Source organism: Magnolia sinica, chromosome 18, assembly GCF_029962835.1.
Source record: "Magnolia sinica isolate HGM2019 chromosome 18, MsV1, whole genome shotgun sequence".
Taxonomy (NCBI): Eukaryota; Viridiplantae; Streptophyta; class Magnoliopsida; order Magnoliales; family Magnoliaceae; genus Magnolia; species Magnolia sinica.
In genome coordinates, this window is record NC_080590.1 from 21624101 (window position 1) to 21696189 (window position 72089).

Consider the following 72089-nt stretch of genomic DNA (forward strand, 5'->3'; position numbering starts at 1 on the left):
TTTTTTTTCCAGTCATTCATTTGTTTTGATTTGCTGAGGCTCGCCTGAGGTGTGAAACATCCCCGTCTTTATCCCATAAGATCTAAACATGCAACTCACCTGACCGTAAGCTTAGATGTCATGCACGTGTCAAATACTGACACATGTGTCAGCCTGTGGATGTGTACGGATCACACACGCGTGCAGAATGAGCAAACCTCTCGTAACTAGAGTCATTCCCTCCCTAGTCTGTCTCTCGATCCCGGCCATTTATTATGCGGGCCCCACCGTTTATGCTCCCCACCCATAAAAAAGCTCGTTCCGCTCATCACGTGGGTCGCACTTGCATGAGAAAAATGAATGTTTGGTTCCACGTCAGCGTCGATGGGGCCGGTACAGATGCACACTTGCAATATCACATGCTTCCTTTTTCTTATCGTTTTCTTGCGTCATTGCGTAACGCATGATGCTACCGCGACGGGTTGAGCCTGTATAATAATCATGGACGGCCCTGTTTTTATTAGAGAGACGTTCTTCTTACTTGATTGAAGAGGCCAGTCATGGCACCCGTGCCAAATCGGCACACGTGCGCGATATCCCATCCATTTGTCAGACTGGGACCACTTGGAACTTGCGATGGCTCATTCATGAGGCCGGTTCACCGTTATCTGAGAGAAGTATAAGGTTTTATGAATCCCCATTTCTACGTTCAACGTACACGTGTGAGCTCACATCGAGATAACCACCTGGTGAATGGCTCGGATCTCACACACATGTGCTTTCGTTGGCACGTGTATAGTAAGGACGCGGATTGTGCAGTATTGCATGGTGAGTAAACTGTGGGCCCACTGTGATGTATATGCCATTATCCATGCGGACCATCCGTTTCCAGCTTATTTTAGGGTTTCGACCCAAAATCGAAACATATGGAAAGCTCATGTGGACCACACCAAAGAAAATAGTTGGGATATTGACATCGGCCGTGGAAACCGTCCCAGGGCAGCTAACCTATTCGTAAGGTCAGCCAACCTGTTCGTAAGGTCACAAAGACATGAATGAAGGGGAAAAAACCACAAATATCAACTTGATCCAGAACTTTATGGCCCGATAAGTTTTCAACTGTAGGCATTCAATTCCCCCTGTTTGGTCCACTTGAGTTTAATTGAGATTTCTTTCAATTTTAGGTTCATACCCTAAAATGAGCAGGAAAAATGGATGGACAGCGTGGATAAAATACATACATCACGGTGGGCCCCATAGAATTTACTCACCAATCGCCGCACAATCCGCGCATCCGTACATAATCGGGCCAGCATTTCTACATCACACTACAGACGTTTGAACGTATTCACCGCCTTGGTCATTCTATGGTTGATTTCAGTGAAGGAAATGGAAAAGGAAAAGGAGAGGCCTGATCAGTGGGATGCGAAATTTATGTGGGGCCCATTTTGCACATTCCGTCTAAGCTTTAAAGAAAGCGAGCGGCGAACCACCGAAAGGAAGGAAATCATGTAGTAGAGTCAGTCAAATCGTAAGAGCGTAGATCCCGGGCATGTGTGCATCATGTACCGTCTAAAAGCACTTTTTTCATATATACATTTCTCATCGACCTTGATTCAAAACTTTTGTGGGACCCAAAAATTTTTTAACGGTGGATGTTCAATTACCACTGTTTCCTGTGGTGTGGTCGACGTGAGACTTGGATATACCTCATAAAGCACATACATCATAGTGGGGCCCGTAGAACACCGTCACTCGCTACTTGTAGTGTTAGTATGCGATCCGCGTCCATCTCTATAGAGTACACCTGGCAGGGTGATGTGCAAAATAGATTTGCTAATACGAAGAGGCCGTGCATGGGGGGTTTGTCTAAAAAAATAAGAGCTATTAGACAATCCTATCCATTGATCTGTGGCTGTTATAATGTCGGTGAAAAAAAAAAAAAAAAAAAGAGTTGAAAAATTATCAATAAGACAAACAGTAGAAAAAGTAACGGCCAGGATCATTTTCAAAACCTATAAGCCATCTTTCCAGGATCCAGTATATGAGTGGACCCCATTGATACGTCACCCTGTCAGACGGAAAGATGGCATATTTCGGTTCAACTGGCTCTATTGATCTTGTTTTCGCCCATTCCGGTAACGTTTGGTATAGACCAGAATCGTACGCTTTCTGCTCGGTAACCAACGGTGGGACCCATTTGCCCGTCTTTTAATACTACTTCGAGGATCAAACGGTCCACATCGAATTAAATTCATGAGAAACGGTTTGGGTGGTTGGCCAGAGGAGAGAATCACGTGGAGACTCGATGGACTGATGCTTAAGTGTCACACCTGTGTTAACACAGGTCACTCATCAGGTGTAAGGTTAACATGGATTTACCAAAAATCGGAAAGATTCCTTATGAGGTGATGACACGTGTATGGTGAATATAAACCGTTGGTTATCCTTTGTGAAGCTATCCTCGTGGCATAGTTTTAACTTGGGAATGACTTTCATTGGTGCTTGTTGATGAAAAAATCTAGTTCACCCTCGTTGAGTTCCAAGTACGCCGTGTAACCCTATACAGGAGAAGCATAAAGGAGACCTTGACTAGAACATGAGACCTTCCAATGCCAAAGTCAAGCTAGAAATTCGGGTCTAAGTAGTGTAGATAGGTTTTGGGTGAGATATTTCGCATACATGTTCCTATAGATATATCTCATATTTATATCTTCTGATTTAATTGAGCGTGCCCCTTATTCTTTGCACGATCTCTGCCATTAGGTGCGAACGGTGTAAGTGCTGATGTTGGCAGTTACCCTAAGATCATGCGCCAAATGTTATTCTATACACGCATTACTGGAGTTGATCCTTGAGCATGATTGTAGGTCACATCTTCGTCCGAGCCGCCCCTGTAGTCTGGGTCTTGTCTTATACAGTCCGAGCCTATTGGTAGGCTGAGCCTGGTCACTTGTCGACGAAGGTCTGGTCAGAGTCAACGGATGGAGTGTGTAATGGTTTCTTTTGAATTCTAAGCTAATATGAAAGCTCTACAAAATAACTTGATAGCTTGACACTAATCATCTGGGCTTAGCCAGGGTAACAGGGCTAATGATGGACCGCAGGTTGGCTTGTCTAGCTCTGCCATCCCCCTTCCTTAGCGTGGCCGCTCAATTGGTTGAGCCGAGCTTACTTCAATTGGAGTCGGCTCAAATTCTCCCATGACAGAGCTCATCGATGAATGGCCCAGATCTTTCAGGATGCAAGTCGGTTGTGCTGCCCGAAGATTCCTACTGTTTCATGTGACGTGGCTCGCTTAAGCTGCGAATAGGTATGGTTTTTGGGCTCACCTCCTAACATGAGCTGGTTCAAGCAATCGACTGGGTCACACACATCACGGTGGGACCCACAAGTGTTTTTTGTTGCACGTGATCCCGGCAATAGATCAGGAAATCCGAGTCCGCAGCAAATTCGTACGGATCTCTCTTTGGTCTACACCAATCTCCCACCGTCCATGGATTATGGTGGGCCATCGTGAAATGTTTATCAATGGATACTAAAATCACAATGGTCAGATGATCCTAGCCGCTGATCCAATGGAGAACTCGTCCACTGAATATCAATTCTTGGACGACTCCATAAGTGGCCCATTTGAAAATATGAAAAGTCCTCCCATCAATGGCTAGGATCATTTGAATAAGTGTGATTTTTGAGGAACGCCTAATCCACAGTAAGGCCTGATGAATAGGCAATTCAGATCTCACTCGATCGTGTACAGTATATATGGTTCAGATCTCTTATTAGGTGGTCCTCAGACTCCAAGCAGAGTAGGGGTAGGCTTTTTACACAGGCATGGTCCACGTGTTGTAGATCCAGATCATTGATTTGACGATCCTCACCATGGCTCGATGATGCCCCAAAAAAAATTCCAGATCAGAAGATCCTAAATTGTTAATCGCAGGTCATGTTTTGAAATGAATGTGGACCATCGTTGTTTTCTCATGGCAAGTGGACATTGTATTGCACGTGGAAAGAGCAAGAGAGAAAAATAAGAAAAGTGCTTCTAAATATAGATGCAGGGTATATACAGAAAAAGAGAGAGGTCCCATAATTATATTAATGGGTGATCGTCCATCTTTACTTTTTTTGAATTGCCTCGTGGCCCACTTAATTTTCAGATCTGCCCCATTTTGGTAGCCTTACGAAGCCGACTGGTACGGATAAGGTGAGACCCCGGCCTCATCCAAGACGATGCGGCTCTTACTGTGGAGCCCACCTTGATGTATCCATACTGTTCATCCGTTTTTCCATATCATTTTAGGTATCATCCGAAATACGAAGAAGATCCAAACAGACCATACTCTAAACATGGGTGATTGAACACTCTTCCATCGAAAACTTCTTATGGCTCATCTTAATGTTTTCTTAGTTTTTGTTTACCATCCAATCGGTTAATAGGCTCACGTGGGCTTGGATAAACGGAAAAGATAAATATCAACTTTATCCAGAACTTTTGTGGCCCATTAGTGGTCAATCACCATTGTTTCCTATTGTATGGTCCACCTGGTAATTGGATCCTAGTTCATTTTTTTAGATCATGCACTAAAATAATTTGAAATAAAAGGATGGATGGCCTGGAAACAAAATAGATATATCAATGTGGGCCCCATGATAAGGGCTGTTGGGGGGAAAATAAAATGACTTAAGGAATGGACCAACTCTACAAACCAGCATAGACCTAATAAGGCTAAACCATAAGAGGCGTCTACTGGTAAAGAAAGGTCGACCTTCAAATAGGTCGATACAACTATAAGTCCACTCAAATGGCTGACTTATTGAATAGGTTGGCATAATCATACGTCGATTATTGGTCAACCTTAGCCATAGGTCGGATATAGTTCAGTCTCTACCGCCCGGCAGGTCTATCCAACCATAGGTCAGACATATCTCAGCCATAGGTCAGGATAGCCTTCGATAAGATAAATGTTGAAATGCTCGACATTATCTACTTCTACTGTATCTAACACCTCTACTGCTTTACCTTTTCTCGAAGAATCAGTTCGGAAATCCCTCCGATGGCCCGAAGATCACTCCCAAGATCTTCGGAAGATAAAATCAAATCCCAAGGATCTCGGATAACCATAATCTCGGAAAGATTTGCGACATATCAGAATCCTAAATGAGAAAGATTCTTTATGGTGTGATCTTCCCTCCGATATAAATAGGGGTGCTTCTGACCAATGTAAGGTACGCATACTCTATCATAAAACACGACTAGTGACTCTTTTCCAAGAGATCATCTCCTTTAAAAGACCTAAGAACCTAACTTAGGCATCGGAGGGTCCCCTGTACTAGATAAGGTCTCCTTTGTCTCTCACTTTCTTTTGTTCAAGTCTCGGAGGGTTAGCCAAGGAGGGTCTACCGTAAAACTGCAACAACAAGGGCCACGCTATCTTAGGTGGCCGTTGGTCTCACCTAATCTGCTCCCCTTAAGATTACCATTGGTGTAGGATACATATAAAGAGGAGACTATAAGAATGGGCAACTTGCATGAAAAAATTGAAAGGACAAAAATGTCATTAGTTAAAGGGTAGCACCCATCTCATTTTGTAAAAAAAAATAAAAAGGCTTGACTGAGAGTTTATACATGGAAGTAAATGAGATTGGAGGTAAATAAATTGAGAGTAAATGACTTTCTCAATTATATTTGGAAGGAAGTAAATGGAATATATTTTTGAAATCAAAATATTTTTTTGGATGGAAATAAATGTGAGAAATTGAAATGTATTGGAATTTTTAATGTATCAATAGAAACAAATGTAATATTCCAAATCAACTTTAATTAGGGGTGTACACAGAGTCGAATCGAGTCGAGCTGGCCTCAGCTCGACTCGCCTCGTCCACTAGCTGACCCCAGCTCAAACTCGGCTTGGCTCAGTCCTGGAGCTTGACTAGCCAGCTTGGCTTGGTTCGGTCATCATCTCGGGCTAATTCGAGCCGAGTTCAAGCCAAGATCGAGCCAAGTTCACTTGTGCAAGATTTTCACAAACCCATGGACTGCACCTTCAAAATCTCACTATATGCAAAACAACATCAGTGATTTTATATGTCTTTTATCAAACACCTTTTAAGCAACATAAAAAATTGAGAAAAAAAGGGTATTTGTTTCATATAAATACCTTCCTTGCCACCAGCCACACTTCATTAAGTCATTTCATCAAAAAACTTGGTTAGCAACATCAATATCAAAGTAACCAAGTCACCGAACTGGTTCGATTTGAGCTCAATTTGAGTTGGGTCCGATCCGAGTCGAGTTGAGCCGGGGCTAGCTCGAACTTGGCTCCAACTCATTTTCGAGCTCAAAAAATCAGCTTGACTCGACTCGAACTCAGCTTTGAACGGAGTTGAATCAAGCTTTTTCAAGTTGAGTTAAGCGAGCTAACCGAACTAGCTTGGTCTGTGTACTACCCTAACTTTAATATCCAAATTAGTACACATATGTAATATTTAATGAAATAATTGTAATAAGTCCATTAAAATATTTACTTTATCTAAAAATGAGGAAATTTGAGTCTTCTGTGGGCTACAAACATAAAGATCACAAACAAATGACTCATCCACTCGGTACATTTTCTTTTATCATTATGTGAGTCCCACAATGATGTATGTGTTTTATCCACTCGGTGCATTTCTTTTTATCATTATGTGTAAGAGCGCAGAAACGAGGCAGATCAAAATTTCAGGTGGATTACACCACAGGACACCGTGGTGATTGAAGGCCCACCATTAAAAACTTCCTAGACCCCACGGTAATGTTAATTTACCATCCAACCTATTGATTAGGTCACAAAGACCTGTATGAATTCAATATCACTGTTTCTTATGGTGCAGTCCAGCTATGAATTTGATCTGTCTCATTTATATGCTCATGCTCTAAGATGAGCCAGCAAAATAGATGAATGGCAACGTAGATAAAACACATACATTATGGTGGTGCCCACGGAGCACCATGCAATGTCAGTAGGCAATCCTTGGCCAATCAAGCATCATGTCAAGCCATGGAAAAGATGCCCAATCGTCTACCTAATCGCCTCACCTGGCCAGGAGCTATACCCATGGTCCGCATCATTAGCTTGACTAGGGCTTAATCCGATTAGGTAAAAGGTTCTCAGCATCCTCAGCTCTCCGCGAAGATGCGAAGATGTGCACACGATAAGTGCGTCAGACCCTTTCAAAAGATTTCCTAGTTAATCTAGTTAAAAATGAAAAGATTCTTGTTATAAGATTTTCAAAATAAGATGCATTCCAACCTTGAAAATCTTTACAATTTAAAAAATTTCCAACAGCGATGGCCCACCAAGTTCAATGAGAAATGCTATTTACAACTGCATATCTACATGGGTCCACCACAAACGACTCAAACATGATGACATAGCCCACCTATGGGAAATCAGGCTGGTCGTTCATCAGGCGGGCTCATGATGTATGGACGTTGGCCCAAAACTTAATGTGCAGGTTGGCCTGATCTTTTAGGCGAGGATATCTTCATCAATTGCCTGCCTGATGAACGGCTAGATCTGCATGGCATGCCACATCAACATGACCTGGTCGCTTGTGTTTGGCAATGCGCATAGAAACGGGTGGTCCCTCTCCCACCGAAACATTTATCACGGGCATTTTTAATTGAAACAATTACAACTGTAGACGCTATTTTCTAGGGTAATTATTTTTCTGGCTGCCGACGGACGGACGGAAGTCGATTCTTAGGGTACGGATGGACGAAAATACCCTTCGGTTTCCGTCGGGTTTAGATAAGTGTTACCGTTAGGTTCAGGCAAGAAGTAAGTGAAGAAAGAAGGTTACTTTCGTCCGAAATAGGTTTTCCGTACAAACGGGGGTCTACTTTCGTATATAAGTTTTGTGATCGGTCGAGGCAGGGGAAATTGGTAAAAGGTTGTGTCTACAGTAAAAAAGAACCCTTTCTAATTTATTCAGGATTTTGAACCACTAAGTTCGGTGGATCCATGACCGTGTGGCCTACTATAATGCATATGTTTCATATCCACACCATTCATCTGTTTTGACATATCACTTTAAGGCATGAGCCAGAAATCGAGTCATATCCAAAACTCAGATAGACTACACTGCAGTGGTGCTTGAATGCCCACCTTGAAAAAGTTCGTATAGCCTACCGCAATAGTCCGCAAGAATTTTTTAATGACGGAAATTCAATCACGACTGATTCTTGTGGTGTGGTGCACCTGACATTTGGATCTGTTTATTTTTGGGCTCAAGCTCTGAAATGAACTGATTAAATGGATGTAAGGTATGGATATAAAACAAATACATCATCGTAGCCTACATAGTCACAAATTCACCGAATCCGCTCCTTCCACGGAAACGTTGGTACGACAGGGATTAGGTAAATGGTGCTTTCCTGAGACGCCTGTTTCTCACTGAATAAACTCTGGGCTGACCATGATGTCACGTGTGTCATCCGCGCAGTCCATTTTTCAAACTTATTTTAGGACATGGGCGTTGAAGTATATCCAAAAGGTTAAAGTGGACCACACAATGTAGATGGGAAATTAAGGCCTATCGTTCAAAACTTATCACAGGTCATGAAAGTTTTGGATCAAGATGATATTTTGGTTCTCTTTATTAATGTTTCTGTACCTGATTAAGTTTCGTAGCCTTAAGCAGTTTTATCCAAAACTTCTGAGTCCTTATAAAATTTTCAATAATAGACAGAGCAAATATTATCTTGATTCAAAACTTTCATGCTCTTATAAAGTTTTTTTATATTATTTGATATCTTAAATCTAGTTAGATTCTCTGCAGATTTTTTGAGCAATTGCGAAAGCATGGGATTTATTTTCAATTTCATTTATGATTCTTTTTTATTTTGTTTGGAATTTTTCTTAAAACTATATATATATGAGTGTAAACGGGATTGAGAGGTATTATTCTAAGGAATTCTAAGGCTTTCTAAAAGGATTCTAGGATTTGTAAAAGGTGTAGCAAGGGTGAAATTCAAGCTTGTTTGAATTGGGTAAGTCTTTTCTCTTTGTAATTTTTGCTTTCATAGTGAAGATCTGTCGCTTTGTGCCGTAGTTTTTTTCTGAAAAGGTTTTCCACGTTAAATCTTTGTGTTCTCTTGTGTTTGCTTGGTGCTCTTAGATTGCTATCTTAGATCCATCTTTATGTGATTCCACAGTCCAAAACCCAACAAGTGGTATCAGAGCTATTATTGGGGCACAGATCTGAATCTGCATGATTATCAATAATGGGAAACACCAAGTTTGATATTGAGAAGTACTCAGGTAAAAATAATTTTAAATTATGGAAGATTAAAATGATTAGTCTATTAACTAAGAAAGGCAAAGTTAAGACTCTTGAGGAGCGAAAATCGACTATGAAAGATGAAGAATGAGAGACTCTTGATAGTAATGCTTTAGCCTCCATCCGTTTATGTCTCACGGATGAGGTTCTCTATAATGTTTTGAGGGAGAAAATTGCGGCTAAATTATAGACGAAGTTAGAGGACATTTATGTGAAAAAATCCTCTGAAAATCGCCTACACTTGAAGCTACAATGGTATAACTTCAAGATGGTAGAGGGTGGAGATCTGGAGGCCTACATCAGCAACTTTAATAAATTGGTATGCAAATTGCTGGATATGGAGGAAGTGATCAAAGATGAGGAATAAGCATGTATCTTACTGAATTCTCTTCCGACATCGTATGAGTCATTCAAGGACGCGATGTGCATCGCAAATAAGACCCTAAGTGTCTACACCGTTATCTTAGCCCTTCAAGGAAAGGCCATGAGAAAGCTAAAAGGCGACATGAGGATATCTTCTGAAGCACCACTTATGAGAGACATGAATTCTAAACGAGGTAAAGGATCTTCAAGACCTATATTTAAGTCCTAGGGCAAGGGAAAAGAAAAAATAAAGTGATGGAACTGTGGGATGTCTGGATACATGAAGAAGGATTGTACCAATCCTAAAGCGAAGAAAGAAAATTCAGCGGCTTCTTCCAAGGAGGCCAATGTTTTCATATTTGATAAATAGTCAAGTGGTGGTGATGTACTGTCTGTGCCATGATCGGACACTTGCACGACAATCATGGAGATGAGTGGATCCTCGACACAGGAGTGTCATATCACAAGACTCCTCATCGGAGTTGGTTCGTCAGTCACAAAGAATGCGATGGTGGATAGGTCTTTATGAGCAATGATAAAACCAGTAATTTTGTAGCTATTGGTGCTGTGAGCATCAAGATGTTTGATGGGATGGAGCATACCTCAACTGATGTCATACATGTCCCTGATATGAAGAAAAGTCTGATTTCTCTCGGTGCACTTGAGGCTATAGGGTGCAAGTTCACTGGTATTAATGGTGTCCTTAAAATTTCAAAAGGGGCATTCATGATCATGAGAGCGCAAAGGTACGGTAATCTTTACAGGTTGATAAGGAGCACTTCAATAGGTGGAGCGGCAGCAACTATTGCAGATTCCACATTCCTACGTATGTGGCATGCTCGTCTAGGCTAAATGAGTGAGCGGGGCATGAAATTACTATCTAATTGTTATTTGATTCTAGCTTTTAAAAATTCTGATTTAGATATATACGAGCATTGTATATATGGTAAACAATCTATATTATTTTTTAAAACTGAAAAATACGTATGTAAGGAAGTGTTTGATTATGTGCACTCTGACGTATAGGGGCCATTGTTAGAGGTTTCCTTTAGGAGGTCGTCATGATTTATTTCATTTATTGACAACTACTTTAGGAAAGTTTGAGTTTACTTCATGAAACGTAAATCCAAAGTTTTCACCATATTCAAACAATGGAAGGCAATGGTAGAAAAACAGTCAGGGCGAAAAATAAAGATTTTAAATACTAACAATGGTGGAGAATTCACTTCCACTGAGTTTAATGAATATTGCAAGGATGAAGGGATCATTAAACATAATACAGTGAGCTATATGCCCGAATAAAATGATGTGGTTGAGCGAATGAATCGAACTCTCTTGGAGAGGGCTCGATGCATGTTAAGTAATGCTACTTTGGGTAAGGACTTATGGACCGAGGCCGTTAATGCGGCTTGTTATTTGGTGAACTGGTCTCTTTCTACGATAATTGAATGTAAAATCTCAAAGGAAATATGAAGTGGTCATAAGCTGGACTACTCAGATTCGTGCATATTTGGTTGTGAAGCTTACTCTCATGTACCATCGGTTGAGAGAAATAAGCTACAGCATAAAGCCAAAAGGTATATTTTTATTGGCTATGGTATTGGTGTGAAATGTTATAAGTTATTCGACAAGGTCATCACTAGCCGTGACGTTAGATTCGATGAAAGCTCCCTATTCCGTAAGAATGATCAATAGGAGCAAGAGGAACCAGAAAGGTTGATCATAGACATCTAGATTGACACAGATGATACTCAGGCATAGACAAATACACAGACAGAGGTACAGGAGCAGGTGGAGCAGCCATCTGTGAGAAGAAACCCACCGCGTGATCGCATGTTACCGGCAAGATACAGGGACGACTCTAATATTACATATGCCCTCATTACAGATGAGATAGACCCATCTACTATTCAGGAGGCTCTTAATGAGCTTGATGCAAAAAAGTGAAAGGCGGCTATGGACGATGAGATGAACTCGTTGTATGAAAATCACACATGAGAGCTAGTGGAGCTTCCAGTGGGACGAAAAGTGATCGGATATAAGTGGTTATTAAAAAAAAGGATAGATACAAAGCTAAATTGGTAGTAAAGAGTTATGCTCAGAGAGAAGGAATCGACTTCATAGAGATATTCGCACCGGTGGTTAAAGTGTCTATCAGATTCGTGTTGGGGTTGGTTGCTCAATACGATCTCGATCTGGAACAGATAGATGTCAAGACTGCATTCCTGCACGGGGAGTTAGAAGAGCAGATTTACATGAAACAACCAGAGGGGTACAAAGTTAAAGGGGTAGAGAAAAAAGTTTACAATTTAATGAGGTCGTTATATAGCCTAAAACAGTCGCCTAAGCAGTGATATAAAAAATTTGATTATTTCATGTTGAGTTAGAAATTTACTCGAAGTGAATACTATTAATGTGTCTATTACAAGACACTGAGTGATGACAGATTCATCATCCTAATATTGTATGTTGATGATATATTGATCGCCAGTAATGACATGTCTAAAATCAACGTACTGAAAACTCAGTTATAAGGGACATTCGAGATGAAAGATCTGGGGGCTGCAAAAAGGGTTCTCGGCATAAATATTCATTAAGATAGGAAGAGGAGCAGACTTTAGTTATCATAAGCAGAATACCTTGAAAAAGTGTTGATTAAGTATAGGATGGAACAGACAAAGCCAGTGAGTGTTCCCCACACAGCTCACTTCAAGCTTTCCTCAGAACAATGTTGTAAATTAAATGAAGAAAAACAAGTTATGTCTCATGTGCCTTATTCGAATGTGATTGGCAGTTTAATATATGTCATGGTCTGTACGAGATCAGATATTTCATGGGAAGTTGGTATTATGAGTAGATACATGTCAAACCCCGATAAACAACATTGGGAAGTGGTAAAATGGCTACTTCGATACATTCAAAGTATAAACGACTGTGCCTTAACTTTTGAGAAGACAAGAGCAAAGTTAGTAGGATATGTGGATTCAGACTACGCAGACAGTATGAATTTCAGAAAGTCAACTTCAGGTTACTTGTTTATACTAGCAGGTGGAATAATTAGTTAGATGTCGAAGCTTCAGTCCATAATGACTCTTTCCACGACTGAAGTAGAATATATGGCCTTGACAGAAGCGTTTAAGGAAGGTGTCTGGTTAAGAGGCATGATAAATCAGTTGGAGCTTCGGTAAGAGGCCGTGCCAATTAATCGTGATAGCAAGAGCGTTATTAATTTGGCTAAAAATTCTGTTTATCACTCTCGTACTAAATACATTAATGTTTGTCACCATTTTACCTAACAGGTGGTTGAAGAAGGAGGCGTGACTCTGGAAAAAATTCACACCACCGTGAATCCAGTGGACATGCTCACTAAGGTTGTTCATATAAAGAAGTTCAAGTTCTGTGCAACTTTTCTAGGCTTGACGATGATGTAAAAGGAAGACTGAGTGTGCACGAGAAGTATTAATGAAGTTATGATGAGAGGCGGAGATAATCGAAGAGGACAATGGACTACACGTTTGAAGATTGAAGACATTGTGGAGATTGTTGTATTTGATGTCTTAAATCTAATCAGATTCTGCGCAGATTTTTCGAGCAACTACGAAAGTGCGGGATTTGTTTCCGATTTTGTTTATGATTTAGGATTCTTTTTAAAACTATATATATGGGTGTAAATGGGATTGAGAAGTATTATTCTAAGGGATTCTAAGGTTTTCTAAAAGGGTTCTGGGATTTGTAAAGGGTGTAGCAAGGGTGAGATTTAAGCTTGTTTGAATTGGGTAAGTTTTTTCTCTTTGTAATTTCTGCTTTCATAATGAAGATCTGTCACTTTGTGCTGTGATTTTTTCCCATAAAGGTTTTTTTACGTTATATCTTTGTGTTCTCTTGTGTTTGCTTAGTGCTCTTGGATTGCTATCCAAGATCCATCTATATGTGATTCCATAGTCCAAAACTCAATATTTTCAATCATGCATGCCTTCTCCCCACTCTTCCCCATGGCTTGGTCTACTAGAGCTTTAGATGTGCTTATTATGGGCTCATGACCTAAAATAAGCTAATAAAATTGTTAAAAGGGCATGGCGAGATATAATGGGCCCTACAAAGTTCACTTAAGTACTCTAACCGTGCAACCCAATTTGATGTATGTGTTGTATATCCACACCATCCATTAGCGGTTCTAGCTCATTTTTGGGCATGGTCTCAAAGATGAAGTATATCCAAATCTCAAGTGGGCTACATAGTAGAGATTGAATGTCCCCTATTAAAAACTTCTTGGAGTCACAAAAGTATTGGATTAAGTTGATATTTGTATTTTTCCAACGTCCATACCTGTCTATGTGACATTAATGGGTTGGATAGAAAATAAACATTTTGGATCTGCTTTAATTTTGGGACCATGCCTTAATCCTAGAATAACAAGAAAAAACTGATGGATGATATGGACATACAATACATGCATCAAGGTAAAATTGATGGATGGCATGGATATATAACACATACATCAAGGTGGGCCCCACAGGGAAACATCCACTGCCGTGTTACACAGACAACACTTAATCCACTCCCCATTTGGTAAATGGCTCGTGGCAGGAATGTCCATCTAATGGGACCCACTGTGATGGAAATTGAATCAAGTCATGCGACCTAGCCATCTAAGCAACGGTCTACTATAAGTTAAACAACGTTAAGTGATGGATATGGTATACCAAGAATCATAATATTCGAAGCATCGTCCATCTGTAACGAGGAACACTAGTTACACAGTTCAGATGGATGGATAAACCTTTCCAATTCTAACATAGAGAGATAGCTCCCGACCATGTTCCGGTTCCTCCGCCTCTCACCGTATCATCTCCCATCACCTGCGGACTACCATTTCTTCCTTTACTCGTGGCTATTTTCCACTTTCTCAGAAAAACACTACAGCTCGTTCGACTAGTTTTTCCCCCACTAGCTCGCCTCTCCCTCTATCCAGATAAAAAGCACACCAAAAACCCCTCTGATAATAAATGCTTACAGCGTACAAGTTAAAAAAAAAAAGCAATCCGAACGAAAAAGTCTATCTTTCTATTTTATTTAAGAGACGCTTGCCCGTCGTTTTCAATACCCTCAGCTCATAGGAAGAGGCGAAGACATGCAACCAAAACCGTCGGTTCGAATATCTAAACCCCATATATCTCTCGCTCTGTGTCTCCCTTATTTCCCCTTTCCCTTTCCTGTCCCGCATATACACCGAAATGAAAGAAGAACACTGCCCTCATCCCCATCATCAGCATCCAAGAAGGCTCCTTCACCTCATCTTCTCCCCTAAGCTATTCACCAAAGCAACGGTGTATATCCTCCTCCTCACCCTCTCCTACGCCTTCGGCTTCTTCTCCGCTTCCACTGCCCTAACCAAACCCTCTCCTGATTTCAAAACCCCCCGCAGACCCGACAATTCCGACTCTCTGAACCCGAACCACGACCTCTTCCGGTTCAACACCCGGTGCGCAGACCCGGTCCCGTCCAAGTTCGTCCGTCAGACGATCCTCGACCGGGTCTATAACGGCACGTCCCCGTTCGATGGCTTCCCACCTCCGCATGCCGCCCCCCTCCTTCGTGAGAAGCGGATCAAGGGATGGGGCTCGACCGGCGCCGTCTTCGAGAACCTTATCCGGAAGGTGCAGCCGCGGACGATCGTTGAGGTCGGCACCTTCCTGGGTGCGTCGGCGATCCACATGGCCGAATTGACCCGCCGACTCGGTCTGAAGACTCAGATCCTCTGTGTCGACGACTTCCGCGGCTGGCCCGGTTTTCGCGGCAGATTTCGGGACTTGAAGATGGTGAACGGGGATGTAACGCTCATGTACCAGTTCATGCAGAACGTGGCGCACGTTAACGCGACGGAGATTGTGCTGCACGTGCCGCACTCGAGCGCGTCGGCCCTGGCCAAGATGTGTGAGTGGGGCGTGTATGCCGACCTGATCGAGGTGGACGCGGGCCACTATTTCCACTCAGCGTGGGCAGATATCAACCGTGCATATGCAATCTTGAGGCCCGGCGGGGTGTTGTTCGGCCACGATTACTTCACCGCGGAGGATAATAGAGGCGTGCGCCGGGCGGTCAATCTGTTTGCTAAGGCCAAGGGGTTGAGGGTAGAAATTGACGGAGAGCATTGGGTCATCGCTTCGCGTTAGGTCGGGGTCGCGTCTAATGTGCGCTTGGGGGCGGATGTAAAGAAATTTAATTTTAGTCGAATGTATAATAGATTATACATGGTACATAAGATGTATGTGAGATATGAATAAGAGGAGTAATAAAGGAGACGGTGGCATCGCTGGATTGGTGTTGTCCGGAGAACACAGAACTGGTCGCCTACAACGGGCTGTAGGCTTAGTTAACCTACGATCCGTTATTTTGACAGACATTTTGTATCTGTACCCATCCCATAGCTTTGAAGGGCGAAATTGGAAATAAAAATTTATTGATTTTGTGGAAAAGGAACGTACCGTACGAACGATTTATCGATTGTTGGAGTGACATTCAAAGACAAAGAGAGAGGATTTGTACTGTGTTGCAAATAGTCGGGATTTGTGCCAAGCAGAGGATCCGGATTCGTTTTCTTTTCTTTTGCACGAGGCACTTCTCATTTTCTTTTTTACTTTTTATTTTTGACCGCCTCTTTCTAGCCGCGCTGGTACCTTTCACTAGCGATTTTCATGAAATCGGAATTGGATTCGGTAGATGATGTATGAGTTTTATACATGCCGTACATTCATTTTGGAAGCATGTTTCAGGGTATAAGCCCAAAAATAAGGAAGATCCACGCCACAAGAAGCAGTGGGAATAGTGATGCCCACCATTGAAAGCTACCTAGGGCCCACCTTGGTCATATAAACCTAGATAGATAGATGGAGGAAAACAAAAATCAGCTTGATCCAAGACCTAAGAAGGTTTCAACCATAGGCATTCAATCCATGGTGTGGTCCTCTTGAGCTTTGGATCTGCTTCATTCTCGGAATGATACACTAAAATGAGCTTCAAAAAATGGATGGACAGCGGGGAAATGTTTTCTCTAATATGAGCCAGGTCCAAATGATCCAAAGAGAGGACTCTGCCAATGGGCTGAGGGAAGATCATCCGAATCCCATAAAATCCACCCCGTACATCAACATCAGGTGGGCCACACCCTATGAAAAAAAAGTTTGGATAGGATAGAACGTTCACGGTTGATCCACGTGATGAATTGTCTGTATCTTGGTGATGTGCGAGTGGGGTTCATAGGTGCTTCTTGACTTCATCAGACCGGCAGTAGCTTTGTCTAGATCTGAACACTCATCGGGTAGACGGAAGCGGATTGGGTGTTGCCCTTACCAAGTGGGGCCCACCTTGATGATGTGTTGTATATCCACTCCATCCATCCGTTTCTCCAGCCCATTTTAGGTGTGAACCCAAAAATTAACCAGATCCAAATCTCAGGTGGCCCACACCACAGGAAACAGTGGTAACTTAGTGCCTCACCATTAAAAATTCCATACGGCTCTTCGTAACGTTTATTTCCCATCCAACCTGTTTGATAATATAAAGAAGACCCGTATGAAGGGAAAATAAAAGTTAAGCTTGATCCGAAACTTTTGTGGCCCATGAAAAGTTTTTAATAATCATTCATCACTGTTTTTAGTACTATGGTTCATATGAGATTAGGATCTGTGGGTGGACCCGCTTGATCTCCATGCAGGGCCTCTTGTCCAGTGGCCAGTGGGCAACACGTCTATATAAGTGAAAGGGGCGGCAAGGAAGAAAACTATACGAGAACTTATTCAATATAGACACGTGGCAGACAACGAGCTGACCAGCTTTACTTTTCGCTGGTGCACACCACTTGCTGGCTTGCACACACGTCGCACATTTGTCGTGCTGGCATGTGTGCCTTGCAAGTCAAACCCCCTTTGCAAGGCTCCTGCTACGGTAACTTGCTACCACACACTTGTCAGGCAATTGGAACCGTTCATCAAACCAGCCACCATTGAAGAATCTATAGATAGGTAAACATTTACGGTGGTTGGCTTATCTCATTGGTTGCATCAGCGAGCTGAAAACGGGCGTGTAACTTGAGCGAGCGATTGTCCACATTCAATGACCCAAAATTACATCAATCAGTTTCCCATAATTGTCTACTCTCTATGATTTTCGGTATATTCTGTCGGGATACTGGCCCCACTAGATCAACAATCCTGATTGCCTTGTAGATATGCCACATGTACAGTGGAGATGATTAAGAAAGGAAATCCTCCTTATCTTGGAAGCCTTCATGAGCCGTTAAAAAAAAAAACAAAAAAACAAAAAAAAAAAACAAAAAGCTTTTCTCATTTTTTCAACCCGTTACATTCGCATTCGTAAGTTGGGTTACTTGTGATAAAATAACAGAGAAGTCTTTCTTATGCTATTAAAATAAGGGAGGGAGGGATATGACATCAAGCAATATCTGATATCTTAAGAGGGAGAGAGGGAGATGACATTAAACAATATCTAATATCTTAAGTAGGATTCTAAAACAATTCGGTGATTAGAACATCATAAATCAGCACAAGGCCATAAGCAAGAGTTGAATGTTCAAAGTAGGAATGTAGGATGATTCAGTCACTATCGATCTTAACCGAAGAATAGAATATACCCTAGTCAGATTGATTACAAGGTTGTAAGAGCAACTCAATCAATAACAATTGCCTGAGAAATGTATTTTTCAATGCTAATAAACTACATTATCAAGACATGTGAAATGTGGATTTTTCTTCTTCTTTACATTTTCCAATCTGTGATTTCAAGTATCTTTCATTTCTGCGGTGATGGTCCTATGTGTATGATGTTGCCATTAGAGGTTGGATGATCTTTGCTTGCTGATGAATAAACAAGGAAGTCTTTCTTTTTCTCCAGTAACAACATAAATACTTGCCTCTGATAGTTTGAAAACAGCTACTAGGGGAAAATAGCCTGTTTGGTTTGCAATCAGCAGGCCAGCTTTCGTGCAGGGCACCACTGATCAGACCATATAGAATATCCCTGACTATTTCATTTTGATTGGGCGAAGAATTACAAGTGAGAGAAGATATGAAACGAATAAGAAACATTGTGCATCTTAACAGTTTTCCACTTCCACCAAACACTTCATATTTACAGATTCAAATACATTTGACACAATTGCAAAAAGGGATTTACACAGTCAAAACAGGGCCCAAGAAAAACACAGCTAAATGTGGCGGTGTCAATCTTCAACTCATCACTAAAAGAAGAGTTATGCAAACTATCCCTATGAAAAAAACCATTTTTTGTATGAACAAGACTTGTTTTGCTCTCCCGAATATCCAAATGGCTGGAATGAAGCCAATGGCTCTTTGAGCTTGAGATCAAACAATTACCATGAGACCATAGCTTCACTATGGAGGTATTGCCGTTTTGAAGTAGGTCCACTGTAGAAAGCTATTAAACTGCTGATGCCCGTATGGGATCATGGTAAAAAAAGGGCTATCACAGTATGTTTGGCTCTGGAAAAAAAAAATGGCTAAATGAAGCAAGGCCTTGCCCACAGCACAGTAAGGCATGTGAGAATGATGAATAGCAATACCTGTTTGTTGTAAGTTTATTCATTTAAACAAAGCCCACATAGCATAGAATCACCATGATCCAATTCCAGGACTTAGTCGAGCATCCCTCGATTAAATTGGTGCAACTTTCATACAGTGGTTCATCCAAATAGTAGCTCATCAATTAGATGGTCTAGATTAATGCGCATTTGCACTGAATTGACAGTCAGTGTTCAAATTGTTGGCGAAAAGTCGATAATATCAACGATATTATCGGTGTCGTCAGCCCTGCGACACCGAAAACTCCTTTTTTCGTTTCTCTCTCAGTTGTCGGCAAAATATCAACGAAATATCGGCGATTTTTTTATATGGGCGATATTATCGGGGCTGCGTGAATAAATCGGAAGAAAAATCGGAATATCAAGGCTGAAATTGCGTGAATACGTAAAAATTGAGGAAAAAATTGGGAGTGATTTACGTACCTGGTTAATCGGAAGTTGGAACAAGAGGATCTTCTTGAATCTCAATCGACAAAGCTGGTACAGATTTAGGGATTTGAAATCTCCCGCAAAACCCTTCGCATCTCACCATCTCCTCGCAAAACCCTCTTGAGGGTTTTTTTTTTTTTTTGGTTTTTCCCTCCAGTGAAAAACCCTCTCACAGTTGCACCGGCCTTTTCTAAGGTTTTCGTGGGAAATCGATTACTGAGTACGCTCTTATCATATTGAGTAAACTCAGTTAGGCCCACCTTGGATGTATGTGGTCTATCTACACTGTCCATCTGTTTTTCCATCCATCCACTTTAAGGGGTTGAGCCCAAAATTGAAGCAAATCTAAAGTTCAAGTGGATCATACCATACGAAATGGTGGGTATAATGATTTCAACAATTGAAACCTTTCTAGGCCCCACCATGATGTATGTATTTTATCTATTCTGTTCTTCCATTTTTACGGATCATTTTAGGGCTTTACCCCAAAATCGAGAGGGATACGAATCTCAGGTGGACCACACTACAAGAAAATAATAGTGATTGGATATCCACCATTTAAATCCTCCTAAGGCCCACTGTGCTGTTTATTTGACATCCAATATGTTAATTAGGCCATACAGACCCAGATGAAGGGAAAAACAAAGATCAGCTTGATCTAAAACTTTTATGGCCCCCAAAAAGCTTTTAATGGTCTAGGTTCATTCAACACTGTTTTTGTAATGTGGTCCAATTGAGATTAGTATATACCTCTTTTTTTTTTTTTTTATCACACCATAAAATGATCTATAAAAATAGATAGACGGCATGGATGAAACACATAAATCGTGGTGGGGCCAACAGAGCACCGACCACCAGCCATCCACCAGTGGCAGTAGCTAATCTGTTTCAGCAGATGGGTGCGCGGATCAGGTACCACCCGGTCCGTTTGGAGCTTGGTACGGAGAAGGATCCAAGGGCCACTGAGGGACCACCGTGATGTATGAATCTTATCCACATCGTCCATCCATCTTTTCATATCATTCTAGAGTACTAGAAGAAAAATAAAGCATTTCAAAGGCTCAAGTGGACCACACTATAGGAAGCAATGATGCTAAGGATGCCCACAGTTGAAACCTTCCTAGGGCCCACTGTATTGTTTATTTTACATACAACCCATTGATATGGTCATATTCACCTGGATGGAGAGAAAAAAATAAATATAAGCTTGATCTAAAACTTTTGTGGCCCCTAAGAATTTTTCAATAGTATTAATTTAATTACCACCGTGTGGCCCATTTAAGATTTAGATATTATATATTTGATGGATAATGTTTTAAAATAATATGAAGAAATGAATGGACGGTGTGGATAAATTTCATACATCATGGTGGCCTTTCAGTGGCCATCGGATCCTCCGCGCGCGGTGGATACGGTGAGATGGATACGGTAAGATCCCGGACTCGGATGAAAGCGGATTGCGTATTGAGTTACTCAGTACCCTCTTATGGTACTGGAGTAACTCCTCTTATGGTGTTGAGTAAACTCTGTTGGGCCCACTGTGAATTCATGTGGTTTATCCACACCGTCCATACATTTTTACAGATCATTTTAGGGGTTGAGGCCAAAATTGAAGTATATCAAAAGCTCAAGTAGACCATGCCACAGGAAATAGTGGAAGTATTGATTTCCACTGTTGAAACCTTTCTGAGGCTCCCAATGATGTTTATTTTTCATCCAAACTGTTAATAACATCAAAAAGATATGGATGAAAGGAAAACACAAATATCATCTTTATGTAAAACTTATGTAGTCACTAAGAACTTTTTAATGGTAGAATTCAATTCACACTGTTTCCGATGGTGTGTTCCACTTGAGATTTGGATATTCTTAATATTTGGTTAAAGACATAAATTTATATGATAAAACGGATGGTCGGCGTTGATACCATGCATGAATGATGGTGAGCCCCACAGAGTTTATTAAGTAGGCCTAGCGTACTAAGTTACTCGATACGCAATCTGCTTCCGAAGTGGATTGGCTGGTGTAACACAAACCAGTGTGTTGACGTCACCAAGTTTTGTGGGTCCCATCATGAGGTTTGAGTTATATCCAAACCGTCCTTCCACTTGGTGAGCTCTTAGTAAGTCTTGATCTGAAAAATAAGACAGATCCAAAAATCAAGTGGACCACACTGTAAAAAGCAGTGGAGGATTGAATGCCCTACCATTGATACCTTTTTGGGGTTCACATAAATTTTGATGTGGGAGAGTTTTGGTGCATGAAGCATCGGTGCTGAGGCCCATCATATAAACAGTTTGGATCACTGAATCATGGGACACCATACAATTACAAATTGATAGAAAAATAAAATAAAATCTGAAAATTGGTCAAAAGTACAAATTCAATGGGCAAAATCAAACAGTTAAGATCAACTGGATCTATGCACTTCCATCTGTAATTTGTGTACACTAAGGAGCTCAAATGGCACTATATGTACCAGCATGGCAAATTGAGATGAGATCCAATCCATCCATCATGTGGTCCACTTGAGCTTTGGACATCCTTTTGGCCCCTATTAAATGGAAACTTATCATTTAATGCATTCTTTTTGTAATTTTTTTATTCCTCAATATGTAAATATGTCTAGAGGTGGGCATTTTTGAATCGATCCTGGATCCAGGCCGATCGGACCGATCCGCCGTTTACGAACCGACGGCTGGATCGGGTAGGATCGGTAAGATCATTTAGATCCGACTAGTTTTCGGATCGGACCATTCCGATCCGAAAACCCGATCCGAATAGATCCGGACTGTTCCGATCCGACCAGATCTGAGTAAAAAATAATATTTTTACTTTTTCTTATGGTGTGGTCCACTTGAGCTTTGAATATTCGTCAATTTTGGGTTCAACAGCTAAAATAATCTGAGAAAACAAATGGACGGCATGGATACACCACATGCATTCATGGTGGGCCCCAGCAGAGTTCACTCAGATACGAGAATGGGTTACTTGCACGGCACGTCAACAGCGAGTAACAGCTGTTTACTTGCTTTACAAGTCAATACGGTAGGTTGTTGGAGTATGTATTAAAGTGGCTTAACCAAGTTACTTGGGCCCCACCATGATGTATGTTATGTATCCAACCTTCCATCCATTTGGAGAGATCATTTCAGGGCAATATCCAAAGAATGAATGAAATCCAAAGCTCCAATGGACCCCAACATAGAAAGTTGTACGGTGATGCCCACCATTAAAAACTTTTAAATGCTACAACAGTTTTAGATTAACGTGGTATTTGTGTTTTCCCTTATTTCTTTATTTTTCAACTTTTGAATAGGTTGGATTTCAAATAAACATTACGGTGGGCCTTAGAATAGTTTCAACGGTGGAAATCATTCTCCCACTTTTTTCTGTGATGTGGTCTACTATAGATTTTTATCTACATCATTATTTGGCTCATGCCCTAAAATGATATCTCAAAATTGATCGACGGTGTGGATGTAACACATACAGCATAGTGGGGCCCACAGAACTTGGTGACGTTACGTCAGTAGCCTTGAGAGTTGAGGCAGTAACTTCAGTAGCCTGCCCGATGGGACAACACATGCAGCAGACATTAATATAAAATTTTTATAGTCATGTGGGGCCCACCTTGATGTATATATGTTATCTAAGCCGTTCATCCATTTTGACATATCAATTTAGGCGTTGAACAAAAAATTATGATACATTGAAGATTAAAGTGGACCACACCATATGAAATGATCCGAATAGTGTCCAACCCGATCCGACTCAATTTCCTTCACCGAGTCAGACTCGGATCGGGTCAAATAAATCAAGTATCGGATCTGTCCGAGTCCAGTGACCTGGACTCGGTCTCGGATCGCATCCTTTTGGCCCCTATTAAATGGAAACTTATCATTTAATGCATTCTTTTTGTAATTTTTTTATTCCTCAATATGTAAATATGTGTATTCAGGCATGTCCTGAAGTTTCACTGAAAAATTTCACCATTTTCTCCATGTTTCCACCATTTTCCTTGCATTTCTGGTTATCTGATATTATGTCTTTATCTCTGCCCAGCGAAACTTGTAGCGATACCGACAACTTGAACACTGTTGACAGTAGAGATGTTTATATGCTAACTTCCATTGTATATAATATGCACAGTCTTTCCTGTACATCCTTTCTTCCCAAAAGAATAAATGGAAATGTCATAGATAATCCATGGACAAGGATGGTATACTGCTACTCAATTCCTCCTCAATGGTGTTGTTGTTGCGAAGTAGCTTACCTTCTACAACTGATTCATACTCCGCCCACCTCAACTTACAGTCAATCTCATCCAACATGTTATAGATCTCTCTACATTTTGGATGGAATTTGTCATCCACAACAAATTCATGAACTTGACCATCCACTTCAATCCAACTGAAACCAGGAACCTTCTCGACTCCTTTCTCCTCCATCATCCTCCTCATTCTACTAAAATCATCCCATCTGCCAAAGCTCGCATAAAGATTACACAGAAGAACATAACAGCCACCATAATTTGGAGCTAGCTCGATCAGCTTCTGTGCCGCAATCTCTGCAATCTTGATATTCCCATAGTTCCTGCATGCGGCCAGTAGTGTGGCCCAGATCACAAACCCTGGTTCCAATGGCAGATTTTCAATGACAGTCATGGCTTCTTCAAGATAACCTGAGCGGCTGAGAAGGTCTACCAGGCATCCATAATGCTGGATTGCCGGGCTTATATCATACATTCTTCTCATAAGGCTGAAATGTTTCAAGCCTTCTTCAACTAGACCGCCATGACTACAAGCAATCAAAACACCAAGGAAGGTCACCGAATTGGGTTTCACTCCCCAACCTTGCATTAGCGAAAACAGCTGCAGAGAAGTTTCTGCATAGCCGTGAATTGCAAACCCAACAATCATCGAAGTCCAATGCCCCACGTTTTTATTCGGTATGTTTTCAAAAACTTGGGAGGCAGTGGAGATGCTCCCGCACTTGGAATACATATCAATCAGTGCTGCACCAAGAACTCCATTCAGTGAGAATTCGTGGCGGATTAAATACCCATGGACCCTTTTGCCCAATCCAAGTAGACCCAGATGGGAAATTGCAGTGACAATGCTCACCAGCGTGGATTCGTCCGGCCTCAGACCAGAACTCTGAAACTGTAGGAATAGATCAAGAGCCTCATGGGATAGGGAATTCTGCACGTACCCAGAAATCATCGAATTCCAAGAAATGATATTTTTTTCAGGCATTTCGTTGAAAAATGCTCGTGAAGCATCAACATCGCCAGTTTTTGCAAACCCATCAATCATGGAATTCCAGGAAACAACATTTCTACGGGACATTTCATCAAACAATCGACGAGCGTTCTCGATCTTCCCACAACGAGCATACATATAAATCAAGGAATTCTGCACAAAGAGATCCGATACAAAGTGGGTTTTCAAAACAAAGCAGTGCACCTGTTCGCCTTCTTCAATGGCAGACAATTGGGCGCAGGATTTGAGGACGAAAGGGAACGTGAATTTGTCGGGAAGAACGGGATTCGGATCGCAGAGCATCCTGTAGAAAAGCAAGAACGCTTGCTCAGGGCGATGGATTTGTGTGTGGGCCCTGATGAGTGTGTTGTAGAGAAAAGAAGAGGGCTCGGCCGTCCGATCAAAGACAGACAGAGCGTAATCGATTTCGTCGGATTTCGGTACGGAAGAGTGGTGGGATTGGCAGAGGGATTGGGTGATTTTTGTTGGAATTGAAGGATTGTGATGAAATAGGCCTGTTTTGATGGATTGGGCATGGATCTGTTTGATTTCTTGGGTGGTGGTGCAGCTGCTGAGTACAGAGAGGGACGGTAGCGATTGGATGAAGGACATGTTTTATTGGTGGGGTCTGATTGATGTCCGATCTTGGACTGTTAATTTTCTCTAAGTGCGGGATTTAAACAGTCGTCAGAGAAAACGGATAATTGCAGCCGATGATGGGCTTCAACGTTCAAACTGAGGAGCATTGCTCCATTGAGAGGGAAACGGTGCCACACGAGTTACCTCTCACAGGTGCTACAGGGAGTTACTCTAACCCCAAGCTCCGTGGGCCCACCGAGAAGTCCACCTGAAATCCATTCCGTCCATTAGTTTCCCCAGCTCAACTTAGGATGTGAACCAAAAAAAAAAAACAAACATGAGGTAGATCAGAAACTCAACTGGGGTACACCGCTGGAAAAGTAGGGATAGAAAGGCTCGCCATTATATCCTTCATGGGCCCGGTGATATTTATTTGCCATCCAGCTCATTCATAAAGGGCCCGATTCCGGTGGATCCCTGGATCAACCGAGGTGCGTGGGACTCTGACTGTGGGGCCCACCTTGATGTATGTGACTACATCCATACCGTTCATCTGCATTCACAAAACATTTTAGGGCATGATAAAAAAAGTGAAGTAGATCCAAATCTTAAAAGGACCATAGAACAAGAAACAGTAGTAATTGACCATTGAAAACTTCTCATGGGCCACGAAAGCCTTGGATCAAGATGATATTTGCGTAGTATCTTCATACAGGTCTTTGTGACCTTATATCAACAGGTTAGATGGCAAATAAACATCCCGGGGCACTTTATGAAGCTTTTAATGGTGAGGATTCAATCATGACTGTTTCTCGTGGTGTGGTCCACCTAAGATTTGGGCATGCTTCATTTTTTGGATCATACTGTAAAATGAGCTTTGAAAATGGTTGGACAGTGTGGATTTGATGCACATACAGCACCGTGAGCCCCAGAGTTAGGGGTCACCTTAATGGATCAGGGGTCTCACCAAATCGGCTGTCCATTGATAAGGTCATTTCCACGTGCATGAAAGAAAAACAAAAACACTAACTAATCCACAGCTTCACTGGTCTCATAAAAGATTTCTACGAGGTCGTTCAATCCTCAGTAGTTTAGTTTTATATATATATATATATATATATATATATATATATATATAAAACGTAGTCTACTTAAGTTTCGAATCTGCCTTGTTAGACTCACATCCTAGAAATTATCAAACTGATTTTATGAGAGGATTTCATGCAGATTTTACAGTTGCTCCATAGAGCTTCTGGTTACAAGAATTTCCTAATAATTAATTTTCAAATAAATAAGGCTTTCTCTAATGTGGGGAGGGTCTTTGTTCAAAAGATGATTCAATACAACATGATGTATTGTAATTGGGTAAGCAAGTGGGATTTGAAGGCCATAATTTTCAACTTTTTTTTAACTCAAGGGAGTCCTAGCTTGCAAAATTTAAGATTTTTGGGTTGTTTCCGATCATCATAACTAATATCTCCTTGTATCTCAAGGAATTCACATTCAATATTCATTCTTGCTAGTTAAATGTTTTCTCTTTCGTTTACATTATGATGATGGGATTCTATGAAATAAAGTGCAAAAATTATTATGTGAGCTAGATTATAAACAAAACTGACCACTTAAAAGGAATATAAAGATCTATTTTAATTATGGAATTAAGTTTATCTTACGATAATTAAGTTTATCTTACGATACACCCTGATCCATAGCTCAAGTGGTAGACTGAGTGAAAGATACTTCATTTCAACAATGAGGTCTTGGTATCGATTTCCTAGTGGGGTGGCTAACAGTAAAGTGTGAACTGACGGTGGGGTGTACTAACAAACTAACCAAAAAAAAAAAAAAGTTTATCTTACAATGGGCTTAGTATAATAATTATCTTATATTGCACATGTCTGTCATGCTTAGAATATCCGAGAGCATGTCTACATTCGTTAACTTGGGAATATACCAATCTAAGAGTTAAATCCCCATTCCCAGATACAAAAATTAAAATATAATATTTTGAAAATCCTAAACAACCAAATAGAGCTGAATCCAGGATTTCAAATTTAGGTTTTCATTTCCATGCTTTCAAACAAGCCTTACAAGAAGCTTTGATATTCTACTAGAGCAAGATAATTGATGCACTTGTTGAGAAATTATGTACTTGAGATGGGTTCATGTTGTTGGGAAACCACACAACTTATTTATTTATTTATAAACGTGCAAATCAATGGGATTAATAATATAAAAGATTCCGTGTATGAAAATCAATTCTAACACAAATAAGCAAATTATCGAATATGTAAGATGCAAGAGATACTTAGATTTTTATTTTTTTTATTTTCTTATTTTTTATTACATAAGAAATCTTACGATGTGAAGGAAAAAATTATGAGACTTAATTTAACATAAATTCACTATAATTATAATAATGGAAGTACAATTATTAAGAGATCTCTTTTGAATATCTCAATTATATCACACAAATGTGAATTAGAAGCAACATGAAATAACTGAATTTTTTACGAACTACGTATTGTAGAAAATCTTAAACACAACTCTTAAAGAAGATAATTGAAAAAACGGACGTTGTAGATGGATCCTCAAAAACCCAAATGTGAATATTTCAGTTGTAGATGTAAGAACTCTATGTAGTGGGCCTTACTAATCAACATATGAGACATTTAATTTGTATTTTTTAGTCAAAATTTTAATAACTTAACATATGATGATATGAACAAACTCGAGCTCAACTCAAGGTAAACTCGACTCGACTCGAACCACTAGCTCGACTCGAACTCGACTCGACAACTTTGGCAAACAAACCAAGCTTCAATGTTAAGCTTGAGGTCGAGCTCGAGTACAACATGAACAAGCCAAGCCGACCTCAAAAACCCAAATGTGAATATTTCAGTTGTAGATGTAAGAACTCTATGTAGTGGGCCTTACTAATCAACGGTCTGTATTGTCCTATCAGCTGGACTATGGGATTGAGTTAATTAACCAGTGGGCCCCACTTCATGTGATGCACTGTGCATCTATTTGCGCAGCTTTGCGTACTAGGGCTGGATGCTATAGCTATTTTATGCAGACAATAATTTAAGTTGAACTAGGATGCTGCAATGTGGAGCCTGGAAGAGAGAGTTGTGATGGGTTTCAAACTTTCTCTCCATAGATTCTATATAAGAGAGCTGGATCCCCGATCCTACACCACAGCAGAATTCGAGTCCCATTTTTTAAGTTGCAGAAAGGGTGTGAAGGAGAAGAAGATCCTAAGTTTTACAGGAATTCTGGTATTTTTATCCGGCTTCCATGGCGGCGTCTTATTTAAGTACATTATCTGAACCCCTGATCGCCATGTCCCATGTATAGATAGAACCGTGGGCCTATTCCGCATATAGATTCAGTCTCACAGTAGAAAGCTCTGAATATTCTCTTTTACAAAATTTATTCTTTTGTCTCTGTTTTTTTTTTTTCCTTTGGGAAAGAAAACCCTCAAATGTTACTTAGCTCTCTCTAAACAAAAAGAGCTAATTTTCTTTCATTTTAGAAGCTTGGCCAAAAGGCCAAAATACCCCACACACATATGTGACACTAAAAGCTACTTAAACCCACACGTGGGAGCTTTCTATAGAAAAAAGAAAGCATTCAACCATGAGCAACTCATCCCAACTTTTCCAAATCTATGGTCCATGCAAGCTTTAAATCTTTATTATTTTTTTGGCTAAAGTCCTGACATGAGCCGGCATAATAGATATTGGGAGTGGATGTTATACATTCCATGCAATGGACCTCACAATCTAAATGTATTTATTTAATTTTTTCATTAATTAATTTATGGATACTTAATGGATGGACAAATAAATATAGTCAATATTATAAATTTAGCTAATGATTTCTTATTAATCTAAATAAATATGAAATTTAGAGAATCACATATCGCAGTTTGACTCAGCTAATATATGCCATGTATACAATTTCACAATATTCGAGTATCAACTCTCACCCCGACTCTCACCGCCTTGCAAACCCCTGCTTCTCTCTTCCCGTGCGCCCCACGTGATCTAAAAGAGGAATTATACGATCCTTGACCAGAGAACCTAAAAAGTATACTCTTATCTTCGGTTTCCACAAGTGGGGAGCATGTTTGAGAGATCCGGACCGGTGGTCCTGTTTTTAAAGCATCCTAGATTGGATGGAAGATACCAGCCACGAATATTTGGCCATTTTTCATTTAAATGTAGTGGATAGCAACATCTCTTCTCGGCCTCTATTTGAAGGCCACACGATAAAAGGTTCAGACTCTCATCGAGGATACTTTCTAGCCATCTATTCTTGGGTTGTCAACGAGCTGATCTAATCAGCTCGAGTCCAAGTGTCCAACTTGAGATGGGCCTGGGTGATATCCGACTAAAAAGTTATTGGGCCAAAGACCAGTTCCTGCCTTGGCCAGACCAAACAGACCATTGTCTTGGACCCAGACTTGAACTTTTAGATCTGATTCCACCCACCCAATCTAGGGTCTAGACCCAAACCTGGCCGATGATGGACTTGGCCCAAAGAATGAAGGGCTGGCATAGGCTACTTAGATCGTCAATCTATGCATGGTCGATAACAGCATACGGCTGGCTTAGGCTTGAAGCTGGAAATGTATACAATGGGGCTTAAAGTAGGCCCATCTGTAGCCCACATACAAAATTCAGGCTTGACCCACGTTTGTGGTGTAATAGGCCCACGAGCTAGCCAGACGGACCCGTCCATCCACTTCCAAGCTAGCACTTTCGACTCTGATAAAGAAGACACATCTCAATTTCTTTCTTGGATTGGTCCCAAAACTCATCTCACCTTTGATAGCCGTTGGGCTCCTGATCAACGTACTCAAAGGTCTGCATTTTTGTGACATTGTATATGGCGTTGTCACCTTTTGATATAGAGGACCATGATCCTCGTTACCCGGTCCCACCTCAGGAGTTGGACCGTCATCTAAGTTCATTGCTTAATAGGGCGTTTGGTTGCTGGTTTTTTATTTCTGCACTTAATAATTTTCTGGTTTTCACAAGTACCATGTTAAGTTTACATTTTTTGCTGGTTTTTATATTCTCTAGAAATTCCATTCTCCAGCTTTTCCTCCTAAGATTGCCCTAACTTTTGGCCGGTGTAAGCGTTTGTTTTTAGCTTTCCCCAAAAACATATAAAAATAAGGGATGAATTCCCAAAAAATATAAAAACATTGTCCGAACTATATCCACATTTTATTTCTACTGTTTATACTTTAGCGAGGACTAAGCTGTCATATTTCTCATGATTTTGGATTTTGTACAGTGACCCACAAGATTAAAAAAAAGGATATGCCCGATACATTAACATATGACAGATTGGGTGCATGGTGGACCCAGACTGCCCCCAGTGGAAACGGATTGGCTACTCGCCACCAGTCCCGTAGCTGGTGTTCAGTGCTCTGTGGGCCCCAAAATGATGTATGTATTTCATCCATTCCGTTCATCCATTTTTAAAGATCATTTTAGGCTTTGTTTCAAAAATTAGAGGGCCATAAACCTCAGGTAGACCACACCACAGGAAAACAATAGTGATTGGATATCCACCATTTAAATGCTCCTAAGGCCCACTGTACTGTTTATTTGACATCCAATATTTTGATTAGGTCATACAGACCCAGATGAAGGGAAGAAACAAATATCAGCTTGATCAAAAACTTTTATGGCCCCTAAAAAGTTTTTAATGGTCTACGTTCATTCAACACTGTTTTCTGTAATGTGGTCTACTTGAGATTGGGATATACCTAATTTTTTGTCTCATACAAGAAAATGATCTAGAAAGATAGATGGACGGCATGGATGAAACACATACATCATGGTGGGGCCCACAGAGTACCGAACACCAGCCAATGGCTGGTGACAGGGGGAGTAGCCAATCCGTTTCCGTTCCCAGTGGATTCTATCCCCGAATGGCACTTGTTTGGAGGCAGTCGACAAATGGCCTGTTGAGCCACTCGAAGGCATAGAACACCCGTCTAGTCGTGCTACTTGTATGGACCGTGATACAGACAATTGACTTTTCACATCCATCTTCACCTTTGGCTATGTTCTCAACCCTCCGATCAATCAGTTAATGGCCAGGATCATACATTTTGTATGATTTTTGCACCATAAGGTCCATCCATGTTTGCAACGGAACGGATGGACAGCTCCAATCATCTTTTCATGGATGTCGGCTTTATACAGAGATGCTTGCTGATCTCTCAGCTTTGGGAAGACAAATGAAGGCAGTAGTCAATACTATTTTAGTTGTGCTGTTGGTGAAATCTGAGAGTGAGATCTTTCAGCTCTGTTCTGCTCTCGCATTATAGTTGACTTTTCTGTCAGCGTTTTACAATTGATTCGGGTGTCTGCTATCAACTGAAACCTAACACCAAAGTCAAACTTATTTATTTCTCACGGAAGCCGCGTAATAGGATAAGAAAATCATGACTGGAAACCTCTATTCGTACGCAGTGTCTACACCACCCAAGCTTTGTGGAGCCTGCTGTATTTCTTTTATGATATCCAGTCCGTCCATCAGGTCAGCCCTCTCTTATCCACCGTCAGCCTAGAAAATCAGAAATTAAAACATTCATGCCAGCAACGCATGAAGAGTTTTGGATCAGGACAAATATTTGAAAGGATACATGCTCCAATGCTCCAGTGCTCTCACAGCACGATAAGTGTTATAGTGCACCTAGTTGCATCAGTTAACTTGGACAATTTGATTAATCAATCTGAACTGTCCATTTAAGTCCAGATTACATTTCATATGCTATTATTATTATTATTATTATTATTATTATTATTATTATTTTTATAGTGATTGGATGATCGAGTCTATCTTTAAATTTGACTTATTTTCTACGGCCATTCGTTTTGGAAGCCATGGATGGGATGCTTACTATTGCCTAACAAAAGTGATTCCTTAGAGTTATAAACAATCCATGATGGTCCTGATTAAATGGTTTTTATTTGCCAGGTGTGAAGTATTCATGGTAGCCCATAAAAAAATGTACTTATTCTAGTGGACGGTCTAGATCAATGGGTTGTATTGTCTAATGGTATATCTGGTTTTCTAATTGTAACATTAAATAGTCATAAATGCTAAAATGATTATTTATTATTGTAGTTGTATGTTGATATCATTTGTATTATACTACAAAAATGATAGTTGTGTATTGTGAGGACATAATGGTTATTGTTGATGCAAAAATTTGGTTCACTCTTTCTCACCTTTAAATACCTGCACACATAGGAAGAAGACAAAGGATACCCTGCCTATAGCGGGGGATCTTTCGATGCCAAAGTCAGGCCAGAAATCTGGGTCTAGTAGCATTTAGGAATTTTGAGTGAGAAATTTTGCATACCTTTCACTGTAGATGGGTCCTCTATTTATAGGGAAAGGGTTGATTACGTGCGTGAAGATGTTTCATGAATTATAGGCGTGCATTTAGCGGATGTTTCTTAACCATCTCACGTGATCTCTGGTGAAGATAAGATCAAGTAGTTGAACCCTAAGAAAGTTTGAGACCTATGGCCAACCTGATCTGCCGAGGTCGACTTGCCGACTCGCGGACTTGCTGAGGTGGTCTTGGTCGACCTTACTTGGGGGTAGTATGCCGACCAGTCTTGGGTACTCGAATGAACTTTGAGCCTCTTATTATTATTGGGCAGATGGTGGACCCGTCGACCTGTCGACCTCTCTTCCTTGGCCATTGAGGAGATCATTGGTCATGACCGGCACTAGCTGACCTCGTGTCCCGCAGAGATGTCTGAGCTGACATTTTCTCTTTCGTCAGTCTATTTTTACCGATAACAATTACAATTTAATTCTTTTACCGACATGTTTTGACTCTCTATTAATTGTTATTTCTTGCTTAAACAAAAATTGAAAAATGATCATAATGACTCATTTACTTTGCATTTCACTGGAGTTGAAGAACAACATAAGCTCTAAGTGTCTCAACGCAACTAGAAACACTAGGTGCTCTGAGAGCACCGGAACATCTCTCTTCAGAGCATCACTACGTGCTGGTATGGGCTAACTGAATCGTGGCTTGGGCTGGATTTCTTCCTGGGGCCTAAAATCAAGAGGCACCCCTGATGAACGAAGTAGATTTTACACACACAACACAGTGGACCCCTCAGAGCTTGGTGGTGTGCCATTTGCGTACAACAGGTCAAGGATTTCAGTCCGTTAACACGCTGCCAGACTCAGACGCAGTTGCTGCTGATAGTTCTCAGCATTTTTTAAGTTGTGGTGCCTCATCCACCGTACATGTTTGGACCCTACATATTGAAGGAACCTATTTTGGACTGAGTAGAGCTGGAAAACAAGCTCGTGGTTGACAGCCATTTTACAGCGGAGATTCATCCCCAATGCAAGTGGAGCAGTTGTTTGGAAATCCAGGGCATGGTTGTGCATGGAGCATACCCTGAAAAAATTGCACTGAGTAGCTAGATGACAGTAACCCATTCATTAATGTGAAATCTGGCTATAAGACAATTATAAAAATAATAAAAGTTCAACTCTTATTTTAATAATTAAAAAATATAGGAATCTCTCCAAAGTAACTAAGTTATTTGAGAGACACTAATATGTGACGGATATATCTTGTACGTATAATGGTAGACCACACTTCATGCTACCATAATCATGGTCCTCTACCGAAAAAATGACAATCCATGTATGACAGGTTGAAAATCTATGACTTTAAGAGCACATTTGGATACCACCTAATAAGTTACTTTTTCTATTTACGGCAGTAGGTAACTTATTTCAAGTAAGTTTGGTTTATGATAAGTTATAAGTAACTTTTTAATTAGAAGTACTTGATCACTTTAGTTAATTTATTTTAGCTTTTTCACTTTTTTATAAGTTGTTGAAGAGAGACATAGGAGTTACGGAAGAGAGGAGAAGCTGATCAGTATATTGTTTACCAAACATACTAATCTTCTTAGTAAGTAGAAACTAAGATAAGTTACTCGTGGCATAAGTAAATTATCTTAAGCAGCTTACAAGCCCGTCTATATACTACCAAATAAGTTACTTTTTCTACATACCGCAGTAGACAAGTAACTTATTTGAAATAAGTTTGGTTTAAGATCAATTATAACTAACTTTTTACTTAAAATTACATAATCACATTAACTTAATAAGTAGAAACCAAGATAAGCTACTGAGGCATAAGTAGCTCATCTTAAGTAACTTAAGATCCAAAAGCCCCTAAGGGCCTGTTTGGATACCACCAAATAAGTTACTTTATTTACTTACAGCCATAGGCAAGTAATCTTATTTGAGATAAATAAGTTTGGTTTAAGACCATTTATAAGTAACTTTTTTATTTAAAGGTACTTAATCGCTTTATATTAATAAGTAAAAATCAAGATAAGTTACTTGATACATAATCAATTTATCTTTAAGTAACTTTCGATCCAAACACCCCAAGAGTGATGTACTATTCAACAATCAACCGTGGAAAACAATTTAACCTTGACGTGGCCTACATCTGCCCCACCAACACCCCCTCAGATTAATAGCAAACGGTAGTGAACAGTACTAGATACATAGACAATCAATATGCATATGAAACCTCTTTTCCACGTACGCAATCCTTGATCAGGATCCCGATGCATTTTGCTTTGCATGATATGATCTAGTTTCCGTTTCTGACAAGTGGGGTCCATTGTCCAGTGATCTGCACAACTGGTCTATTGGCCCTGTGAGGATGGATCACGACCAAAAATCTACTCCAAAGGGCAATCCTAACCGTTTAATTTGTATTCTAAAACTAGACGCTTGAGAAGACAAATACCATAAATCAACATTCATCTGGAAACAGTCCAAAGATTTCTGTCTAGGATATTCCCATCTGGTATAATTATGGCACATGGTCCACCTACACCGGTACACAACATATCAATGGTCTGGATCACTCAACCATTGGTCCCATCTGTCCATAATAAAAACACGAGAATACTGAGCATGTCCTCGGGTTGAGGATCCCATACTTCATTCTGCTCATTCTCCTTGACATGCATGAACATGGCACTCGAAGAAAGCACGTACCAAAATTTTATTCTATTACATATGCAAACTTTTTTCAAACAAAACCTTCTTGCGGCCCACTAATCAAGCATCTAAGTGGAGCGCATCTAACGGTCCATGTTAGTAACCTCCCCATCTTTCATGAGCATCTGGACGGTTGCGATCAAGATCTGTAACTGTAGAGTTGGCGAAGGTTGATTGGGGAAGCGACGGTTTCGTCACCGTCCAGTAGTTTTCCAGCGATGATGATATTAGCTGCTTCTGTTGGATGGTACGCATCCCAGAACACATACTTAGAGCGGTCCTTGCATAAATCAGAGCTCTCGTTTTTGTTGTGTCCCTTAAAGCAAATGAATGGAGGGAAGTTGCCACCACAACATGGATCATATGCATTCTCAAACCCTACAAATGTGAAATAACATTAGTAAGCTTCGTTCCATGCCTCTTTCCCACGTGCCAATGTAGCATGAGCATGTGATTCCCAGGCCGTTCATCAGGTCGGCTCAACCTTGTGGCTTGAAAACCAGGCCAGTCCAGTCCAGTCATCAGGTGGGCCCATGGTACAAAAAGGGTCAGTTTAAAAGGATTCGTCAATGGTCCACATTCGACAAACATTGTGGCCTACTTGATGACCAAGCTATCGTGATTAATTTTTGGGCTACATTGCATAAATGATAGTACCCAACTGATGAAAGGCCTGGATCCTGCGAGTAAATAAGCTTTTTATAGAAGCTCACCATATTTCCGGTAATTTCGGATGATTCCTGCAACAATGTCATAGGAATTTGCATAAATAAAAATTGTTTCTGGCCCCAACTCTTCATTTAATTGATCCAACATTTTGCTCAATTTCTTATTGTAGCCCTGGATCAGTTTATTCGCAATGGACGAGCACTCTCCATTTCGCACCAGCATCAATGCACGAACGAATGGTATACATCCGAGAGGTCCAACACCGACGACGATGAATTTCCTCGCTCCAAGCTTGTGTAGTCGCTTAGAACATGAAGAACAGCGATAATAGTTAATAACATAAGTTGAAAGAAATGACATTTGTTTATTAACCTCATATCGCACAGGGCCCACCTTCAGGCAATCTAGGGCATTGATCTGGTAGGTCCTAGATAATTAAACCCCACATCCACATTTAACAGCACCCAATAAGAAGAATAATCTAATGATGGAGAATTTCTCCAGTTTCCCCCATCTACCATGTAACCATCATTATCACAGTGTAGGAATCATACATACGATTCACTGGGCCAAGAAAAATGCTCCCATCGATATTTCATCCTAGTTAAAACATAAGAATTTTAATGTTTAGAGTTTAGATTAAGGTTTATATGCAGGTTAGTACCTTGAGTTGCAATGTCAAATTTGAAACCATTTCATCTTGGAGCGTCATTGGGGACATCTTGCCACTTCCAATGAAAGGAATGGAAGGTTCAAAATAGTCCAAAAAATCATTGGACCCAATTGTTATAGAGAAAATAGCCCTCCTGAGAAGCTGTGTTGCACCACTCTCTTCCATCATCTTCACCATGTAGTCTCTACTTTCCTCAAAATAGTCTATCTGCTTTCTTAATGGAACTCTTCCTATCTGCTCAAGAATTAGTAGCTAAAATAATTCACTTTGAACTAATGACAACAAGCATAAGCCCTACAGTGTTTATAGATTGATCTGAATACACCCCAGTTTCCACATTATACTACTAATCGATAAATTGCAACATTTTGTACTATTCCAATTCCAAAGTGGAAAAAATGGGTCTGTGCAAATACAAAAGGGTGGGTGCACATATCAATTCTCTAAAATGAAAGGAAAAAAAAAAAAAACTAAAAATTTCAAATTAAGACATACAAATAAGTAGCCGGTTTCGTCTAAGATTCCTGACGCTCCGGAAGCATAATTAACCCCTCTGAAAATCCCATCGCTGACACGGGTATTAGGAGATAAATATGGTGGAGGAAAAGATTTTTCTCCAAGTGCTTGACCTGAATGTATCACCCTTTTGAAATTAGATAATAATAATGATCTAGTCTAAACACTTCAATTACATTTAATCAAGCAAGAGAAATATAGGGCTGAAAGTCGGGCAGGTTGAGTCGGATTGGTGCTCAACCCTAGCCCAATCCAAGGTTCCTATACCTCAACCCTAACCCAACCTCAGGTTGGGAATTATCAACCCAAGCCCAACCCAAGCAGGATTAGTCGGGTTGGTTGGGTGTATACATGCTAATATTTTTCATTATTACATTAATCTATTATATTTCAATACACATCTTATTTTTAGTACCTGTGATTTTATTAATTATATATGTAGTTATTTATTGTAAAGAAGTTTATTTTTTCTAAACAAACAAGCTAAAATATAGGACAACTACTCCTTTAAAAGTCATCTAGTGTAGCAAACAATCTATTTGGGAGAGAGAAATCCAGCTCATCTTGTTAGCTTGAGTCATGGGCAATGATGTGGACCAATGAGACCCAACGACACTAGAATTTTCCGTGCCTTCAACATAGATGATCCACACCCATTTATAATTTATAAGTAAATTATATATTGATCAAGTTCGGTTGGGTCGGGCAACCCGAGACCTCAACCCGAGCCCGACCCAAGTTTTATCGGGTTGGTGTTTGTATAGCCCAAGCCCAAGACCGAACCCGATACATCCTGCCTGAGCCCAACCCAATGTCGGGTCGGTCGGGTTGAACCTGCCCGACTTTCAGCCCTAGAGAAATCCAAACCAGTTGTTTGCCAGCATCCTATCATCCGGAATTCCAAAACACACTCAAACAATTAAATAAAAATATCAAGCATCCAAGGAATTCTGCCCAATGGACCACGATCAGAGCCACTCACTGGGTGAGACACTATGTGGACGGGCCACATCACTGATCGGACCATCATTACAATTAGGCCAACAACCTATAAATAAAGGGTAGAAAAGAATTTGGCAAAATTCAACATAAAGGAGAATGTAGTGATCCAATCCACGCCAATTTATGGACAACAGTCCATCCATGGTGGGACCAATCCAATGAACGCCCGGCTCATGATCCATTGTGCCAAGTGTCCAATTATCGTACCGTGCACGTATTAGATTCAGGTACGGTCAAGCGAAATGCATAGATTACCACTTCGTTGTTAGGCATTACCCAATATGTCAGTTGTAGTTCGACCATTGGTGAATCTACCAGTAGGGCGGCCGCCGGAAGCGGTGAAGTCGATGCCGTAGGGAGGAGAGTCAGCCTTGGAGAGAGTAAAGATGTAGTCATTGTTTCCAGCATCGACCAAAGAGTCCCCAAACACAAAGGGAGTGTAAGGGAAAGAAGGCAAGAAGTGTAGAGAGAAGACAATGAAAGTGAGAGTAAGAGATTTTAGAAGAAAGTTGAAGAAAGCCATTCCAATGTTACAAGAGCTGCTAGCTTCATCTACTACTATTTATCGAGGGCGAGTACGTACGGAGATTAGTTACTGACGTAGTTGGAGCACACACGTAGTTTGCATGGCCTGTAAGAGCAGGTCGTGCTTTGAAAAGGTCTCTGATGAACCGGTCGCGCGAGCAGAGGTTGGAGAAATGATCCGTGTCAATATTGCATACCAGCCGTTGTTAGACTCGCATGTGTTTGAGATCTGGGACGCTCATCAGTTGGGTTCCATTGTAATGCCGTGGGCGAAAGTTCTGGCCGGTCCACTCTTCAGATGGGCCACAGTCGATCGTGTGAGAAAACTGGACAGTTGAGACAAAAGTACATACGTACCATGTTGGCATGTGTGCTGCAAATAATCACTTCAATCTCTCTTCACGCGAATTGCTCATTTGTAGTGGGATTGTCAGTACAAAATCTCAACACACTGCCATGTGCACGTGAGAGACCTGGGCGGCCTCGCGATGGTAACCGTTTCCATGCTACCGGCGAGAATACGTTCCTAGCTAGCAAGGTTGGGCAAAAAGAAGGTAGACTATGAATTGACCCTAACTTTAGATTCAGGTATTGTTATGGGGCGCACAACCTATTAATATTTGTTGAAATGGGTCACCCCAGGTGAACCAACTCACACAGTAGGTCGCATTTTGCATTTGTCCATTTCATCAGAAAAATGAACGCTTTCGGCTCAAAATGAATTTTTAAGAAAAAATTTACTATTTTTAGTAATTCTGAATTTTTAATATTTTTTTTATTTTTAGAGTTTTAGATTTTCTTCTTTTTTATAAATAACTTGTAGTTATGTAGGGCTATTTGAGCAAAAGCTTATTAAAATTTTTATTTTTAAAAATTAGGTTTTAGAAGACTTTTAATAAAATTAAGATTTTTATTAGAGTTAGAAATTTACTATTTTTGATAATTACGAATTTTGGGTTTTTTTTTCTTCTATATTAATAGTATAAGGTATGTAGATATTAGACATTCTTCAGTCAATTTACTAATTTTATAGAATTTATTTTCTATTTTCCTTAACTTTTTTTTTTTTTTGTGGATTCGAGAAGTATCGGTGAATAGTATAGAGAAGCTGCGTGGATTTGGAGTAGTTATATCCTTGACGAAGACAGTAATTGACCTCATCACATTCATTCCTGCATGAGTGGTGAGGTCATCAGGTGGGCCACACGCATACAAGTATGTTAGCAGCTGGTCTTGCTAATACAAAATCCCAACGAGAACTCAGCTCTATTGCCAAAGTACCCTTCATGCGATGAGCAACCTGAATAAAGGCAACAGCAACATAACGAGTGTACGGATCGTCTGTGTTAAGGCACAGTCAGTTCGAATGCCGTCGCTTATCTTTGGTACATGTCATTTCCGATGACTCTGGCTAAAAAGATAAGCCGGATTTCTCTCTCCCAGGTAAATTGCTACCTATACACCATAACTTTTAAAGTGTGTAAATTGTTAGAGCCCCACCATGAATTTTTTTATATATCAGATCTACACCGGCCATCAATTTTTTCAGATAATTCTAAAATATGAGTCCAAAAATGAGATACATCCAAAGCTCAAGTAGATCACACCACAGAAAAAGCAGTCTCAATTGAACAAACTAATGTTGAAACATAAATATCAGCAATTAGGCTTATTTTACATCTAACCTGCTCATAAGATCACACGTAGCTCGATGAAGTTAAAACACAAATATCGGCTTGATCATAGCCTTCAAGTTTCCAACGGTAGCATCAATTCCTACCATTTTCGGTGATGTGGTCCAGTTTAGCTTTGGATCTTCATTGTTTTGGGGCTAGTTTCCTATAATGATTTTAAAAAAATTGAAGGGGTGGCGTAGATCTAAGAAATACATCATCATGGGGATAATCATAGGGGTCGGGGAGAGGTGATGACACCCGTATTAGCTGAGGGAAGCCCCGTGAGTCAACTACGGCAGGAGGCGCACCATAAGCCTAGCTTCTCGGAGTCCCGTACCCATTTCATAACTACCATCCATCACCAAGATGGTACAGCCCTTACCGTGGGCCCACCTTAATGTGTGTATTCTGTATTCACTACGTCCCCATCGGTCTTTCCATATCATTTTAGCGTATTAGGTAAAAAAAGAAAAGTATGTCCAATTATTAGGGACCATACCATAGGAAATAGTGGTAATTGACTATTAATGGGCCATAAAAGTTTTGAATCAAGATGATGTATGTTTTTTCTCATCATTCAAGATTAGGTGAACTTATCCATGGATTGGATGACAAATAAAATTAAACAATGGAAACATTAAGGTGCACCCTAAGAGGTTTTTAATTAATGGTAGGGTGTTCAATCACCACAATTTCCTAAAGTAGGGTCCACCTGATAATTGGATTTTCTTAATGCCCTAAAATTGTATGGAAAAACGGAAGGTGGATACAGTATACACACATCAAGGTGGGCACCATGGTTAGGGTGGCACCATCTTCGATCGGTGAGCTGGGTCTCACCTATTCCCCTCTGGTAGTGCAACACATTCCGGGCCTGTTTGGCCGGTCGGATTGGAAGGGATTGGATGGTATTGGAAGGGATTGGAAGTCAAATCCCGGGATTGGCCTGGCGTGCCAAACAGAGTCCGCGATCTAATCCCAATCCCATGTATCTCAAGACAATCCGCTGACAACACCATCATTACATTTAAATCCCATCAAATCCACCCTAATCCTTCAAATTTGCCTGGGATGTGTTTGGCTTGAGGGATTAGAAGGGGTGAGAAGGACAGAAGGTGGATACAGTATACACACATCAAGGTGGGCACCATGGTTAGGGTGGCACCATCTTCGATCGGTGAGCTGGGTCTCACCTATTCCCCTCTGGTAGTGCAACACATTCTGGGCTGAGAGAAGAAAACCTAAGTGTTGACATGTGGAAGTCCTTGGACCTCACCATGGCATATGCATCAGATTCACAAGGTCCATCCATTCTTTCATACAATTTTAGGGAATGAGCTGCGAAATGAGGAAGATAAAAGGCTTAAGCAAGCCACACAATACAAACAATGGAAATTGAATGTATATTATTGAAAACTTCTTTGAGCCACGGAAGCCTCTCATCAAGCCGATATTTGTGTTTTCCCTACATCTAAGTCTATGCAATTTGATGAAGATGTTAGATGACAACTAAGCCTTATAGCAGACCCTATGAAGGTTTTAACTATAGTTATTCAATCCTTGCTACTTTATATGGTATGGTCCACTTAAGCTTTGGATGTGCCTTATTTTCGAGCTCATGCTCTAGAGTAATATGTAAAAAATGAAAATGGATTGGCTATTGACCTTGCTAGTGGTTGGTGATATGTGGGGCGCCGCACCATGATGTATGTGTCTCACCTATGCTGTCCACCCATTCTTCCAAATCATTTTATGGTATGAGCCCAAAAATGAGGTTGATCCAAATCTCAAGTGAACGTCCACCATTAAAAATATTTTAGGGGCCACAAAAGTTTTGGATCAAGCTTATATATATATATTCCCTTCATCCAAGTCTGTATGACCTAATCAATAAGTTAGATGTCGAATAACCGTTACAGTGGGCCCCAGGAGGTTTTTAATGGTGGACATTCAATCACTACTGTTTTCCCATGGTGTGGTCCAACTGAGATTTAGATATACCTCATTTTTGGAATGTAGCCCTAAAATTATCTTTCAAAATGGATGAACAGCGTGAATAAAACACATGAACCATGGTGGGATCCACATAGCACCGACAACTAGACACAGGGCTGGTAGCAGCGTCACTAGACAATGAGATATCAGGTGTATTTAATTGGGAGAGAAATCAGGTGTAGGATATATCTGGTTAGTTGGAGTGATTAGCGGTGGCTTGAGCCAGTGAGAAGCGACGGCATTCAATTTTCGTCGGCGGTCGGCACAGACGATCCGCACTTGTCTATGTCGAAGGCGCGCGAAATTCAAACGCCGTCGCTTCTCATTGGTCCGCGACATTTTCACGTTTCCGACGACTTCAGCGAACAATAGACGCCGGATCTCCCCCAAATAGATTGCTAGCTGCACGAAAGAATTTTTAATGTGTGGAACGTTTTTAGGTCCCACCGTGATTTTTGTGTTACATCTACACGATCAATTTTTCAGGTAATTTTAGAGGATAAGTTAAAACATGAGGTAATCTGATACTCAAATAAATTGCATCCGAGAAAGCAGAGGGGATTGAACAAACTATCACTGAAACTTTCAATGGCCACCAATGAGGGTTATTTTTAATCTGATGTGTTCATGAGATCACATATACCTAAATGAAGTTAAAATACAAATATCAGCTTAATTAGAGGATTCTATGGGGCCCACTTAAATTTCATACCTGAATGAAGTTAAAATACAAATATCAGCTTAATTAGAGCATTCTGTGGGGCCCACTTAAATTTCATACCTCAAGAAATTCTGCTGCTTGCTGTATGGTGCAAGGGAGCGGATTAGGTGAGACCCCTCCTCACCCAAGACAGTGCAACTCTTACTGTGGGGCCCACCTTGATATGTTTATTTTATATCCACTTGTCCATCTGAATTTTCAGATAATTTAAGATAATTTTAGAGAATGATACCAAAAATTAAGAAGATTCAATTATCAGGTGGACCATACTGTAAGAAACAGTGGTGATTGAACACTACTATTAAAAACTCTGTAAAGCTCACCTTAGTGTCTCCGTAGTTTGGATAAGCTCACGTAAGCCTGGATGAAGGGAAAAAAGAAATATTAACTTATTCAAAACTTTTGTGGCACTTTAATGATCAATCACCACTGTTTCCACAGGGTGGATAAAGAATAAACATGTCAAGGTGGGCACCATTGTAATTAAGGAATATTAACTTATTCAAAACTTTTGTGGCACATTAATGATCAATCACCACTATTTCCACAGGGTGGATAAAGAATAAACATGTCAAGGTGGGCACCATTGTAATTAAGGCCGCACCATCTTGGGTGAGGCCGGGTCTCACCTAATCCCTAGTGTGGTGAGGCACATTCCCGGTCCAGAGAAGAATATCCATCAGATCCACATTTTTCCATACCATTGCATGAAACTAGAGAGAGAGAGGAGGAGGAGGAGGCAGCAAATCCAACGTTCAAGTGAGTGAGTATGGAAACATTGGGGATTGGAAGCCTACCGGTGAAACTTCTTAGGGCCACAAAAAGTTCTAATCAATTTGATATTTGTGTTTTCCTTTCATCCAAGGCATGTGACCTTATGAATAAATAGCAGATGAAGCTCGCATTGGACCTTAGAAAGGTTTCAACAGTAGTCATTCCATCCTCACTACTTTCTGTGGTGTGGTCAACTTGAGCTTTGGATGTGCTTTATTTTTAAGGCTTTTGAGGATTCCGGTTTCCATTTCTGCTCCAAACTTCCATCGTCCATAGACTTCTCTTACACTGTCCAATTAAAACAAAACTTACCCATAACTCACTATTCGACGTGCTCTTTCCAACGAGCCTAATTTGGACCTTGATTCGTTAATGGTGATCAAGATGTATTTTAATGGACTATACCACTTTATGCTCCAAAACAACGCATGTACACGTCTAATTGGAAAGACAACCAATACTTTTGACATATGCCCTATGAGCTTCGCAATGATCAGTTTATTTTGATATTCGAATGGTGCATTTAACATATACAAATGTGATGACAATCAAATGTTGGGTTAAAATCAAAGTAACTAGATGATTCTGACCTTAATTATATCTATAGGGTAACGTACAGTCATTTCGATGATCACATAAGTACAAGGTAGGTTTTTGAGAAATTCATGTGTGAGACCTGTATACTATTAGATTAAGGTAACTTATGCATGTGTGCAAGTTACTTAGATCATGATTTCAATAGTAGGTTAACATATACATATTTGATGGATAAGATAAAATAAAATAAAATCTTGAATGAATGTGTGCATAAATGGATTATATGATGATCTCGTGGTTAGTTTACGATATTTGGGTAGTCAAAAAGTGAAGTAAACAGTTAAACTGCTAGATCTAAGGGTAATTAAGTATCTCTATGGGCGGTTTGATGAATAAACAAATATACACGCAACTATGAAAATTGATGGACAAGTGACCTAAAATCAACAATGGAGTACTCCATCTTCTCAATTAGGTTGTTTTAGATAGCTTAAGTGTGCTATCACATGTCTTCAGGTGTGGATCTACAAGATGGGTTCAATGGTCATTAGTGTTGTAGGTTTACAGTGGTGATCATGTGTAAAACGAAGGTGAATTGGTATCTAACTTTAAGGGTTTTCTATAGCTCATTATAGCCCAAGATTAGACAATCTACAATAGATTGATTGGTTGTACTAGTGGGTAATTTATTTAAGAAAAATCTTAATGTAATTATAAGGCCCTAATTAAGTGGTTTTAATACACGAGTTTTGTGTCATGACCAAATAGGTTTAGTGCATGATCAGGGGTTATATTTAGGCTAGATTATGGATAAATGGATAGTATTGAGGGTCAAATATTACATATTAAACCCTAGTTATTACTTGATTTTATGAACATAATACCATTTAAGGCTTTATTTTAATCGTGTTTGTGTTGCAAGGTGAACTTAGGAGCCTGTACTGAAAAAGGGTATTAAAAGCATGAATTTAATATTGTAAAATTACCAAGGCAATGGATGGACCCCAGGGGACTGAGATCGAAGAATTTACACACTATAGATTTGAGAAAATTGAGCAATTGAAGTCTAAGAGGCCTGAAAGTCATCCTGAATGCAAGATCATAGGGTTTCCACCATCCGTTTGGCATAAAACTTTATATCTGGCCTGAGAACCATAAATTAACCGTACACGTTGAATTTAAGCCCCTGGATCCCTGTGAAAGTGGCCCAACGGACGGATCAGCCCCTAAAATACTGATCTGAGGCCCACATGATCTCTGTATATGCAACCTCTTACATGGGATGAAAAAATGTATGGACGGAGCAGATCACTCACTCAAAAAAATCAATATGGGACCCAATTTACTTGGATGGAGTACCCAGAAGCTGTGCAGTCGCTGTGCACTGAACCAGTCAGACCGGTCAAAGACCGCTGATCCGCTCCTTCTCAGATTAGAATTTTCACCTGCAAATGCTCAAACAGAGACTCACCGCACGATCTCTGTGGGCCACCATATGGATCCATTAGCTCAATCCAAGCCGTCCATTCGTACCGAAAGGGGATCCTGATTAAGAGATGGATAATATTTGACTGGGACATGCTTGACAACGGATGATAGCTCGCTGATCATCTATTTCGTCTCTGCATGATCAATCAAGGTGGACCGCAGCAAAGGCAATCCAAAACTGACCATGTCCCATCGGTTTTTCTAGGTGAACCCAATGGAAGGACTGGATTCTTCTTGCACTGATCATGGGGCCACCGACCATCACAGCGCAAGATGCGCAGGCTCTGTTTGCGAATGTGACTTGCAGACGATCCAAGTGGGCCACCATCGCTGCAAATGGGAGTAATCCGAACCGTTTATTGTGTCCATCACTCAATTTTGACCAAGGGTACAAAATCCAGGCACCAACCTAGCCTCCTTGTTGGCTATAAAAGGAGAAGAGAGAGAGAGAGAGAGAGAGAGAGAGAGAGAGAGAGAGAGAGAGATGTGGAGACGGCTAGAGTTCTTCTATCATTTTCCTTTTTAGTTTTTTTCTTCTCTCCTTTATATTTTTAAGAGGTAACGTGATGGGGTGATTTCTACGGCCTTGATTCATGTTTATTGAACTCTCTTTGATTATAGTTTGATTATGAGGAATATTCGTAGTTTTTAATGGTTTATTGTGACTTAAATTACAATCGATCTGCGATAGCTTCGGGTATGTTCTTTGCATTAGTGTGATTATGAAATTAGGAATCCTGTTATTCAACATCATCTCTTGGGTATGGTTAGATGATGGAATCCTTCTTAAAATTCATACATCCCTCAGATTGGTTGTGTATTGGTTAAATTCTGTTGTTTGCTTTATCTCATGGGCATGATTTTATGATGGAATCAATTCTAATCCCCATACCTCTCATCTCTTGAAAACTAGATCAAAGGAAGTTCATAGTTGATTTTAGTAAATTATCTTCTTACTGGATGAAGATAGGACTCTAAATCCAGTAGTGTTCTTGAATCAAGCGTAAATCTCCCTGATTGCTACAAGTGGATCCTTAGCATCCTAGTTTCTCATCTTTGAATTTTATAAGTTTTAGTATAAGATTTTACCATTATTCTCTTAATTTTCCCTGATTTAGTTTCACCTTCGCCTAGTTCTAGTTCGAGTTACTTTCCGATTACGTACAAAGTTCAGTTCCTGTGGATTCGACCTCGGTCTTACCGAGATTATTACTACATCGCAATCCTATACTTGGGATGTAAATAAGTAGTCTTGTGAGAGTGTAAGTAGTGAGAGTGCAAGTATACATGCACACACACGTACAAAATTACATAATTGATAATTATATAAGTCAATGGTTTACACTAAATAGATAAATAACTCATATCAATGGTCACAATATGCACAGATTGATGGATGCATGTATGCATAGAAGCGTAGATGAATGAATGGATCTATGTATTTATGCTTAGATGAATGTAAGTATATACACATGTACATTAACGTATGCACACCAAAATCTTGAATTGTTACATTTTACCCCCTTACAAGAATTTCATCATCAAAATTCAGTTGTACCCACCATGAAAATGAGTGATGATACTCATCTCTAATCAATGGTGTATCTAGGCCTGAACACAAACCAAGCCAGCTTAGTTAGCATGCTCGATTCAACCCGATTTAGCTCAGCTTGGTTCAGCTCAAACAACCTATCCGGGCCATCCAAGCCATAAACTCCAACTTGTTTCAAAATCGGGCTAAGCCTGAGCTGTATGCTAGCCTAGCTTGGTTTGGCTAAAACCTTCACTTGGTTCAGCCCAGTTTGGCTCAAATAGGGTATTGCCTTAACTTTTGTTTAGTTTATTATAGATTTTGATTCATACTCTTTGGTTTTTATTGTTCATTTATTCATCACTTCATTACTTTTGTCTACAATTACAAAATCAAACCAATCAAATTAGCTAAATTCGATCGGACCCAAAAAAATAGAAGTCAAATCAGCTCAAAGTTGGCTAGAACTTGAATTGGCTTCAACCTGGCTTGAGTTTGGCTCAATTCTATTACCAAACCAGGTCAACCTGACTAGGTTGGCTCAATAATCAAGCCGAGCCAAACTCGAGCCAGGCCCCTTGGCTGAACAAGCCGAGCTGAGCTGGGGCAGGGTTTGGCTCATGTACCATACTTCTAGGTGTGTCTAAGTGTTGGCTATATCCCACGTGCCATAGGTTTGCGTGTATACAAGTGTACATAATTTCATATACAAATTTGAGTTATTACACATTATAGCAATGTAAATGATAGATGTATTGCATAGCTAAAGGATGGCATTTTGAAAGGTAATATTAAGATTAATCCGACCTCCAATGCTTGGAAATCTGTGCAGAAAGATACGGCAGACATGGAAATATGTTCATGCTGTGTAGACTCTTAGGAGTTTCAACACCTGGTCAAGGGTTCGAATACCCATAGGTGGTGAAATTCCACTACGGTGTGAGTGTGTGGTGGTATGCGTGCGTGTGTTTTAAAAAAATAAAATTGTTCATGATGTGTAAAGCCCATCGTGATGTGCAAGTGACATCAAACCCATCCATTAAATGCACCCCCCAAATGATAGGTCTAGATGCCAAAATATCTCACATGACCCATAACTTAGGTGAGCCAAACCAAAGGGACCACCAATGGGGGACATTGGAGATAGGCACGTATACCATAAAAACCTCTAGAGAGCATGTGGGGTCTACCATGTTGTATATATCTTGTTCAACTCCAACCTAATCATCAGGTGGGCGTACCAAATATGAACAGACACGGAAGCATTAATGTTTACAAAATGTTTAGATTTTAAAAATCTAATTGGAATCATTGCAAGTCCTATGTTTTCAATTCCCAAAAAAGCATAAATCAGTGGCTTGAATGTTATCTTAGATTCATTCCATGTAATTACTACAAAAGTTTTATGCGAACTATAGTTGGATGTAGGTACTCAAGAGTTGTCCACAAGGTGGACCCCACATGCGTCGACATGTGATGGAGTGGAAGAGGAGAGATTTTTTCCTGATTTGCTTCTCCTTTTTGTTCTTTTTTTTTTTTTTCTCTCTCCTTTTCTTTTTCTCTCTCCATACCAGACATCCAAGAGGTGCGGAGGTGCAAACTCTCTCTTGTTCTATACCCCTTGGGATATATTCTATTTATAAAGAGGAATCGAGTTTCAGAGGATGCACCTGCTATCTTGCTAATTAATCACTCTTGGAGACTTTCGTATTCCCATGTATACCGTTAAGTTTGTATACTTGTTTCATTCATATCTTCAAATTGACTTAATTCCTCCACTATTTAGTGACTTCTACTTCTGGACAAAATCACATGCTAGTCTAAGAGACGGGCCACAAGACCTCAACCATTGATATCCAAGCCGATAAAAAACTTTTAATAGTAAACAAAATATCAAAAGTTAAAAACCTTTGATTAAACATGTAAACCCTTTTAAGCGTTGAGCTAGTTAAAACCCATTTGACAGGCAGTCTGTTCAATATGATTTAAGGCATAAATAAGTTCCTCAAGATAACCAAGGTTAAGACAACATCCTTAATACATACATTGAATTATACTTATATATTAGTCACTAATGTAGTCTTATAGGGTGAGCCAAAGCACAAAACATGCACCTTGATCTCATACTCCCCATATGACTCAGGATTAGTAAAAGTTAGTGTATGATTAAGTCCATTCGATCTAGGCATGCATGATAAGTTTCCTTAGATCAAAGACTTGATGCGATCCTTCAATACAAGTGTTCAATCAAGTAAAGAAAAAAAAATAATTGAAGAAAAAGAAAAAGTATGCCGGCCTTATGAACGGGTTAGATGAAAAAAAAAAGAATCATGGTGGACCCTAGGAATTTTTCAACGATGGGTGTTCAATTTTCACTCTTTCCTATGGTGTGGTTTGCTTTTTGTAATTAATGACTATTAATAACTTTTTGTGGGCCACAAAAGTTTGTATCAAGCTTATCTTTTTAGTGTCCCTTCATCCACGTCTTCTTGACCTTATGAACAAGATAGATGGCAAATAAAAATTAATAAATCCTTACAATGGGCCCTATGAAAATTTTAATAGTTAAGCACTCAATGACCACGGTTTCTTGTGTTGTGGTCCACCTGAGATTTGGATATGCTTAAGTTTTGGAACCATGCCTAAAATGGGCTGGAGAAATGGGTGGACAGAGTGGATATACAACACATCATCAAGGTGGGCCCCACAGTAAGGGGAACACTCACTGAGGTGTTACCTGGGTAACAGCTAATCCACTCCCCCAAATTTTTATGATAAAAAGACATTAATATGATGGACCCGTTGCATATGAAGGAGATGATTCAAAAAAAATTTCTTAGATTAACTAAAAAAATTTCTTAGATTTAGCTTTTATCAAACCTTTGATGATGCCACTTTTTTTCGTCATAGGGCTGACCTTCGATTAGCCATGGCTGTAGAGCTAACGCCAGGGCCAAGGCCCTTTGTAGTCTGATTAGGCTCAGTGTTGGACTAGGCCAAAATTTAGGGGCCTAAGACTTTGCCAGGCCTACCCAATATGGGGCCACCCTGATGTGTGGATTTTATCCATGCCCATTGTTCACTCCCCAAGTATAGGGTTGTGATGTAGTAATAAACTCGGTAAGACCGAGGTCGAATCCACAGGACTGAAACCTGTACGTTATCTGAAACCAAGTAGAACTAGAACTAGACTAAGATGTGATCTAAACCAAATAGAATTTAAGACATAATTGTGGAAGAATTGTCTAAGACTTTAAGGAATTCAGAGGAAGGAAACTAGGGATTCAGGGGATCCACTTGTAGAGATCATGCCAGGATCACAAATTATGGAAATTTATTGAACTGCCATTGATATAGGTTTCAAGAGATGAAAGGTGTATGAATTAGAATGGATTCCATCACCAAACCATGCCCAAGAGACAAAGCAAACAAAAGAATTAGACTAATTAACAACTAATCATAAGATGTATGAAGGTTAGGAAGGGTACCATCATCCTACCATGCCCATGGGACAATGATGAACAACAGGGCTTCCTGACTTCATAAATATAAAAAGAGGAAAGAAATATTCAAAGCCATTGCAAGCCCATTGTAATTTCAGTCACAACATGCCATAAAAAAACTAAAAATATTCCCATAAAATTAAATCAAGAATAATCTCTTCAATCTTAATCAAAGGGCACCAGCAACATCTCTCCCATCAGGCTACAAGCTTCACCCCTTAGCCCTAGCTAAGAGGTTTAGCCGAGCATGATATGGGTTAAATTCCAACTAAAAAGAAGAAGAATGAAAAAAACATTAAAGGAAAGAAAAAAAAGAAAACCTCTTTCTTCCAATTCTCCTTCTGTTTTCTCCAGCCACGTCTAGCAGGAATCCCACCTGCTGCTTCTCTAAAAACGTGCAGCTGACCCTCCTTTCGTGCACAGCAGCTGCACTCCTCCCGTGCACAGCAGCTACACTGTACTCTCTGCCAACGTCCAGCAGCAACAGACCTCTGCTCGTTCCGGCCTCCAAACCGAGCCTTTCCACGCTGCCGTCCGTCTCAGCAAAACCACTTTCTTCCAGCAGCCTTAGCAAGAAAAAAAACTGCTGCTCTCGGAGAAAAAACTGCTGCTCTTTCTCCAGCCGTGAATAACATGAATCGCCCCCTTTCAAACCGAGCCTCCTCCCTTTTTATCTTTCTTCTCACCTCCCTTCTGTGGAGTCCTGGCAGGACTCAGCTGCGGAAGCTGGGACTCCTTGTATGTAGAGCAGGAGGTCCGTGCGAAAGGCCGGAGATCGCGGACGAGTTGGTTGCGGAGACGCACAGCAGCCAAACTCGGAGTCTTCTCCTCTTCTTCTTCTTTGCTTTCCTTCCAAAAGGACAACGTCCTCTGGGAGCTTTCTGGCCCACCTACATGATGAACGGCTCGGATCAGCCGTCCGACCGCCCCCAAGGGCGTACAACTCGCCGTGAAAGTCGGACGGCGTCCGGTTGCGAAAACAGGGTCATGTTATTGACGCTGTGACGATGGTGGGCCCCATTTCAATATCTTTTTGGAAAATCCGATCCGTCCACTGCGTTCTACTCGAAAAATCAGGTGGGAAGCACTACTTTTGGTCCTCATTTCATGTGGCCCACGTTATCTTTCAAGTCACCGTTAATCATCCGTTTTAACAGCTGAAATCCACTCTCCATTATCTTCCGAGATTACGCCACCTAGGCGATGTTCACGCCCACCCTCTTGATACCATGGATGGACGGTTCGGATCATCACTTGGTTTGCCTATTTTATAGTAGATACCATGTACTCAAAAAGTACAAAAGTGAACCCGACGCGGGTCAGCGGTGGCTGACCCTTTTGTAGGAATTCGGTGCACCGCAGGAGTGCACCGTCTATGCACTCGCATGCTCCTTGTGGGGTCCATCATGATGTATATATGAAATCCGCTCCGTCCATCCATTCTGTCACATCATTTAGACCGTGGAGACCGGAGATGAAGCAGATCCAAACAACAGGTGGGCCCAGAATCATGATTCCGAGGGATGATCTATCCATTAGGCCACTTCCACCAGGATACAACGGCCGAAATTCTGCATGTACGGTTAATTTATGTTCTTCAGGCCGTGTATGACATTTCGGGACAAACGGATGGTGAGAAACCTATGATCTTGCATTCTGGCCGACTTTTGGGCCACTTGAGCTTCAGTTTCTCGATTTTTTTCGGATCTCGGCTGTGTAAAATCGTCGATCCCAATCCCCAGGAGTCCGTCCCATGCTTTAGTGTCATCAGATCGGTAAATCCATGCTTTTTAGTGTCCTTTCCCAGTCCAAGCTCATGAAGACGCCCTGCATCACAAATACAATTAAATTAGGCTATTAAACGGTGTCATGCTTGTAAATCCATACAATAAATGGGTCTGATATGCAATATTTGACCCTCAACACAACCCCCAACCAGCATTTTGCTAGTCCCGAGCAAAGTATGCGAAAAATAAGTTGAGAATTACAGGAGAATTTCTATGAACTCGAGTGATTTTGGAAAACAATCTAGATATTCAGAATTCAACAATTCATGAATGTTGGGCCTTACTCTCTCCTAGACTCAAACACACGGCAAACTTCATTCAAAGTATTAGTCCCTTAATTAGAAATAATCCTAAACATTGAGTTCCACAGATGTAAAGTGTAATCCCAACTTTCAACATTAATATTCAATTCTTTATTTCAGGATATCGTTGGTGATTAACAAGAGAATTCATAATAACCAAAGCTTGCCTCAAAGATCATCTTTTCATTCCTTCAGTTTTTTTTTTTTTTTTTTTTAACTGTAAAAGACTAATAACCAAGAATGAAGTCCACACTTATAAGGAGCAAACCTATAGTGAAGATTCTTTGCCTAACCTTTTTCAACGGTATCTCTTCCTTTTAATTGATCTTGACGGACAATTGTTCAAGTTGGTTCCTTCTATGCTTACTGATCCCCAAATTAACCCTTCAGTTTTAAACTGAAATCTTGATGTGTAAGCGAGATGTGACATGTGAAATCATGACTCAATCAATGTTTACAACTTCTAATCATGGATTAATAATTAAACTTAACTGTGGCATCTAACGAGCAACTGCATCCAAGAGCAATAAATCACCAACATTCCATATCCTGTGATTCTAAATCAAAGATGGTTGTCAAATCACTTTGAGTTCACCAGAAAGTCCAGAAAAAATTTAAAAATTTTCACACTTTTTGCTCAAGATGAAAAAAAAATACTGATTAGGTAACCTAATCTCCCACCCCCAACTTAAAAGCTACATTGTCCTCAAGGTATATGTGTATGGAATGCGCATAGGACAACAAAAGTAAAGAAAAAGTGAAGGGAAGATAGTACCTGGATGATGAATCGTGAGAGACTTTCCAAGAGATCGCAGCATGGAATCCAGTCAGCACGAGAGAGAAAATAACACAAAACTAACAAAAATAAAATCCTACCTATACCACTTTCGCAGGTGCTCTCGATTGCATTTAGCGCATGCAACAAGCCTTTAAACCCCTAGGTTACCCCTAGTGGACGAGTTGTAGTCTCGTGAGGGTTTGCGGCAATGCTACCCACAAACATTGAACTAATGAATGAAATAAGTTGAAAAGCTGGGTTGCCTCCCAGGAGCGCTAAGTTTAACGTCTTCAGCCAGACCAAAGCAACTACCATAATCCTATGAAAGCGATAATCCTACCTATACCTCCATCAGACTAGAAGATCATTCCTGGTAAACAGGATCAGTCAGAGGCATGGACATGTCCTCTGAATCAAATTTCTCGACAAATGGCTTTAAACGATGTCCATTTACTTTAAACTCCTTGTCATTGTCGGGATCTCTTATCTCGACGGCCCCATGAGGATAAGCAATGACAACAATGTAAGGGCGGTCCAACGAGATCGAAGCTTACCCTAAAGAGATGTAATCGAGAATTATACAAAAGGACTTTCGGCTGGCGTGAATGATTTTTGTAGAATATGTTGATCATGAAACGCCTTCATCTTGTCCTTGTAAATTCTCGAATTCTCGTATGCGTCATTCGGATTTCTTCAAGTTCATTCAATTGAAGTTTGCGTAGCGAGCCATCATTGTCAGATTGAAATTAAGATTTTTGATCGCCCAGTACGCTTTATGTTCCAGCTCCACAGGCAAGTGACAAGCTTTTCCATAGACAAGTTTAAAGGGAGACATTCCAATAGGGGTTTTAAAGGCAGTACGGTATGCCCATAAGGCATCGGTCAATCGGATTGACCAATCCTTACGATCAGGGTTAACCGTTTTCTCCAAAATGTGTTTAATTTCCCTATTAGAAATCTCAGCTTGTCCACTTGTCTGTGGATGGTATGGGGTGCTCATCTTATGAGAGATACCGTATTTCTTCATTAAGCTCTCGAATGGTCTATTACAAAAGTGTGAGCCCCCATCACTAATGATGGCTCGAGGCGTTCCGAATCGAGAAAGGATGTTTTCTTTTAGGAATTTAATGACCGTGCGATGGTCATTCTTTCGACACGGAATCGCTTTGACCCATTTAGTGACATAATCCACGGCGAGCAAAATATCCAGATTCCCAAACGATTGGGGGAATGGTCTCATGAAATCAATGCCCCAGCAATCAAATGCTTCAATGATAAAGATGGAATTCAAAGGCATCATATTTCGATGGGACAATGCTCCCAATTTCTGACAACGCTCACAAGCTTTGTAAAACTCATGAGTGTCCCTAAACATAGTGGGCTAGTAAAAGCCACACTGCAGAATCTTGGCCGTAGTCTTTTTAGCAGAAAAGTGACCACCACAGGCCTGTGAGTGACAGAAGGAGATGACGCTCTGATGCTCATCGTCTGGTACACATCTCCTTAGGATTTGGTCTGGGCAATATTTAAATAAATAAGGATCATCCAGAAAAGTTGCGCACCTCGGTGAAAAATTTCTTCTTATCTTGCGCAGTCCAATGTGTTAGTATAGAACCTGTGATAAGAAAATTAGCAATATTAGCGAACCAAGGTGAATGGGAGACTCTAAACAATTGTTCCTCAGGGAACATGTCATTGATATGGGTTGTCTCAAGGGAATCGAGGTATTAAGGCGAGAAAGGTGATCGGCCACTACGTTCTCTACTCCCTTTTTATCTTTAATTTCCAAATCAAATTCTTGGAGTAGAAGGATCCATCTTATCAAGCGGGGCTTAGAATCATTCTTAGAAAGAAGATACTTAAGTGCCGCATGATCTGTATATATAATGATCTTGGATCCGATCAGTAGGACCTAAATTTGTCCAAGGCGAATACTACGGCTAAGAGTTCCTTTTCCGTAGTCGAGTAGTTCACTTGGGCAGATTTAGAGTCCTACTTGCGTAATGAATGACGTAGGGCTTCTTGTCTTTTCTCCGGCCTAGGACCGCCCCAAGAGCATAATCGAAGGTTCGTACATAAGCTCAAAAGGAAGGTTCCATTCGGTGGCTGCATGATAGGTGCGTGGTTAATGTGCCTTTAAGCTTGGTGAAAGCTTCCTGGCATTGCTCATTCCACTCGTACGGAACATCCTTTTGAAGAAGATTACATAATGGACGAGAGAGGAGACTAAAGTCTTTTATGAATCGTCAAAATCCTGCGTGTCCTAAGAAGGATCGCACGTCTCTAATGTTCTTGGGTGGAGGTAGGTTAGAGATAAGATCGATTTTTGCCTTATCTACCTCGATTCCCTTGGACGAGATGATATGCCCAAGGACAATTCCCTTCGAACCATGAAATGGCACTTCTCCCAATTAAGTACCAAGTTCTTCTCTTCACATCTTTTCAACACACATTTAAGACTTTCCAAGCACTTGCTGAAAGATGGACCGTAAACAGAGAAATCGTCCATGAAGACCTCTAAATATTGCCCCACCATGTCGAAAAATACTAAGCATACATCGCCGAAAAGTGGCGGGGCATTACATAGTCCGAATGGCATCCTTCGATAGCAAAGGTGCCGTAGGGACATGTAAATGTAGTCTTTTCCTGGTCTTCGGGGGCTATCTCTATCCTGGTTGTAGCTTTGAATACCCGTCAAGAAAATCAGAATAGGAATGACCCTAACCTTTCCAGGATCTCGATCAATGAATGGTAAAGGGAAGTGGTCTTTCCTCGTGACGTTATTAACTTTCCGTAGTCAATGCACATTCTCCAACCAAGAGTGACTCTAGTTGGCACGAGTTCATTATTAACATTGCCTACGATGGTGATTTCGGACTTCTTAGGGACCACTTGAGTTGGACTCACCCATTGACTATCAGATATAGGGTATATAATACCCACATCCAATAGTTTAAGAACCTCGGCCTTAACCACTTCCTTCGTGTTTGGATTTAGTCTACGTTGTGGTTGCCGAGCGGTTTTTGCATTATCCTCAAGGTATATGTGATGAGTACAAATCGAGGGATCGATTCCTTTGAGGTCCGCTATCGTCCATCCCAGGGCTCCTTTATGCTCAATGAGAGTAGATATAAGCATACTCTCCTGTTCTTTCTCCAGGTGGGCAGAGATCACCACCGGGTATGTCTCATCTTGACCTAAATAGGCATATTTCAAATCAGAGGGCAAAGGTTTTAGGTCAAGCTTCGGCGGCTTGAGGTTAGACGGTAGAGGCACTACATCGGTTTGTGGTAATTCTTCAAATTGTGGCCTCCACCGGTTAACTTCAAGTACCGGTGTAGTATCAAGCAAGGCGCACGTCTCCCTAATCATGTCATCATCAAAATCATGGGAGTGGGCCAGGCATGTCTCTAGATGGCCGCAGAGGATAAGGTCAGAGGTGTCGTATCTTCCACGAAAGAGTCAATCATGTTAATGTCGTGGAAATCGTCATCATCCTCCAAGTTGCCGCCGTTATTGAAAAAAATGTTTGACTCCAATGTCAAATTTCCAAAAGACATAGTCATGATACCATTCCCACAATTGAAAATTGCATTTGACGTGGCGAGGAATGGGCGACCAAGAATGATGGGAATCTGAGTGCTCATGTTATTGATGGGTTCGGTGTCCAGGATGATAAAATCTACGGGGTAGTAAAATCTATCAACTTGGACCAACACATCCTCAATTATCCCTCTTGGTACACGAACAGAGCGATCAGCAAGTTGTAGTGTGGTTAGGGTGGGTTTTAATTCACCCAAACCTAACTGTTTGTATACCGAGTAGGGAATCAAATTGACGCTCGCTCTTAAGTCAAGAAGTGCGTGATCAATTCGATGGTTCCTGATTACACATGATATGGTTGGGCTACCGGGATCTTTGAATTTCTGTGGCACGTCTTGCTTCAGGATGGCACTCACTTTCTCAGTCAAGAAGATTTTCTTTTGAATAATTTTCCGTCGCTTGGTCGTGCATAAGTCTTTTAGGAATTTGGCATATGAAGGTATCTGTTTAACGACATCAAGTAGAGGAATGTTGACTTTCACTGTTTCAACACCTCTAAGATATCCCGAGAGTTAGAGAGAGGTTTTGGTGAAACCAACCGTTGGGGGAATGGAGCAACCGGCTTCTCTAGAAGTTCCGGTTCCACTTTTTGTGGGGCATCACGGATCCATCATTGTTGTCCTCTTTTGGTTCTTGAGGCTTTTCGGGCCTAACCGAAGAGTTTTATCAATGATCTTCCCACTCCTAAGAGTGGTGATGGATTTAGCATGTCCCATCTGATTTGAAGAGCTGGGATCATTATTCTCGTACTGCGGTTTAGGATTGGGGAGAGGTTGTGCAGGAAGCATCCCCTTTTCTATAACCGTCATACGAGAATCTATCTTTTGCATAAAATCTGTAATTCCCCGCATTGCCTGAGCCAGCTCTTGTATGAGATTTTGAACCGGTTCCTCTTGAGGTTTCACTTGATTTGGATTTTGATTGAAGAAACCTGGAGGAGTCGCCGTTTGTCCATTCCTCCAACTAAAGTTTGGATGATTTTTCCAGCCAGGATTGTATGTATTGGAGTTGGGTCCAGGAAAAGGTCTTTGATAGTTATTTACGGCATTGGCTTGTTCATTCAACACTCCTCGAAAGGCGGGTATTGTAGGATAATTTTCAATTGTGTGAATGTTGCAATCACAGATGCCGCAAACAATTTCATTGACCTTATCCTTCTTTCCTTCCATGGCCTCAACTTTCCTTATGAGCGTAGTCACTTTACACTTGAGATCATCCTCTTCTTTCAAGAGATATAATCCACCTTTCTCCTTTAATTGAGTCGGCCTAGACGTGGTGTTCGACTTTGGGTAATAGTCCCAAGATTGTGTTTTTTCAGCCAAACTATCGAGGTAGTCCCATACCTCGTCGATATCTTTATTAATGAACTCTCCATTACACATTGTCTCGACCATTTGGCGCATGGAAGATGACACTCCATCATAGAAAAAATTTGTAATGCGCCACGTTTCAAATCCGTGTTGTGGGCATGAACTGACCAAATCTTTGAACCTTTCCCAACATTGAAAGAATGTTTCATCTTCCTTTTGGGCAAAGTTCATGATCGCTTTTCTGAGGGTAATCGTTTTATGATGTGGGAAGAATTTTTTTATGAATTCCCTCTGCATGTCGTTCCATGTGCCAATGGATCTAGGACGCAGTGAATGTAACCACGTCTTAGCTTTCTCTTTTAAGGAAAAAGGAAAGAGTTTCACCCTAATTGTATCCTTCAGATACATTAGGAAAACATAATGTAGCTATAATTTCATCGAACTCTTTCAAATGCAAATATGGACTCTCGATTCAAGTCCATGGAATTTGGGAAGGAGTTGGATAACTCTGGCTTGATGTCCATTTGTCCTGTATTTTCGGGAAAAATCATGCATGAGGGCGTACTCACTCCCGCCGGTTGTAAAAATCTCGTAAAGTACGAGGCGGGGTACCTGTTGCACCTCATTTTCATCTGGGTATCCTCCACCCCGGGTGGAAGTAGAGGAGGTTGGTCTTCACCATAACTTCACTTAACTCAGGGGATTTCGAGCGGTGTCTAATCCTGCGATGGATAGTCAACCCCTCAACTAATCCTCCTTCGACAAGAGACGTCGAGTGTTGTCACGGGCCCACTTGGGCATGAAACACTCGCAGCCCTCAATCAAATTCAAAGTCTAATCCTAAGAAAGGAAAAGGAAATCTAAAAAGAAAAAGAGAGTTGGAAAGAAATTACCAAATTGGAGTCCTAAGTTAAGGGCCTGCAAAATAAAAATAAAATAAGTTAGATTCTAAAAGAAAGTGGAAACTTCTAAAATAAACTAGGAAAGTCTTATACTAGAAAGTAAATTACTAAAAGAGAGTTGAAAAATAGAAAGTAGGGAAAGAGCTTACCAAATTAGAGATTTCTAACTTAAAGGCCTACAAAATAGGAAGGTTAGTTTCTGAACCAAAAATCCTAAAAATAAATGAGGAAACAAATTAGATTTTAAAAAGAGTTAAAAATAGAAAGTGAAAAACAAAAGAGAAAAGTTTCGAAAATTAGAGGATTTTTCTAGAAAGGGAAATAACTACCCTAGTTTCTAAAATAAACTGCTTCCTAAAAATAGAAAAAAGAAGACTAGAATTAAAAATTTCAAAATTTAAACCCTAATTCTAAAAGGTAGAAAGAGAGAGAGATTAGGAAGGAATTACCCATTTAGAACTTATGTCCAGATCCTATAAAACAGGAAACAAGTTAAGTTCTAAAAATAGAATAAAATAAAATAAAAACTTCTATCCTAAAGTAAGTAAAATCCTAATCCTAACCTAATTCTAAAACTAATTAATTTCAGAAAAAATTGGCTTGACGTGCCAAAAACTTGTTCACTCCCCAAGTGCAGGGTTGTGATGTAGTAATAAACTCGGTAAGACCGAGGTCGAATCCTCAGGGACTGATACCTGTACGTTATCCGAAACCAAGAAGAACTAGAACTAGACTAAGATGTGATCTAAACAAAATAGAATTTAAGAAATAATTGTGGAATAATTATCTAAAACTTTAAGGAATTTAGAGGAAGGAAACTAGGGATTCAGGGGATCCACTTGTAGAGATCAGGGAGATCGTATGCCAGGATGGAAATTTACTGAACTGCCATTGATATAGGTTTCAAGAGATGAAAGGTGTATGAATTAGAATGGATTCCATCACCAAACCATGCCCAAGAGACAAAGCAAACAACAGAATTAATCTAATTATCAATCAATCAACATGCCATGAAGGTCAGGAAGGTACTGTCATCCTACCATGCCCATGGGACAATGATGAACAACAGGGCTTCCTGACTTCATAAATATAAAAAGAGGAAAGAAATATTCAAAGCCATTGCAAGCCCATTGTAATTTCAGTCACAACATGCCATAAAAAAACTAAAAATATTCCCATAAAATTAAATCAAGAATAATCTCTTCAATCTTAATCAAAGGGCACCAGCAACATCTCTCCCATCAGGCTACAAGCTTCACCCCTTAGCCCTAGCTAAGAGGTTTAGCCGAGCATGATATGGGTTAAATTCCAACTAAAAAGAAGAAGAATGAAAAAAACATTAAAGGAAAGAAAAAAAAAGAAAACCTCTTTCTTCCAATTCTCCTTCTGTTTTCTCCAGCCACGTCTAGCAGGAATCCCACCTGCTGCTTCTCTAAAAACGTGCAGCTGACCCTCCTTTCGTGCACAGCAGCTGCACTCCTCCCGTGCACAGCAGCTACACTGTACTCTCTGCCAACGTCCAGCAGCAACAGACCTCTGCTCGTTCCGGCCTCCAAACCGAGCCTTTCCACGCTGCCGTCCGTCTCAGCAAAACCACTTTCTTCCAGCAGCCTTAGCAAGAAAAAAAAACTGCTGCTCTCGGAGAAAAAACTGCTGCTCTTTCTCCAGCCGTGAATAACATCAATCCCCCCTTTTCAAACCGAGCCTCCTCCCTTTTTATCTTTCTTCTCACCTCCCTTCTGTGGAGTCCTGGCAGGACTCAGCTGCGGAAGCTGGGACTCCTTGTATGTAGAGCAGGAGGTCCGTGCGAAAGGCCGGAGATCGCGGACGAGTTGGTTGCGGAGACGCACAGCAGCCAAACTCGGAGTCTTCTCCTCTTCTTCTTCTTTGCTTTCCTTCCAAAAGGACAACGTCCTCTGGGAGCTTTCTGGCCCACCTACATGATGAACGGCTCGGATCAGCCGTCCGACCGCCCCCAAGGGCGTACAACTCGCCGTGAAAGTCGGACGGCGTCCGGTTGCGAAAACAGGGTCATGTTATTGACGCTGTGACGATGGTGGGCCCCATTTCAATATCTTTTTGGAAAATCCGATCCGTCCACTGCGTTCTACTCGAAAAATCAGGTGGGAAGCACTACTTTTGGTCCTCATTTCATGTGGCCCACGTTATCTTTCAAGTCACCGTTAATCATCCGTTTTAACAGCTGAAATCCACTCTCCATTATCTTCCGAGATTACGCCACCTAGGCGATGTTCACGCCCACCCTCTTGATACAATGGACGGTTCGGATCATCACTTCAGGTGTCGAGTGGGCCCCACTGAGGAGGACCGGCGGACGACAGCGAAAACGCTGTTGCGTTTTTGAAGAGGACGCGGGTCAGCGGTGGCTGACCCTTTTGTAGGAATTCGGTGCACCGCAGGAGTGCACCGTCTATGCACTCGCATGCTCCTTGTGGGGTCCATCATGATGTATATATGAAATCCGCTCCGTCCATCCATTCTGTCACATCATTTAGACCGTGGAGACCGGAGATGAAGCAGATCCAAACAACAGGTGGGCCCAGAATCATGATTCCGAGGGATGATCTATCCATTAGGCCACTTCCACCAGGATACAACGGCCGAAATTCTGCATGTACGGTTAATTTATGTTCTTCAGGCCGTGTATGAAATTTCGGGACAAACGGATGGTGAGAAACCTATGATCTTGCATTCTGGCCGACTTTTGGGCCACTTGAGCTTCAGTTTCTCGATTTTTTCCGGATCTCGGCTGTGTAAAATCGTCGATCCCAATCCCCAGGAGTCCGTCCCATGCTTTAGTGTCATCAGATCGGTAAATCCATGCTTTTTAGTGTCCTTTCCCAGTCCAAGCTCATGAAGACGCCCTGCATCACAAATACAATTAAATTAGGCTATTAAACGGTGTCATGCTTGTAAATCCATACAATAAATGGGTCTGATATGCAATATTTGACCCCATGTCGTCCATGCATTTTACCAGATCATTTATAGGGCATGCGCCCAAAGGTTGGGCAGATCCAGACCACACAACATTAAGTAGTAGTTGTAATGATGCCCACACCATTGAAACCTTCCTAGGGCCCAACAAGATGTTTATTTGCCATCCAACCTATTCATAAGTTCATATGGAACTGGATGAAGAGAACAAATACCAGCTTGATCAAAACTCCATGGCTCCCAAAGAAATTTTTTTATGGTGGTCATTCCCACTATGTAGTTCACTTAAGCGCCCCCATGTAAGAATTCTATAAGGTGAGCCTTATTGATCAACAATCTGAATTGTCCTAAGGGTTGGATAATGTGATCGGGTATACCAGTGGGTTCTATTAAGTTGTGATACATTCAGAAATTTGTATAAGGGGTTGAGTGCTATAACTGTGATAAACACACAGGGTTTTAGAGGAATTGGAATTGTGAAATGCATGTGGAGCCATAGAGAGAGGAGTTTTGATGAGTTTCAAACTCTTCTACCCTCTAAATTATAAAACAGGACTTGGTCTCCAATCCAACACCACCGACAGAAGTTTCAGCTCCATCACAGCTTCTCTAAGGGTGCAAGGAGAGGAAGACTTCAGTATCCCATCTACAGTAATGGTGTCTCAATTAGGTACGTCATGTATTCAATATTCTTGATCTCCATATTGGATGCACAGCTCGGTCCTTGCTATTCCGCATTAAGAAAATTAACACCCCAGCCCTTCTTGGATGGACTCAATCTAAATAGGGTTTTGTGTGACCCACCATAATGTATGGGTTTTATGCATGCTGTCCATCTATATTTTGCCATATTATTTTAAGGTTTGAACTGAAAAAATGACACAAATCCATGGCTGAAGTGAACCACACCCCAATAAGCTAATGCCACTACTGAAACTTTCATAAGGCCCACCATATGTTTATTTGCCATCCAACCTATTCATAATGTCATGAAGACCTTGATGAAGGGAAACACAAATATTAGCTTGATCAAAATTTCTACCAAAGTGGATGCTTGGATGGACTCCGTCCAGGGAAAGGCTCTATGGGGCTCATTGTGATTTAAGGGTTATATCCACTTTGTCCATCTATTTTACCAGATCATTTTAGGGCACGAGCCCAAAAATGTGGCACATCCATGGCTCAAGAGAACCACACCATAGTAACTACTGGTTATAATGATGCCTACTATTGAAACTTTCCTAGGGCCGTCATAATGTTTATTTGCCATCCAATCTATTCATAAGGTCACGGAAGCCTGAATGAATGGAAAACACAAATATGAGGTTGAATAAAACTCTTATAGCTTCCAAGAAGTTATAAATGATGCACATTCAATTCTTATTGTGTGGTCCACTTGAGCCTTAAATCTGTTTATCCCTATTATCACCAATTCTTGTGAAAGCCAATTAGAACGAGTTGTGTGTGATTTGGATGAATTTACATGGTGTATTTGGATATCTTTGGGGATATGCGAAGATGATTATACGATGATACAGCTGGAGCGCATTGAGCAACGCCACATCATCCACTAAACGGTTGATTAAAGAGCGATCGTGCAAAATCAATTATAGGACAGATGGTAGGTTTATAAGCAGATGACAGGTTCAGAAGCAAAGAGAGTTAAGACGTATTGAACGGTTACAACAATCGTCAGAACACGAGAAACATCCAGATAACCGGGCTAAGGCTATAAATAGGAGATAAATTAAACAAAAAGACTTTACCTCATACCAACCCAATCAAACCCAAATATATCTTTCAATTATCATTTCAATTACTCATCATTTACATTCCTTAGTATAATCACTTTACTTTTTTGCCAATCACTTACATTTCTTAGTGTAATCCTTTACTTTTACATTCCATAATGTAATCTGTAATGTTAGCTGACAACTTTAACTATAATTTGGATCTATGCTCATATGCTAGATTTACTTCCTCATTCAGGAATATATTTTATAACTGCTCTTCGTGACCGACTGTAAAGTTTTCTTTTATTTGTATTGAAAAGTCCTTTAGTACATGTTTCGACCAGAAATGAAAAATACTTGATTTGGGAAATTATCTTACTTAATAATGACAAAGAGAAGAAATGAAGAGAATAATCATAATATTTTATATAATCTGAATTCGTTTATATCCTTTTTATCTTTTGATTCCAAGATAAAGCCTTTTTATCCTTGCTCTTACTCCAGTGGTAGACTCTTAGGAGTTTCAACACCTAATCAAGGGTTCAAGTACCTATAGGTGGTGAAATCCCACTAAGCCGTGAATGTGTGGTGGTGTGTGTGTGTGTTTTTTTTTAAAAAAAAAAAAAAATTTAAGATAAAGCCTTTATGAATGAAAATACAAATATTAAATGATTTTAAATATAAATTTCGACAGCATTCCGGCTTATAACATTCAAGTCTCCATAGGAGATGAATTGTGCGGATCTTTCTTCTCATGTGTGTGTGTGTGTCCCCCCCCCATTACGTTACAATACTCATGCATTCTTGTAAAATACAAGTGCGCAGATCCGCGCAATTGGCATGATTTTTATGATGAAGAGCCATGTCTTTTTTACTATTTTCTCTTCCAGTTTTCTTCAATCTGATGATGATTTTTATGCTCCAACAATAAAGAAGGCAAATGTATAACCCATCATAAGAGGATGAACCCTACACTCTAAATATCGCATAATCCTTTTACATATTGTGTCAGTGACTGAACAGGCGACCAATCTTATTTGATCTCAATCATATAATATGTATCTGCATATCTTGACGCTTGGGGTCATAGTTTGTTCAGTTTGAATTGAGCAGCAAATTCAATTATGACACACTCGCACTTGTCATGTGATAGAAACTGTAAATCAAACGCCTACATGTTCCAGTTGTTTTATCATAGAATTCTTTTTATATATCCCCAAAAATCTCCAACTATACCACACAAATCTATCCAACTAACACACAACTCGCTTTGAATGGGTGACAATGGGGATGCCTAAGATCAACCTCATTTTCGACTGCTAATACCCTAACATGATCGGGCAAAATAGATAGACAGTCCGAGTAAAACACATACATCACAGTACTGCACAGAGCCTCTGCCTGGGCGAATTCGCTTCCTTTGAAACATGGCATGCTTGGCTCCATTTCTGACAGCGGCACATGGGTTGCCAAGGGAGTGGTCCGGTCACCACACAATCTCTGTCACTATCTGGTGCGCCACCCTATCCTAGGTCTTCATCCAGAATATTACACTGATCCAAAACTTAGGTGGGCCTGACCATACGAAGCAGTGTCAAACTTGCCTAAAACCTTTCAAGTTCACATGGTGTCGTCCACCTAAGTTTCAAAAACAGCACGTTTTTTTGGAGATAATTTCCGCATGCACGTTTTCATTCCCATGTGCATTCACACAAGCTTAGTAAGAGAAAGCATGCATGTTCATCTTCGTACTTGTCATTCCCCCGCATGCATGCATTTAAGTTAGGAAGAGCCGTGCACGCGTGTGATTGCATGCCGTTCCCCGTGTTACTACTCTCGAGTGAGGATCGTCTGTGTTGAAGGCACAGGAAATTCCAGTGTCTTATCATTACTCCATCTCATTTCCGATTACTCCAGTTGTTTTTTTTTTTTTTTTTTCAAAAAGAGGAATTTTCCTTAAGAACGACCTATACAGCACGGGGATTTTGGGTGCCCCTGGGACAAAAACAGGGGCACCTATCATAAAGGCAGTCACAGGAGACCACCAAGAAGAAAACTCAAAAACTTTACAACTTCACATCTTGCGTTCTAACGGCACCTAACCCCACTTTGTCTAGAAACAGTTGAGCTTGAACAGAGAAGCGGGAGATCCTCATTTCCGATTACTCCAGTTAACAATATACGCCGGATTTCTCTCCCACGTAGATTGTTGCTAATTACACAGCACAGCTTTTAACGTGTATATCTTTTTATTGGTCTCACCATCACTTTTGTATTAGATCTACACCGTCTATCAATTGTTTCAGATAAATCTAGAGCATGAACCCGAAAATGAAGTAAATCCAAAGCTCAAGTGGATCACACCACAGATAGCAGTAGGGATTAAATAAACTACAGTTGAAATTTTCCTAGGGCCAACTGTGAGGTGTATTTTTTATCTAACCTCTTCATAAGATCACATATACCTGGATGAAGTTAAAATATAAATATTACTTGATCAGAGTCTTCAGTGGCCCCAAGAAGTTTTCAACGGCGGCATCAATTCCTACTGTCTTCAATGGTGTGGTCCTCTTCAGCTTCAGATTTGTATAGTCTTTGGGTTCATATCCCATAATGATCTGAAAAAATTGATGGACAGTGTGGATCTAAGAAATACATCATCATGGGCCCACGCAAAATTTCACACCTAAAGTAGTTCCGTTGCTTGGTGCAGGGAGCGGGTTAGGTGAGACCCCGGCCTCAGCCAAGACGCCCCAGCCCTAACCATGGGGCCCACCTCAATGTGTATATTCTGTATCCACTGTCCATCCATTTTTTTCCAGATCACTTTAGATTATGATACCAAAAATTAAGAAGATCCAATTATCAGGTGCAATATACTTCATGAAACCGTACTGATCCAACACTCTACCACTTAAAACTTCTTAGGGCTCACCTTATTGATGTTTCCTTAGTTTCTATATGCCATACAATATGTTGAGAAGTTCACGTAAGCATGGATGAAGATAGATTAATAAATATCAGCTTGATACAAAACTTTTGTGGCCTATTAATGATAATACGATCTGCTTCATTTTTTTTGTATAATGTCTCAGAATAATCTGAAAAATAATATAAAAAATGCACATGGTGGATACAGAATACACACGTCAAGTTGGGCACCACGGTGAGGGCCACACCGTTTTGGGTGAGGCCAGGGTCACACCTAATACAAGGGAAGTGTTGACATGTGGAACTTCTGTGGCCCCTATCATGACATATATATCAGATTCCTACTCTCTCTACATGTTTCCATGCTATTTTCTAGAATGATCGATACAAAACATGAGGCCTCAATTGGCACACTATAGAAACAGTAGGAAATGGATGCCTACTATTGAAAAGTTTCAGGGACCACAGAAGGCTTTGATCAAGCTGCTCTGTGTTTTGCCTTCATCTAGGTCTGTGCGACCTTATGAAGTGGTTAGATGGTAAATAGACCTCACAGTGGGCCCTAAGAGGATTGCAACGGTAGTCGTTCAATATATGCTGCTTTCTTTGGTGTGGTCCACTTGAGCTTTGGATGTGCTTATTTTGAGCTCTGGCTTTAAAATGATTTTTAAAAAATGATAAACAGTGTGGATCTAAAACATAAATCATTGTAGAGCCAGAGAAGTACCGCACATTAAAAGTCATATTACGTAGCAGGCAATCTATTTGGGAGCCGGAAATCCAGCGTATCTTGTTAACTGGAGTCATCAGCGATGACCAGTGAGAAGCAACTGTACTGAATTTTCCTATACAATCCGAACTCATGCCCATACCCATGACTCATTGTACACATCCTTCCTCACATGCACATGCTCAACTTAAGCCCAGTAAAAGAAACCATGATCATCCATTACTTGTATGTCCTCCTATTTTATAAAAGATATTTCCACCTACTAGGATAATAGGGTCGGCATTCCATGTGGCAATGCAATAATGCCCTTACGATATGCGTAGGCCTGACCCTATACTATCATTTTAATATCTTCCTAGCTTGTCTATGGATACATTGGCATCAGAACACTGTTTCATTCAGACCGGCACTAAGTCAAAGTACTTGAACTTTGCAATAATTAGATGAAACGAAATTCTTGTGTATCTGGCCATACTATAACTTTGCAATAATTAGATGAAACGGCGAAATTCTTGTGTATCTATCCGTACTTGAACTTTGCAATAATTAGATGAAACGAAATTCTTGTGCATCTAGCCACACGTTGGTCCCTGACTTGCCTGTAACTGGTAGAACCTGATTTCCACGTGGACGAAGGTAAAACACTAGTATCAGCTTCATCCAAAACTTGCCAAGTATAAGCGTTATCCAAAACTTGTGTGGCCCCAAGTAGGCTTCTTTGGTGGGTGTTCAATCCCCACTGTTTCCTGTGATGTAACCCACTTGAATTTTAGATCTCCCTCTCAATTTAGGTTCATGTTCTAATTAAAATGAGTCAGGGCTGTCAATGGGCTGAGCCTGCGGTTGGTCTTGGCCTGGATTTTGAACTGTTTCAGGTCAGGCCGTCAGGCCAGGCTTATTCAAAATTCTGATTTTGCAGGCCGGAGCCCGGCCCATTGACAACCCTAGAGAAAAGGCTTGACGGAGTGGATATAATGAAAAAAAATCAAGGTGGCCCCCACAGAACTTGACATTAGAGGGATTATATTTCTTGCCATCTTCTACAGGCAGGGTTAAATGGATACCCCACAGGTTTTCAGCTATTTATTATTTCTCAATAATTGCATTTGATTCCTTACGAAAGGTGGGGCCCTCTTACATATCATATGAGTCGGCTCCACCGTAGTTAATCTAGAACGTCTGATTGGTGGGCCCATTTACTTGGTGGAATCTAACATGGTTTGCCAATGGCCTTGAAAACTGCTTTTGATTGGACAATCCTAAACATTCAAATCTAGAGTTTCCAACTTCGGGCCAGAGAATATATTTACGTGCATGCATGTATCCTTGTTATATGTAACGCTAGGATCCGAGAGTATTTTTGCCCATGCAATTAGTTTCAAAGACCAGTTTAGATTGAAGGAAAGCATGGGTAAGAAAACAGTGTTTCTTTAAAAACCTTATTTTCCTAAAATAATGGGAAAGAAAATATTGTTTTCCTTTTTCTCCTTTTTCCAACAAGAATTTTTTTAAAAATATAGGATCTATTTTTAAATTTATTGTTTGGTAAATCAAAATTTTTCTTGAAAAAAATATTCTTGATAGCCACTAGCATGTGCTGAATTAGCATGCGATACTATTGAATTTTAGACCCCTTAACAAACCTAAATCAACCATAGGTATTAGAAATTCAGATCTAATACCACCGGCAATCTATGTGCTTTATGAAAGCATGTAAAATGAAGATAGAACAATCGAATAAAGTAGAATAATCATATAATAAAACAAGTAATCACAGAACATAAGATATTTACGTGAAAAATCCTTGTGGAGAAAAATCGTGGCACAAAGCGACAAAGATCAACTATAATTAAAATCTTAGAGTACTACCCACCTTCTTCAATTACAGATCACCCGATCTCTCCTTACTATGCACAACCTTATGAGAAATTCCCTTCCTAAGCCCTTATAAGTTTTGGAAACCCTCTCACCTCTCAAAAACCCTTGCCCTTAGAGATACACTTTGTAGATTTGGGAACTAACTTTGACCTTTGTTCACTCTGCACATGGACGTGTATTCCTAATCCTCAAGTAATCGACATCATTGCCTGTCTAGACTTCCTTTACAACCTTGGAATCTAGCGTAATAGATGGTGACTGTTGAGTGTCAAATATTGCATATTAGACCCCACTTATTACTTGGTTTTACGAATATAATACTGTTTAACGTTTTATTTTAATTGTGTTTATGTTGCAAGGTAAATTTAGAAGCCTGGACTGAAAAAGGATACTAAAAGTATGGATTTAATGCTCAGAAATCACCAAGGCAAGGGACGAACCTTAGAGGATCAAGATCGAAGAATTTACACGCTAAAGATCCAAAAAAATCAAGAGAACGACAATAAAGAGGCCTAAAGTCGTCCAGAATGCAAGATCACAGGGTTCCCACTATCCGTTCGGCTCAAAACTTTATATATAGCCTAAGGACCATAAATTAACCGTACACGTCGAATTTTAGCCATTGGATCCTTGTGGAAGTGGCCTAACGGATAGATCATCCTACAATACTCTAATTTGGGGCCCACCTGATACCTGGATATACTTCAATTTTGGTCTTAACCCCTTAAATGAGGTGGAAAAATGGATGGACAGAGCAGGTTTATCGTAAACATCACAGTGGGCCCTACCCCAGTGCGAGCATGCACATGGGGTGTGCACACAGACAGCACGCGGGATCGGTCAACATGCCTTGACCAACCCCCGCTCGATCCATCCTCCTCCATTTTAACACAGTAGACGAACCGCGTCAAGGCTGGCATGGTCAGTGGGCCACCGTTCCCACCCATTTGAATGATCAGGACCATTCATATTCTCCAGAGGATGAGGAAAACCCTATCCATGGTGATTTTTGGCCCCATGCACACATACACATATGGATCATCGAAAAACGTAGGATGAACAACAAGTTGATTTGATACAGTAGACCGCACAAAAACTCGACCAAAACCACTCCTTTTCGACTGAAAATTCTTCAGAAATCTAATTAACGGGGTGGATTTCACCGAAAACATCACTGTGGGGCCCACCGAACACGTCAGCGTAGGTCCGTTTGCACCATACGCACGTCCGGTATTTTCGAACGTTGCGGGGAGTTGGGGGCCACTATTTTTGGTCGGATGGGTGATCTAAACCGTTTAGAACCTTTAGAGGAGGGTCTTTACCCTAACCATGGAGTCTAAATTGAACTCTTCGATGTTTATTGGTGGAGAACTTGGTCCAAACGCAAGTTGATGCGTTTCTTACGTTTTCTGCTGCGCAATCGACTCCACCACCGAATTTTCCAGCCACCATCGTTACTGGCTATATAAAGAAGAAAGAGAGCAACGTGAGGGGGATCTAAGCAGTCGTGGAGGCAAAGGAACGAGAGAGAGAGCAGGAAGAGCGTGGGCTGGCCAGAGTTTTTCTTACTTCCTCTTTAGTTTTTCTTTCTTCCATTAATGTTTTTAGAGGTTTTCAGTTTAATCATGTCCGTGATTAGCTGAACCTCTTAGCTAGGGCTAAGAGGTGAATCCTGTAGCGTGATGGATAGTTTTCTATTGCTTTAATTCATGTGATGAACTCTTTCTTTGATGCTAGTTGATTATAAGATATGCTTTCAGTTTCTAATGGTTTGTTATGACTGAAATTACAATAGATCTAGCTTTGAGCATGTTCCTTCATTATTGAGTTTATGGTCGTAGGATTCACGTTGTTTATCATCATCTAATGGGCATGGTTGGATGATGGAACCCTTTCTAATGTTCATAACTTC

General features: G+C 40.5%; 3 protein-coding genes and 1 non-coding gene across 4 annotated transcripts; 2 read left to right on the forward strand and 2 right to left on the reverse strand.

Annotated features, from left to right (window-relative positions):
• Positions 1 to 14500: 14500 nt before the first annotated feature.
• On the forward strand, positions 14501 to 16296 carry LOC131233313 (uncharacterized). The gene has a single exon (XM_058229976.1). It carries the CDS (start codon positions 14901 to 14903, stop codon positions 15837 to 15839), a length of 939 nt encoding a protein of 312 aa, XP_058085959.1. The 5' UTR covers positions 14501 to 14900; the 3' UTR covers positions 15840 to 16296.
• A 7529-nt stretch (positions 16297 to 23825) lies between these two features.
• LOC131233539 (pentatricopeptide repeat-containing protein At5g66520-like) lies at positions 23826 to 26633 on the reverse strand. The gene has a single exon (XM_058230296.1). The coding sequence runs from the start codon at positions 25585 to 25587 to the stop codon at positions 23908 to 23910; it is 1680 nt and encodes a 559-aa protein (XP_058086279.1). The 5' UTR covers positions 25588 to 26633; the 3' UTR covers positions 23826 to 23907.
• Positions 26634 to 35590: 8957 nt separating this feature from the next.
• On the reverse strand, positions 35591 to 39038 carry LOC131232304 (GDSL esterase/lipase At5g41890). Its single transcript, XM_058228542.1, has 5 exons — positions 38792 to 39038; positions 37493 to 37626; positions 36989 to 37249; positions 36369 to 36627; positions 35591 to 36033 (listed from the first exon to the last, which is right to left on the reverse strand). The coding sequence occupies exons 1-5, from the start codon at positions 39036 to 39038 to the stop codon at positions 35795 to 35797; spliced, it is 1140 nt and encodes a 379-aa protein (XP_058084525.1). The 3' UTR covers positions 35591 to 35794.
• A 20149-nt stretch (positions 39039 to 59187) lies between these two features.
• Positions 59188 to 59294, forward strand: LOC131234158 (small nucleolar RNA R71). The gene has a single exon (XR_009165566.1). It is a non-coding gene; the product is annotated as a small nucleolar RNA R71 (small nucleolar RNA).
• The last annotated feature ends 12795 nt before the right edge of the window (positions 59295 to 72089 follow it).

Excerpts from the sequence above, each read along its gene's own strand:
- LOC131232304 (XM_058228542.1), bottom strand. The coding sequence starts at position 39,038 with ATGGCTTTCTTCAACTTTCTTCTAAAATCTCTTACTCTCACTTTCATT. Across the intron at positions 37,627-38,791 it reads AACTACAACTGACATATTGG|GTCAAGCACTTGGAGAAAAA; the intron begins GTAATGCCTAAC and ends TGATACATTCAG. Across the intron at positions 37,250-37,492 it reads ACGAAACCGGCTACTTATTT|CTACTAATTCTTGAGCAGAT; the intron begins GTATGTCTTAAT and ends GAATTATTTTAG.
- LOC131233313 (XM_058229976.1), top strand. The coding sequence starts at position 14,901 with ATGAAAGAAGAACACTGCCCTCATCCCCATCATCAGCATCCAAGAAGG.
- LOC131233539 (XM_058230296.1), bottom strand. The coding sequence starts at position 25,587 with ATGTCCTTCATCCAATCGCTACCGTCCCTCTCTGTACTCAGCAGCTGC.